Source organism: Lactuca virosa, chromosome 6, assembly GCF_052849685.1.
Source record: "Lactuca virosa cultivar CGN04683 chromosome 6, Lactuca_virosa_CGN04683_v6, whole genome shotgun sequence".
Taxonomy (NCBI): domain Eukaryota; kingdom Viridiplantae; phylum Streptophyta; class Magnoliopsida; order Asterales; family Asteraceae; genus Lactuca; species Lactuca virosa.
The window spans coordinates 154,056-218,860 of record NC_136431.1 but is presented as its reverse complement, the minus strand read 5'-3'; the positions used below and the strand labels follow the sequence as shown (position 1 = coordinate 218,860).

Genomic DNA, 64,805 nt, shown 5'->3' with positions numbered 1-64,805 from the left:
ACCAAACAATGGATTCAAGATCCTTATCAACAATTGAAGGACCATAAGGATCTGTTATATGTTCAACTTGTACTTCTAGCAACATTTCATCAAAATCAAACCAAAATCAGCAACATATTTCAGTTATACATACACATATATCAACAAAAAGAAACAATTCAAAACAGGTTCAATTATACTGTATAAATTATACATACACATGTATCAACAAAAAAGAACAAATCAAAAATATAGTTCAGCAAATAAACACAAACTAACTAAATTTCACCTATACATATACATTTCATAAATAAACAAAATCAACATCATTAATTTATGTTTCATAAATCAACTCATCGAACAAAATGAATAGAAAATTAGCAAAAACAACAAATAAATACCGATTATAAATGAAGAATATTTATGTTTAGAAGGTTTTCTTGCTAAGTGAACCAAAACTAAACTTAAAGTGATGTTATAGTTTGGTGGAACGACATTTGAGGTCAGATTCAACAAAAAGAGTATAAAAAAAATGAGAGAAACAAATCGAGAGAATCATATACCTGCGATGGAGACGGTCAGAGATGGCGACGGGGAGGGTGGCGACAACTGGAGATGGCGATGGGGAGGAGTGTCGTTGGTAGTCCTCCGGCTGTTGGTGGCGACGACGATAGAAAGCGAGAGAAACATATGTGAGAAAAAAAGCATTAGGGCTAGAGCCTCTTTATTTTTTCTTTTCAGATGTGTCTCCAGATCTGATTCAGTAAGTGGATTTATTTAGATTCAAACCATCAGTTATGGGCTAAACAAACAATCTGAATCTTACAGATTCATAACTACCTCGTATTAAGAGGTATTAAGTGGTAAACAAACAGACCCTTAACCATTATGTAACCATAAATTCACCAAACAATAGATTCAAGATCATTATCAACAATCAAAGGACCATAAGGATCTTTATACGTTCAACTTGTACTTCCAACAACATTTCATCAAAATCAAACCAAAATCAACAACATATTTCAACTATACATACACATATATCAACAAAAAGGAACAATTCAGAGCTAGTTCAACTATACATACACATATATCAACAAAAAAAGAACAAATCAACAATATAGTTCAACAAATAAACACAAACTCATCAAATTTCACCTATACATACTCATACATTTCATAAATAAACAAAATCAACAACATTATCAATTTATGTTTCATAAATCAACTCATCGAACAAAATGAACAGAAAATCAGCAAAACCAACAAATAAATACCGATTATAAATGAAGAATATTTATATTTAGAAGGTTTGCTTTCTTACTGAACTAAAACTAAACTTAAAATAAGGTTATGGTGTGACATCCTCTATTTTTCAGAACCAATTAAAACTTTTCTTTACGCTTTAAAAATCATTTATTTATATTTGCGGAAAATCTCAGTACAAAAGATCATTTTGATTGCAAATGTTTGTTTCCAAAATGTTAAAACCCTAAGGATGTCATAATCAATACAGATACATAAGTTACAACGTAAAGACCTGATGATTCTGAATACTATTGCAGGTTGTCTCTTAATCACTCAACATTCTAATCAAGTTCCAGTGGCCTAAGTCTTCATACCTGTGATGCATATGAACTGAGTGGGCCAGGTTGGGAAAACCTGGTGAGATACATATGGATTTCAATCCCACGATATTGATATGATAATATTCCATAGTTATCATTGGACTTTTCATCTTACAGAAGGAGAAAGTAAGCAGCCAAATGTAGGAGATTTTCATTTCCTGAAACGCCCTTTATCATTCAGGTCATGTAAAAGGTTAAAAAAAATTAGGAACCAAGAGTTAAAAATGAAAAATGAAAGGTGTTTTATGGTAATTTCAGTTGATACATTGTTTTTCTTTATTTTTGTAGGGTACCTTCAGAAGGGGTGGAATTGGCTTCCAAGCGCATTTGTACTTCAGTTTGTTACTAATTACACTAATTACATAGCCAAATGTCAAGATAGTGGGGGTAAATTTAGTAATCTAAGAACTTATGTCGACTTGCATTCAGTTACTTTCTTGCCATAGAAGAATTTTACTTTAATAGTTTTTGACAGTGTTCATGGTTGTCAATGTCCATGACAGGCGATGTCAGATTGAACAAACACATAGTAGATATAATCATTGGAAATGTTTTTTTTTTTTTTTTTTGCTCTTTGAAGTCAATGTTTGTTACTGGCGATGCCATGGATTTTTACTTTTGAACAACCACCAAAGGAAACAATATGGATTTCAAAATTGACAACATGCAAGCACTACAAAACCTCCAAAAAATAAATTCATCAACTTTAACATGAGGGGAGTTGGGAGGAAAAAGAATGGCAAATAGGAAAAAATTTATTGTTGTATGTCTAAATACTTAACTCATTAAATCATTCTGTCCAAATTAAGTGCTTAACCCATAAACTCATTAAGTAAAAAAGAAACAGTCATTTAATTCTTAAAATGTTTGTCTAAAGTATTTATTGTTTCTTATTTTTTTTATTTGATGTATCTTTTTTCAAGACATCGATAGAGCTATCACAAAGGACTTGGTGTTACATATTCTGGAATTCTCAATACATCTAATCAATGGGGTCAATTTTGCAGCCCGATGAATAAAGTAAGTTTTATTTATTGTTTCTTATTTTTTTATTTGTAGTTTTTTCATTATAAATAAAGTACAATTTTATTTAAAATGCAGATAGCATTGATAGTTTTCTTGCCCACATTGGAAGTGTTGTACCTGCAGATGCTCCACCGTGGGTTTAACCGATATGTTTGTTGCTTTTTACTAATTTACCCTTGTATTTACATAATCTTTTTAGATGAGATTGCTCTCCTTGATGGAAATGTTGATCATTTTATCTTAATGTGTTCCCCTCCAATATATATTTTCTTTTGTAAGTTGCTTTTTTTTTGTTAAAAAAACACACAAAAGTAAGAAAAAATAAGAAATGCTTACATTTATCGTACAAATATTGTAAATGTTTATTCAAAACGAAAGCTTTTGCTGATGTATCATCAAATCCCTCTAAGTTAACAGAGCCTAATTTCTCAAGAAGATGGCTAACTGTTTTAGTAAAAACACATAATTAATGAAACACTCAATTACACATAATAAATTAATAATCAAGAAATTAAAAAAATAAATAAATAAAATAATAATAAAAAACAAATATATGATCGAAAACTTACTTGAGCCCACGAATCAAAAGGGAGGCGTTTTTTTTTTAAAAAAAAATCAGTTGATCCATATTCAATTGCAAAAAGATATGTATAAGGAACATAATCACATTTCGTTCGAACCCGTAGTGTAACGTCCGAGTTTTTCACTAGTTAAAGATAACGAACCCGTAGTGTAACGTCCGAGTTTTTCACTAGTTAAAGATAATTGCTAGTTTCCTAATTTATAAGTATTTTAATTGTATTACTATTATTAACTTGATTTACCAATTTACTATACTACCTTTATTTATTAAATTAATAATTTAATTTTTCTTGAATTATTTTTGTTCCTTACGACACAAAATACTTGTTAAATGTATATTAATATATATGCTTAAGTAAGTACCAATTTTCACTTTTCAGCACCCTTTTCTAATCTAGAAGAAAAAGACACTGTTCTTGTTCAAGACTTGTAATCATGAAGATAAATCCAAAAAAAACTCAAATTCTTGAAATCTGTATTTAAAAAAAAATGATTAAAATGGCAAAAACAAAATACCTTATCCAAAAAAAGCTGCATTATGTCAACTTCTGATTTTTCTAAATTCCAATTTCGCAAGTATAATCATGGGCTGTCAACAAACATACTGCCAAACATATATGAGTGCTTGTCTACCCTTTCAGTCTATTTCAACCGGATACTATCAAGCATATATGGGTGTGCTTGCCTACCCCTTCGGTCTATTTCAACCGGATACTATCAAGCATATCTGGGTGCTTGCAATCCCCTTCGTGCTATTTCAACTGGATAACGAGTCTATTTCACCCCTAGTACTACCACATAATATCTTAACAGAAATCACATAGTCATCAAGCAAATACGGGCATAATTGACATTTGTCACAAAGACAATCATCACACTACATCATAAACTAGTGGGTCGGTATTGGTGCCTTCGACCCACGGATATTGCGAAGGAAGACTCACCTTAGACTGGAGATATCAAATCGCACTCGACGGATGACTTGCAAAAACCTCTTCCTAACACACAAGCATACAATCCTAATTATAAATTAGGCCACACTCTAAATCAAAGGTCCAAACCCTAGTTCTTGACTTAAGATAAAAAGGGCTCCTTTATTCTTGCCTCAATGGGTCTCCCTCGACCTTAAGGCCCAGATCCATAAAAAGCCCAAAAAGGCATCCAAGCCCAACTACAAGGCCTATAAGGCCCAATATGGCCCAAGAACCCCCAACATGGGCTTAAGCCCAAAAATGACCTGCTACCATTAGGTGGGCCCGAGGCCCAACTTAAACAAGTCCAAAGGCCCAACACAAATCGAACCCAAAATTATCTAAGCCCACAGACTACGTACGCACGACGTACATGGCTCATACGCCCAACGTACGCTGATGACCAATCGGAATCGGGGCATTGACCCAGTATGCACAACGTAATATAGAGTACGTACAACATACTGGCCAGTCATCCCAAACTCATTTTCAAGTCTTAATCCCTTCAGCTATTACGTCCACTTAGATCCAAGCTCAAAATAATGTCTTAAGCCCTAAAGTTGCAAATTTTATGCTCTTGTATGCATGGATGGGGCTCAAACCATGAATTAAGTCCATTAACTCACTTGGATTGTTACTAACACTTGCATGGTTGAGTCTTAACCACCAACATCCGATTTTTATGACTCAAAACACTCCCAAGAGTCCAAAAGGACAACTCAAATGGCCTGGAGTTACTCATACTCCAAGAAACCAAACTATGTGACCAAAAGATGTCATATTCTACCCTAAACCTAGATCTAAGCTTGCAATGATCAAGGTTCAGACCTTATACCTTCACTAGGATGGAAATGGGGCACAAGCTTTGGATCTACAAGCTCCTTCTTCTCCTTTGCTTCCTCCCAAACTTCCTTCTCCTTTAAAGCCACCAAAGAACACTACAAACACTAAAGGCAAGATCAAAATGCACACAAGGAGGTTGGGTTCGAGATTTGCACAAAAAGGGCAGTGGAGGCTAAGAGGGTAGATGACTTGAGGGACTTAAGGTCTTTAAATAAGGCGCAACCCCTAAAAATTAAGGTTTACCCCTAGCTCGATTAAGCTCAACGTACGCATGCGTACGTCGGGGATCTCCCGATGATGCGCATGCAATGAGTACGTCGTGCGTACCTAGTGTACGCTCAGCGTACTCGCAATCCTCCAACACCTTTTATTTGAATTAAATATACAATGAAACAATAACTCATACCCGACGACTCGGGTGCTATATATATATATATATATATATATATAAGGGATGGTTCAATAGAAAATGCATAAACACTAGAAACCTTAAAAACCAAGGAAAATCAATAGAAATACATAAAAATAAGTACTTTGAGATATCTATTTTTTTTCACTTTACAAACCAAAAAATAACAGGTTTTAATACAAATTCGCTGAAAAAATATAAAAAATTTGACTTTTTTTAAAAAGAATTTTTTTCAAAATTTATTTTAGCGAATTTGTATACAAACATGCGATTTTTAGGTTTAAAAAGTTAAAATAAATATATATATCTCAAAGTATTTTTTTATCTATTTCTATTTATTTTTTAGGGGTTCTAGGGTTTTTTTTGGTTTACGCTTTTTTTCTTGAACCCACCGATATATATATATATATATATATATATATATATATATATATATATATATATATATATATATATATATATATATATATATATATATATAAACACAAGCATATACATACACATTATACATATAAATCCATATCTATACACATAGACTTCATGTTGTCAGTTTGTACACATGAAGATACATATATATGCACATACATACACATTTAAACATATATTCATACAAATACTTACATGTACACATAATACATATGTATACACATAACTTATATATATATATATATATATATATATATATATATATATATATATATATATATATATATATATATATATATATATATATATATAGGAGGGTTCAATGGAAAAAAAGGTTGAGAATGAAGGAATAATTCTCAGCCACACTGTAACACCTGTTTTGAGTATTGGTTGGAATTTTGCTATTGTAGGGTGTTGGTGCTTGAACTCGGCGAGTTGGGAGCCCAACTTGTCGAGTAGAGTCGTGATATCATGGAACGCGAGACGGGACCGACTCGGCGAGTCGAAGGGTCGACTCGGCGAGTCCGAGCTGTTTAAAGAAAACCCTAAATTTTGGGGTTTGCCCCCTATATAAACGACAATATACGCCTTTGTAGCCTCCCTTAACGTCATAAGAGATCGTTTACGGCCGCAAACACTTGGGTGTGTGAAGTAATAGCTTTGGGAGCTTAAACCTTGGGATTGTGGAAGGAATTCCAAACTTGAAGAAGAAGTATCAAGGGGAAAACACTAGATCTAGCATCTAGTTCGTTTTGGGCATTGAATTGAGGTATGAATCTGTTACCTTAAGCCTAGATTCTATTTGAGAGTTATAACCAACTTTGAGGAAATGGAAGCAAGCTCAGATCTGGACCTATCACAAGGATATGGTTCCAGATCTGGACCTTCTTCGGTCCCAAATATCATAAAGTTGCACCTTTTATTAAGCTCATTCCCTCTCCATGCATGAAAACCTTGTTGAAGGTTAGTTTTGGTGTTATGGCCATGTGAGGCCTTGCATGCACATAAAGTTTGCAACTTTAAGTGTTATCCACACTACTTGAGGATAGATCTGAAGTTTGGGACCTTGAGTCCCACTGGAAAAAGGCCGTAAACATAATGGACTAAGGGGACTCGGCGAGTCGTGCAAGAGACTCGGCGAGTCGAGAGGGTTTTCTCGTTCACGGCCAAGGGTTTACGGCCACGGGTTCACGGCCAAGGGTTCACGGCCAAGGGTTTACGACCAAGGGTTCACGGCCAAGGGTTTACGGTCAAGGGTGTTCGGTTGAGGTTTACGGTAGTGAACATAAAGGAACTCGACGAGTCGATCGGGTGACTCGGCGAGTCGATGAGTTAAGCAGGGACCCGACGAGTGACTGATTGTACTCGTCGAGTCAAGGTCAATATGGACTGTTGACCTTGACTATAGACCTTGACTTGGACCAGGGTTGACCCTGGGGGTAATTATGGGATATTGCTGAGTTATTTACTCATTGATTATAGATAGTTTGGGAGGAGCAGCGTGGGATATATCTGACTTCAGTTTGCCAGTTCAGCCTTTGAGAGGTGAGTCTTCTCACCATACCCATGGGTCTAAGGCACCAAGGCCGGCCCATTATGTGATTATGATATATGTGTGTTTTGGTATGTCATGTGAATGTGTGTTGTAACATCCCAAATTTCAAGCCCAAAAATTTCATTTTTAATTAAGTAATTCATAACATAGTTTACCAAAACATTTCCCATGCCATGTCATTTGTAAAAGGAAACTTAACAATGTGTCTGAAAATCATATCGTCAAAAGTAAAATAAATCAGAGTACATTCCCAGAAAACTCAATGCGGAAACCATGTGTGTGTGTGATGCGCTGCTACACCGCCGACTCCTTCCCCTTAGACGAAGAGGTACCTGAAACCAAAACTAAAACTGTAAGCACAAAGCTTAGTGAGTTCCCCCATCATACCACATACCATACAATCACATAGCATACATACTGCCGGGCAATTTTGGGGCGCCCGTCCTACCCATGTCAAGCCATTCTGGGGTGCTGACCTGCCCATGTCAAGCCATTCTGGGGTGCTGACCTACCCATGTCAAGCCATTCTGGGGTGCTGACCTACCTATGTCAGGCTGTTCTGGGGTGCCGACCTACCCTCCGGTCTTTCAACCGAACACGGGGACTATTTCACCCCCTACTACTAACACATAATATCAAATCTCAATCATGCTGTCAGACATATCTGGGGTGTCCGACCTACCCGTTGGTCCTAACGACCGATTCGGGGACTAGTCCCCTCCTACTGATACTATCTCACATAACATAGCAAACTAGCATAGTCACATATCAAGCAAACTAGCATACTCGCATATCAAGCAATAGTAGACAAGACAATTATCACAAAGACAATCATCTCAGCTACATAACAACTAGTGGGCCAGCCTTGGTGCCTTAGACCCACTTCTACTGGAAGGTAACTCACCTCGATGTCGTGTAGTGTCGGAACTGTCCTCGACGTGAAGGTTGGCTCTCCTCGACTCCTCAATCCCTAACCAGGGTCAACTCAAGTCCAGTCAAAGTCAATATTGGACAAAGTCAGCACCCAGTTGACTTGACTCGCCGAGTTGGTCTACCAACTCGTCGAGTCCATACTTCATTAACCCGATCCAACCCCGAATCTACTCGTCAAGTCTAGCAAGAACTCGACGGGTTCTACTTCATTCAAACCATCGGGACCATCTTCATCCGACTCGCCGAGTTCATCTCCCTCATAAGAATGTGTCCAGTCTATGACTCGCCGAGTTGTATGAACAACTCGTCGAGTCCATCTTCAAAGATTGGGAGATTGCCTTGGACCCGCCGAGTCTGTTCTAGCACTCGTCGAGTCCCATGATTTCCAGGTCCAAGGCAAACCCTTAGCAGGCTGAGCGTTCCTTCCACTCAACCAAAACCATTTCCAGAAGACGTTTCTTGGGGAAAAAGCGTCTCGACTCGCCGATTCACCCAAGTGACTCGCCTAGTCCCTCCTTATCCATTACTATACAGTCGATTTCAGTGGGACTTAATGCATCCAAAACATAGAACTGACCTCCTAGGGTCCCTTTTATACGTAAAGTCACGAACTTGGTGCACATGCATGGGATCTTGGCTCAAGAAGCCATAAAAGATGGCCTACAAGATGCATGGGGTGTTTATGGCAACAAAGTTGGCATCTTTATGCCATAAAGACCCCCAATGGCCCCAGATCTGAAGTCATAACTTCATATCACACTTCACAACCCGAAAATGGCTTAGAAAGCCCTAAATATACCAAGATCCAAGCCCTAGAGATGATTATTTACATGGAAGATCAAGATAGGCGATTTTTACCTTAAATGAGCTGGAAATGGAACACAATCTCTGGATCTCTAATCTCCCACTTGAACTCTCAAGCTCCTTTCTTCTTCTCAAGCTTCACAAACCACCAAATGCACCAAAATGGCCTTAGATCACACAAAAACGGCCAGGGTTTCGATATACAGACTTAAGAGAGTGATAGGGGCGAGGGAGGATGAGATAAGATGTTTAAATAGGGTGCAAACCCTCAATTTAGGGTTTTACTCAAACAGCACCTACTCGCCGAGTCAGTCTCCGACTCGTCGAGTAGGTCACTTAAACTTCCCGCGGATCCCGTCTCTACTCGACGAGTCGGGTCACCAACTCGTCGAGTCCCAGAGAAAATACATACAATTCTTGAATTAAAGACATACCAGGGATCAGGTGTGACAAATCTCCCCCACTTATCTTAGACTTCGTCCTCGAAGTCTGCTGCTTGATCCTGAAAAAGCTCGGGGTAATGCTCCCTCATCTCGTCCTCCGGCTCCCAGGTCCATTCCGAGCCCTTTCGGTGCTGCCACTGCACCTTTACCAGCTCCACTCTCTTGTTCCTCAGATCCTCTGACTTCTTGTCAAGGATTGCCACTGGCCGCTCGATGTAATTCATGCGGTCATCAACCTGAATATCCTCTAAAGGCACCACTGCCGAATCGTCCACCAGACACTTCCGCAGCTGGGAGACGTGAAAAGTGCTATGGATCTGACTGAGTTCGGCTGGCAGATCCAGCCTATATGCCACCTTGCCCACCCGGGCTACAACCCTGAAGGGTCCAATATACCTGGGGCCCAGCTTGCCCCGCTTCCTGAATCGAATGACGCCCTTCCAAGGCGACACTTTCAGGAGCACCATGTCCCCGACCTGGAACTCCAGGTCCGATCGACGCTTGTCGAAATAAATTTTCTGCCGACTCTGAGCAGTCTGAAGCCTGCTCCGCACCTGTTGGATCTTCTCCGTAGTCTTGAGTACCACCTCGGTACTCCCCATGACCCTCTGACCAACCTCACCCCAGCATATCGGGGTTCTGCACTTCCTCCCATACAACATCTCGAAAGGAGGACGGTCGATGCTCGCATGATAACTATTATTATAAGAGAACTCTGCCAACGGAAGGTAGGTATCCCAGCTACCTCCGAAATCTAAAACACACGCCCGCAGCATATCCTTTAGCGTTTGGATGGTCCGCTCGCTCTGACCATCCGTCTGCGGGTGAAAGGCGGTGCTAAAATGCAGACGAGTACCCAGCTCGTCATGAAACTTCTTCCAAAACCTGGAAGTGAACCGCACATCTCTGTCGGAAATCACTGAAACTGGCACCCCATGTCGCGCCACTACCTCTCTAATGTAGATGTCGGGCAACTTTTCAGCTGAAATACTCTCCTGAATCGGAATAAAATGGGCGCTCTTGGTCAACCGATCAACGATGACCCAAATTGAATCCACTCCACGCGCGGTCCTGGGAAGCTTCGTAATGAAGTCCATCGTAATATCCTCCCACTTCCACAGTGGGATATCTAACGGCTGGACCTTATCGTGAGGTCTCTGGTGCTCAGCCTTGACCTTCCTGCAGGTCAGACACCTCTCCACAACCCAGGCTATGTCCATCTTCATACAGGGCCACCAATAATCGAGACGAAGATCCCTGTACATCTTCGTCGCCCCAGGATAGATAGAGAACCTAGATTTGTGCGCCTCTGCCATCAATACCTGGCGCACACCCCCATGATAAGGGACCCACACCCTATGGTGAAGAGTCAACAATCCCCGGCTATCGTAGTCGAAGGAGGAAACCTGACCCACAATTCGCTCACTCTTTCGATGTTCCTCCTTCATGGCCTCCTGCTGGGCCTCCCGAATCTGCTCCAACAGCGGAGTCACAACTGTCATCCTCAGACAGATGCCCCTGATTGGCACTGCCTTGCGGCTAAGTGCATCGGCCACGACATTGGCCTTCCCCGGGTGGTAGAGGATCTCACAATCATAATCCTTCATCACATCAAGCCACCGACGCTGCCTCATATTCAGATTTGGCTGGTCCATGAGATACCTCAGGCTCTTGTGGTCCGTGTAAATGGTACAACGAACCCCATAGAGGTAATGACGCCAAATCTTGAGGGCGAAAACAACAGCCCCCATCTCCAAATCGTGTGTCGGATAATTCGCCTCGTGAGGCTTCAGCTGCCTCGAAGCGTAAGCAACAACATGCCCCCTCCACATCAATACCCAAACCTGAGATGGATGCGTCGCAGTATACAACAAAATCCTCCATGCCCTCCGGCGGGGCTAGGATTGGCGCCTCACACAATCTCCGTCTCAATGTCTCAAACGCAGGCTGTTGCTCAGGCCCCCAGCGAAAGACCACGACTTTCCTTGTTAGCCTGGTCAGGGGCACGACTATCTTTGAGAAGTCCTGAATGAATCTCCGATAGTAGCCCGCCAATCCCAGGAAGCTCCGAATCTCGGATGGAGACCTCGAGACCTCCCACCTCATCACGGCCTCAACCTTGGCCAGATCAACCGATATCCCGTCCTGGTTGACAAGGTGCCCAAGAAACTGCACCTCGCGCAACCAGAACTCACACTTGGAGAACTTAGCATACAAGCTCTCCCTCCTCAAAGTATCCAAAACCTCTCGCAAGTGCTCCTTATGCTGCTCTCGTGTCTTGGAATAAACCAAGATGTCATCGATGAAAAATATCACGGACCGATCCAACATCGGTCTGCACACGCGGTTCATGAGGTCCATGAACGCGGCAAGAGCATTGGTGAGCCCGAAAGGCATCACCACGAACTCATAGTGGCCATAACGCGTCCGAAACCCAGTCTTCTGCACATCCTCCTCTCTGACCCTCATCTGATGATACCCTGAAAGCAAATCAATCTTGGAGAACCAAGATGCTCCCTGTAGCTGGTCAAAGAGGTCATCGATCCTCGGGAGTGGGTAACGATTCTTCACCGTTACCTTATTCAACTCCCTATAGTCTATACACATCTGATGCGACCCGTCCTTCTTTTTCACGAACAGAATCGGGGCTCCCCAGGGTGAATTGCTCGGTCTAATGAATCCCTTGTCTAACAGCTCCTGCAGATGTGTAGACAACTCCTGCATCTCAGGAGGAGCCAACCGATACGGTGCCTTGGCTATCGGAGCCGCACTAGGGACTAGGTCGATCCTGAACTCTACCTGCCGCTCCGGAGGTATTCCAGGCAACTCCTCGGGGAATACATCCGCGAACTCTCGTACCACTGGCACGTCGCCCACTGTCGCCTTACCCGCCTCCCGGGTAATCATAACATAGGCGACAAATCCCGCGCAACCCTGTTGAATGTAGCGCCTAGCTCTCGCTGCTGAACATAAAGCTGGTCCTCGCTGTGGCCTCTCGGCCTGAATCACCAGCTCTCCCCCACTTGGGGTCCTGATCCGCACCAACTGCTTCGCACAGTCAATCACTGCCCCATTGGGGCTTAGCCAATGCATACCAATAATAACCTTGTTCCCCCGCAAAGATATGGGAACCAAGTCTACCAGGTAACGTTCCTCGAACAGCCTCAAAACACAATCTCGGTAGACCTCTAATGCTCGCACTAACGGGTCGTCCGCAATCTCGACCTCTAAAGGGCAATCCAACATGCCCGAAGACTCAGGAAACTTCTTGCTAAGCGCAAGAGAGACAAACGATCGGGTAGCACCCGAATCAAACAATACCTGAACTGGGATACCGTTCACATGGAACGATCCTAAACAGAGCACATACATAACATATCAAAATCACAGCGACATAAAACAAAAGCATAAGAAAGGAATCGTACCCGTCACCACATCGGGTGCAGCACGTGCCTCCTCGGCTGTCAACTGAAATGCTCGGCTCCGCACCACTGGAGCCTCTACCTTGGCCTTCTGGCCATCCGTAACCCGCACTGTCACTGGAGTCGGCGCCGCCGCTGGCGCTGCTGCTGTCGCTGCTGTCAATCTAGGGCAGTTGGCCTTCTTATTGCCCCTCTGATTGCAATGGAAGCAAATCAGGTCTGACATCTGCACTGCGGGAGCGGGGGCAGTACAATCTCTGCCAAAGTGCCCAGTCTTGCCGCAGTTGTAGCAGCCAGTCGATCCCGCTCTACAAGCTCCCTCATGCGGCCTGCCGCATTTCCTGCAGCGGCTCTGGCCTGGCTGGCCCTTCGACCTAACGTCGGATCCCTTGGGTTTCTTCCCCGAAACCACTATCACCTGCTCAGTCTCTGCTTTCCTCTTCCCGACGTGCTCCAAATCGAGCTCCCTTTCCCACGCCCTGGCAATCATAGACTCCAGGGTCGGGCAGGCTGAATAGCTGACATGCTCCCGAATATCAGCCCTCAACATATCATGGTAGCGGGTCTTCCACATCTCCTCATCCCCCGCATACTGGGGTACCAACAGAGCCCTCTCCCTGAACTTGGCGGTGATCTCCGCTACTGACTCAGTCGTCTGCCTCATGTCCAAAAACTCCCTGGCCAACTGCTGAAGCTCCACAGCCGGCGCAAACTCAGCCCTGAATCTGGTCACGAAATCTGACCACGATATAGCCTCCACGGCTGGGGCTGCCAGCGAGTCACCGAATGACTCCCACCAGTCCCTGGCTCTATCCCTCAAACATCCCGCAGCAAAGCGGACCTCCGACCCTTCCGGGCAGAAGCTCGTCAACTGCGTAGACTCAATGTCTGCGATCCATCTCCTGGCAGCAATGGGGTCCTTCACCCCGTGAAAGTCCGGCGCACCACTCCCTCTGAAGTCCTTGAAGGACAGTGTGCGCATACCCGCTTGGCCAGACGCCAAATCACTCCTGAATGATCGGAGGCGATCCTCCATCAGCTCGATAATCCCCTCCTTGATCGACCAGAAAATAACCAGGGTCGACTCAAGGATACCTCTCGTGATCTCAGACGCGATGAACTCGCGTAGCCTGTCGTCAACCTGCTCGGATCCTGCACCCGAGCCCGATCCTGATCCTGATCCAGAACCTCCTGCTCCATGTTGTGTAACCACCATACTGAAAATAAACACGCAATCGTCAGGATCATACATACTCCCGAGAGGTCTCACACACTCTCCAAGTTTCCTGGTTCCATCTCGGCCCTCCCTGACTCGAGTACGGATCCTCTGCTTCCAGTAGTACGGGCCCATACTACCTTCCACATCTATCCGTACTTTCCTCAAGGATTGCCTCAACTTCGCCAAGTCCCTTAACCAATATCCCTTTCCAACTAATCTCATCCTAGGCTTTCCTAGGCCACTCTTCGACCTACTCTCCGCCATCAGCTGCACTAGGAGTCCTTACCGCCCTTCCCTAACTAGCTTGCGGATACTGTTACATATCCGCTTACTAGTTAGTTAAAGTTAGCCAGGACCCCTATAGCATAAAGCAATCAACATTCGTGCATTGAGTAACCACATCAAGCATAACCTAACCAGACTATCCTACTGCTGACTAGACAGTCCTAGCATACAACTCATACAACAGGCATTCAAGGCATCCTCCTAGATCCTTAGCCCTAGTCTAGCATGCAGTTTTAAGAATCATATATCAGGCATACAAGGCATCATCCTAGATCCTTAGCCCTAGTCTAGCATGCAGTTCTCAGGATCATATATCACATGACATAACATAACAAGTATGGGTATCTTGGGGAAAACTTACTTGAGCTCGGCCGGTCGCACGCATCACACACCTTGTTCTTTCTCAAAACTCTTTGACTCAGATTTTTTTTTGAAAACCATTTTCCTTGTAAAAATCCTTTAATCCCTCAGTTTGACTCCGAACACCCCCGAGGGTGTGTCCGAATCCCTCAAACTAGGGCTCTGATACCAACTTGTAACATCCCAAATTTCAAGCCCAAAAATTTCATTTTTAATTAAGTAATTCACAACATAGTTTACCAAAACATTTCCCATGCCATGTCATTTGTAAAAAGAAACTTAACAATGTGTCTGAAAATCATATCGTCAAAAGTAAAATAAATCAGAGTACATTCCCAGAAAACTCAATGCGGAAACCATGTGTGTGTGTGATGCGTTGCTACACCGCCGGCTCCTTCCCCTTAGACGAAGAGGTACCTGAAACCAAAACTAAAACTGCTTAGTGAGTTCCCCCATCATGCCACATACCATACAATCACATAGCATACATACTGTCAGGCAATTCTGGGGCGCCCGTCCTACCCATGTCAAGCCATTCTGGGGTGCTGACCTGCCCATGTCAAGCCATTCTGGGGTGCTGACCTACCCATGTTAAGCCATTCTAGGGTGTTGACCTACCCATGTCAGGCTGTTCTGGGGTGCCGACCTACCCTCCGGTCTTTCAACCGAATACGGGGACTATTTCACCCCCTACTGCTAACACATAATATCATATCTCAATCATGCTGTCAGACGTATCTGGGGTGTCCGACCTACCCGTTGGTCCTAACGACCGATTCGGGGACTAGTCCCCTCCTACTGATACTATCTCACATAACATATCAAACTAGCATAGTCACATATCAAGCAAACTAGCATACTCACATATCAAGCAATAGCATACCAGACAATTATCACAATGACAATCATCTCAGCTAAACAACTACTAGTGGGCCGGCCTTGGTGCCTTAGACCCACTTCTACTGGAAGGTAACTCGCCTCGATGTCGTGTAGTGTCGGAACTGTCCTCGGCGTGAAGGTCGGCTCTCCTCGACTCCTCAATCCCTACACGACAACCCTTAAGTCATCAAACAGAACATACAACCCTAACCAGGGTCAACTCAAGTCCAGTCAAAGTCAATATTGGACAAAGTCAACACCCAGTTGACTTGACTCGCCGAGTTGGTCTACCAACTCGTCGAGTCCATACTTCACTAACCCGATCCAACCCCGACTCTACTCGTCGAGTCTAGCAAGAACTCGACGGGTTCTACTTCATTCAAACCATCGGGACCATCTTCATCCGACTCGCTGAGTTCATCCTTGAACTCGTCGAGTTCATCTCCCTCATAAGAATGTTTCCAGTCCATGACTCACCGAGTTGTATGAACAACTCGTCGAGTCCATCTTCAAAGATTGGGAATTGCCTTGGACTCGCCGAGTCTGTTCTAGCACTCATCGAGTCCCATGATTTCCAGGTCCAAGGCACACCCTTAGCAGGCTGAGCGTTCCTTCCACTCAACCAAAACCATTTCCAGAAGACGTTTCTTGGGGAAAAGCGTCTCGACTCGCCGATTCACCCAAGTGACTCGCCAAGTCCCTCCTTGTCCATTACTATACAGTCGATTTCAGTGGGAATTAATGCATCCAAAACATAGATCTGATCTCATAGGGTCCCTTTTATACGTAAAGTCACGAACTTGGTGCACATGCATGGGATCTTGGCTCAAGAAGCCATAAAAGATGGCCTACAAGATGCATGGGGTGCTTATGGCAACAAAGTTGGCATCTTTATGCCATAAAGACCCCTAATGGCCCCAGATCTGAAGTCATAACTTCATATCACACTTCACAACCCGAAAATGGCTTAGAAAGCCCTAAATATACCAAGATCCAAGCCCTAGATATGATTATTTACATGGAAGCTCAAGATAGGAGCTTTTTACCTTAAATGAGCTGGAAATGGAATATTAATACTTTTTGGCTAATTTATTGCAATTATGGAACAAAAAATGCTTAATTACGTTTAAATTATATTTTCAGTTCAAAAGAAGTGCTCGGAAGCAAAAGGAAGCAGGAGAAGCTATCAGGAGCTTGGGAATCAAAGAAAGAAGAAAAGAGCCAAAAAACCAAGAAGGACTCGGCGAGTTGAACCTTGACTCGACAAGTTCCCACGAACATTCTCGAAGCAGAAGAGTCATTGCCTTGCCGTACACGGGGATTTAATGAGAGACTCGACGAGTCAGCCCCTGGACAGGACGAGTCGCTTCTAATCTATAAAAAGGGGCTTTCAGATCGACACCCGATTTTTCTAAGAAAACCCTTGGAGGATACTTTTTGATTGAAGGACTGTTGGAGCGTAGGAAGTCAAGGAATCAAGTCTACATTCAATCTTAAGGAGGATTAAGGCAAAAATCAAGTTTACTCTTACCCAATGTCTTGTCTAAGCCATGTTTTTATTAGTAGATTTCGTTTGTGACTTTGATTTTTCTGTAATCATGAGCTAAGACTATTTTTTCTGTTTAGGAAAGACAAAGTTTGTGATTATGTGTTGATTTTATGATTTGGATTATTCTTATTTGGTGATTTGTTTTGCTAAGCTTGTTAAAGACCCTTATGTGTTAATTATAACTATTTTCTGTTAATTAACCTGTAATTAAGTTGCATGACCATCTCTTAATTGCTAATCTCATATGATTTATGTGAAAACATTGTTATATGCCTAGGAATAGTGAACGTGAAACTAGGGTTAATAGAGAATAGGAAAATCAACGTGTGAGCTTGTGTGACGAACCATCAGCAAGAGGTTAATTGAAGGACCAATTTAGTTAACCACTACAAGTCTTACTTAACCTGAATAAATAAACTAGGAAATTCATTAATTTAGACAACTGGCAACTGCTTAGATTAATTTGTTTTCTAAGGACTAGTAATAGCAAATGTGAACCTAATCACCTTAATCGGTAGCCAAAGAAGAATTAATCCATTGCACTTTTCATAAAATCAACCATAGGATCAAATGAGTCAAACCTAAACAGAAGTCTCCTTTACCATTGAATTTAGTTGATTTTTACTCTCTAGCTGTTATTTGTTTTGTTTGAGTTTTAGTTAGATATTTAAGTTTTCTAGTCTTGCAAAACTAGAGAAAACCCCTTCTTTTATTATTTGTTTTTAGATAGTATTAGTAGTTAATTTAAAATTTACCGTTCCCTGAGTTCGATACCCTGCTTACTAAAAGTTATACCACCAATTGACAGGTACACTGCCTATTGCGTGTCAAATTTACATTAGAAAAGTAGGATTAAAACTAGTTGGCTTTACACACATCAAGTTTTTGGCGCCGTTGCCGGGGAACGGTTCTAAAATTTAATTTGATTACTAGTGTTATCGATCCTTTGTGTAAGATCCTTCTTGCACAAAGTTACTGTAGTAGTAAATTAGTTATTAGGATAAATTTGAAATTTTTATGTTTTAGGATTTTTGATTAAACTTTTTCTGTTTTAGCCTTGAACTCGCCGAGTGCATTCGAAGCTACTCGGCGAGTCCATAGCTGATTACCAGTTTCGTTTTTAATTCAATTTTTGTTCTTTTTACGCGTGTTTTCTGTTTTGTTTGCAATTCGTATATGACCAGAGGAGGAGGCACACCTTTGATTCCACCACTTGAAGACCCGGAAGCAACCTTGAAGAAAAACAAAGGCAAAACCGTAGGAGAAACCGCAACATCAAAGAATTCGCCATTGAAGAATCTAAAATATGTTTTTAGTAAGAAAAAGGACAAGAAAGCGGGTGAATCCAACAACTTTTCAGAGGCGAACGAAGACCCGAACAAGGACGATATCGTGTACGAATCCGAAAAAGAAGAAAGCGAATCCGAAGGAGGAAGCGACATAGAGGGCGAACTAGCTAACACCATGGCTAACATCGATGAAGTTCCCATGGGAGAATGTAAGAAAAGGATGCGTGACGACACCGGCCCGGGGCTTGTACAACCCGCGATTCCCAAAACTGCCACCTTTGAACTCAAAGGCCACATACTAGCACAACTTAAGGAGATTCCATTCTACGGGAAAGATCACGAGGACGCATACAAGCACTTAGATGAGGTCAGTGACATAGCCGACTACTTCAATGTCCCCAATGTGGCTCGCGACGCCGTCTGCTTCGTATGCTACCAGTCACGTTTAAGGGAGCTGCGAAATACTGGCTCAAATCACTCCCTCCAAGATCCATTACCACTTGGGCCAAGATGAAGGAAAAATTCATTGATCAATTTTGCCCTCCTTCAAAGATAGCCAAGTTGAAGAAAGCCATAACAAAATTTGAGCAACAAGCTGGAGAGTCCTTATACGAGGCGTCAGAGAGATACAAAGGTTTACTAAGGAATTGACCAGATCATGATCTTAATAGCAAACAAGAAGTCTCCATTTTCTATGATGGAGTGAATGTGACCACAAGGCAACTTCTTGACTCGCAAGGACCGCTCACGAAGAAAGCACCCCCGGTGATAAAGCAACTAATTGAAGAATTCTCTAAACACTCCAGAGAATATCATAACCCAAGGAATGAACCAAGTCGGGGGGTGGTGAATTCTATTACTGATGATATGGCAGCAATGATGGCAAAATTGGAAAGCATGGATCGAAGAATGACTAAGATGGACCAATCCATCCATGCCATTAGAGTGGGTTGTGAAAACTGTAGAGGGCCTCACCTTACTAAAGATTGCGACCTTGACGAGAACGGGAACCGGAAAGTACAAGTGTGCTACTCAAGTGGTGATAGGTACGATGACAATTGGTGAAAACCCAAGAAGGAATGGCTCCCTTATGATGAGTACAAAAAGGCAAAGGAGGAAAAGTACAAACAAAAAGATAGGGGCTTTTATCAAAATGTGGCAACCCGAAATTTTTTTACTTTTAAAGCCCAATGAATCAACTCAAATGAGTGTCAAACTCACTAGTAATGAGTTCTAGCCTGGTTAAAGGTCAAACTTCATGACTGACTCTACTCGCCGAGTCAACCCGTTGACTCGTCGAGTCCTTATACTCTGAAAACTCTTAGAACACGACTCAACTCGCCGAGTCACCCCAAGACTCGTCGAGTCCAACGATCTCCGAGTCCCATCCTGCTCAACTCACCGAGTCACCTCCCGACTCACTGCTTCGAGGTTTAACCAGAAGAGATTGGGGTTCTGCAACCAGACTCGCCGAGTCCAAGAACAGACTCACCGATTCCAAGGCAATCTTCAACAGACTCGCCGAGTTGTTCTTCCAACTCGTCGAGTCCATGCACATGTTCATACAACTCGTCGAGTACACCCATGTGACTCGCCGAGTCTCTCCAGTTCTCAATCCATACAGTGGCTTTTCGAACCATGCAGGGGCTCCAATCCATAGATCTACTCTTCTACAGTCTAACCCTCACATAAAGTGGCAAACTTTACGTGAAACCAAGGAGATATAGGCCCAAAAGACTCTAGGGCTAGGGTTAAGGACTAGGGGGCTTCACCAATATCTCTTAGACAGGAGCTTTATGACATTTTGGACCATCACAAGCCTAGATCTGAGGTAGCAACCTCAGATCTAAGCCTCTTACTCGAAATAGCTCTCAATCATACCAAAAATGCCCCAAATCTCAAATGATAAAAGATCTAGATGCAAAAGAGCCCAAGCAACAACTTATTACCTCCAATATAAGCTCCAACTGAAGTAGATCCCGGATCTACACCACTCCTTTGCAGCAAGCCTCTTGATCTTCAAGCCTCTTTCCAAGATTTCCTCCTCCAAAGCTCTATTCTCTCTAATAATGGAGGCTCACTCGATTTTAGGGTTTCTGGATCTCAAAAGGGTAGTAAAGAGGCTAAGGGTGGGTTATAATGTTCTTTATATAGGGCATAACCCCCAGGATTAGGGTTTTCTCTCTACAGCACCAACTCGTCGAGTCCAAGCCGCCGACTCGACGAGTTGGCCACTTAAACCACAACAGAATCCCGCTCCGACTCGGCGAGTAAGCAGACCTACTCGTCGAGTCCCTTCTTTTATTTACACTTTTGGCCCTTCATTGAACTTCTGAAATTTCGGGATGTTACAACTCTCCCCCACTTAAATTAGGCTTCGTCCTCGAAGCCTACTGCAACATACGCTTCAGAACAAACCCCTTGCACTGCAGACTCCGATTTCTCAATCAACTCAAGTTCTTACAAACCCTACTTCTGCATCTCTCTTAAAATGGCTTATTCTCGTGTGGCATCCTTGCCACTACTCCAAGCCGACCATTGGCCTTTCAACTCAAAAGCACCACCTATCAATCACGAATCACCCGATAATACTAACCCTTCATATCAGGGGCACACTTCCGCGCCCTGCAAACGCTAGATTCTACAAACACCCACTGAGCTCTGCTAAGACACTAATCCATCTTCCTTCGCCCAAGATTTGCGATAACCCTGATAACTTGCAACCTGGAACGAACCCTGTTCCCTTTTCCGATTCTATCCCTTACGCGCTGACAGGATACTGCATCCTTCAACTCCCATAACCCATCAACCAACCATATCGCGCAACCACTCGTACCTGGCCCAATCAGCCTCGGGCTGGAATACCAGGCACGCCTATAACGGGTCCAGTCATTCCCAGGATGGTATACCCACGCATCCTCATGTATGTTTGGCCCAATCAACCCTCGGGTTGGAATACCAAACACACCAGGTCCAATCAATCATAGGGTCCGGTCATCCTCATGATGGAATACCCTAGATTGGAATACCTCCACACACATGACCCAAACCTACAACCATGCTCGGGACCCAAGGACCTTGTCCTTGCGTCACCCTCGAACCCTTCGTTTCGACACAACTAAGTGTAACCCACTCACACCTCCTTATCACGGTCTATAGGTCCTCGCCCTCCGACTGCAATATCCTTATACAGTCCTCATCACCGGTCCAGACTACTCCCGAGTCTGTCAACCTGCCATCTCACTTTCCTCTGTCCAAATCTCCAATCTGGAATTACTATCCTTCTCCTCTTCCAAGGAGACTGAAATCATGTCTACATATCATCCAATCATTGTCACAACGACAACACCTCACTATACATCACCCCTTAGCGGCGCACACCGCCATCTCATAACATGTATACATACCCAGAGACTGATCGCATAACCAGCAATCCATACATAGCCTGCCGCATTTCCTCAGCATTTCCACCATTCGGGGACAACCCCACCAGCCGCTATCACATAGCAGCATCCTCCCTACTTGCTCCAAGATCCATGATACATGCCAAGCCCTTACTACAACTGAACCGCCTCATTGCACCACTCCAATGATCAACATTCAAACCGCGACAGGTAACACTCTACACCCAGCAACTCATTCGAGAATTTCCAATTCTCCCCCACTTAGAGCACTAGCTATTATACACAGGCGGCGAGGCTGACATGCTGCTCAATCGAACCTCACTAATACACCGAACTTCAAGGAACCTAAGTTCATGCTGAAAGTTTCCAATTCCCCGCATCATGACCTTCCTTCCTCACAAATTCCACACCGGATACTATCTCTCTAAAAACTCTCAATAATAACTCTTCTCTAACACATACAACACTTTATATCTCATGCAAGAAGCAACAACACAGAATCATAACATAAACGAGATAAAGCTGAAAAACATACCGGCTGACACCTCTGGCGCTGACCTGATCTCCTCGGTCACAAGCTGATAAGCACGCCCTGGAGCCTTCGGAGGCTCTGCTCGACCCTGACTCCCGTCAGTAAGTCTCAAAGTGGCTGGCGCTGGGGCCTGCACTGACCTGGCAGCCAGCAGAGGACACTGGGCCTTCATATGGCCCACCTGATCACAATGATAACAAAGTCGGACTCCTGCAGCTGGAGTCGACTACCTGCAATCTCTGGCTATGTGGCCCTCCTTGCCACACTTGTGGCACCCCGAAGAAGAACGACAACTTCCCTCGTGCACCTTGTCGCACTTCCCGCAAGTGCGACTCCTCTGACCTCCCTGTCGATAATCAGCGGGCCTCATCCGCTTCGGTGCAGGCTGCGACTGCACCGGGGCCTGCCTCTGCTCTCTCCACTGGAGCTCAATCTCTAACTCGCGCCACCTAGCGGCCTCCTGCAACTCCAACAAGGTACTACACCTCTGCGTGGATACAAACTGCCAGATATCCCTCTTGAGCATACTCAGATATTGGGACATCTGAGCCTGCTCCGAATCAAACTCCGGGCAAAACATCGCCCTCTCAGTAAACATCCTCGTGATCTCCGTCACCGACTCTGAATCCTGCTTCAGCTCCAGGAACTCGTGAGCCAACCTCTCTCTCTCAACCTGCGGAAAATAACGAGTACTGAACATCTCCCGGAACTGATCCCAAGTAACCGCAGCTCGCTGCGCATCATAATAAGATCCCGTAGTCAACCTCCACCAATCCTTCGCCCCGAGCCTCAAAAGGTTCAGAGCACACCTCACCCTCTGATCCGCAGGGCATGAACACGTGAAGAAACAACCCTCCACGTCTGACAACCATCTCATAGCAATGATAGGATCCTGAACTCCATCAAAGGTAGGGGGCTTCGTATTATCGAAATCCCGATACTGAAAACCCCGACTGGCTCCTCCCCCTGCCGCTGCCACAGCCGCTGCGGCTGCCGCGGCCGCTGTCTCTGCAAGGGCTGCATAGCGCTCATCAAAATACTCAACCATGATGGTCTTGATCGACCCAAACAGTTCCGGTAACTCGTCCCGGAACATAGCAGCAACCTCCTCATGCAGGATCTCCTGAATCCTAGCATCCAACTCGTCCGTCCTCATCTGACCAATAACCTCGGGTGGTGCTGATCCATCCTGACCACCCTCTCCTGATCCCGAACCCGAACCGGATCCTGACTCGAATCGTCTCGCATCCGCCATACTGCAATACACCAACAAGATCCTCAGATACCTTGCATAACCTTCGAGAACTAACCTCTAACCAACAACCTAGGGGTTGTGACTTCCTTGACACGCGTATGGGTCCCGTGCTTTCAGTAGTACGGGCCCATACTACCTTCCACACCTACCCATATTTGTCTCAAGTATCACCACAACGCCCTAAGCACAAACATTCATAACAAGCACTCAATCCTCACTCCTAGAGGAAAGCTGAATATCTCATATAAGGAAAACCCTAGGCTAGTAGGCATCACATAATCAGGCAATTCTATCATGCAATTCCTGAAATTCCCTAGCCTAGTACTAGCATGTTGTTCTAACATATCACATAAACAAATAACTTGTATGGTACTTTGGGGTAACTTACTGGCTCTGGCTGATCGTATCCTCTGCATCCTCCTTTACTTATTTCGAAAACCTTTTGAAAACCATTTTGAAAATCCCTCCTTGATTTGAGACTGGATTCACACGAATGTTCCTCCAATTCACTCAAACCAAGGCTCTGATACCAACTTGTAACACCCAAAAATTCCAACCAATTTAAAGCGTTTTATTTCATTCAAAAACCATTAAGTTCATACATCTTGTTTTCAAAATAGTTTAGACATCAGAGTATCCCCCAGAACCATATCACATAAATCATAAAATATGAGGAGCGGTACGATCACGCCTTCGCCTTGCCACGATCTCCTGAAGTGCATGAAACAATAAACTGCAACTGTAAGCCCGAAAGCTTAGTGAGTTCCCCCAAAGTACCCATACACACGTAAACATACGCATGTAACAAAGAACAACATACTATGGGTCCAATCAACCTTCTGGTTGGAATACCCCTGGCCCTCAACCATCGGGTTGGAATGCCTACATACTACGAGCCCAATCATCCTACCGGGATGGAATACTCTCGGCCCACAACCATCGGGTTGGAATGCCCATACACCTATACGTGCAACAATAACTACTATGGGTCCAATCATCTCGCAAGATGGAATACGCCAGGCCCCTCAACCATCGGGTTGGAATGCCAACATACTATGAGTCTAATCATCCTACCGGGATGGAATACTCCTGGCCCACAACCATCGGGTTGGAATGCCCCACTTCCTATACATACAATAACTACTACTATGGGTCCAATCATCCCTCAGGATGGAATACCCTAGGCCCCTCAACCATCGGGTTGGAATGCCAACCTACTACGAGTCCAATCATCCCACCTGGATGGAATACTCCTGGCCCACAACCATCAGGTTGGAATGCCCCTACACTAGCAAACATGCACACATAACATGCAACCACATAACACTCTACAGAACCAACATACTAGGGCCCTATCATCCTACCGGGATGGAATGCTTTCTGCTACTGCTCAACATACATATCCCGCAGGCAACCTCCTACCAGCGTACATAAGGCAAGACCAACTACAGGTCTATGAATATAACCACTACCCAACTACCAGGGTGCTGATCCAACAAAACTTGCCATCACTTAACTACCTTATCCTCCAGGATACTAAGCTAACAGAGCATAACATCATATCATTATCCTATCTACCAGGATACTAGCAAGCATATCATCACATAAGCATAACAAGCTATAAACAACAATTCAAAGGACCGGCCTTGGTGCCTTAGACCCTTGAGTACAGTGAGGATAACTCACCTGAAACGAAGAACCGAACCACGAAAGCACAAACCCGAAGCACTGCCCCAAACTCCAACACCTATAGCCATCAATGGACCATTGACATAAATAACCAATTACCATAACACCCATGAAGGTCAAAGTCAAAGTCCAGGCCAAAGTCAAACTTCATGACTGACTCTACTCGCCGAGTCAACCCGTTGACTCGTCGAGTCCTTATACTCTGAAAACTCTTAGAACACGACTCAACTCGACGAGTCACCCCAAGACTCGTCGAGTCCAACGATCTCCGAGTACCATCCTGCTCAACTCACCGAGTCACCTCCCGACTCACTGCTTCGAGGTTTAACCAGAAGAGATTGGGGTTCTGCAACCAGACTCACTGATTCCAAGGCAATCTTCAACAGACTCGCCGAGTTGTTCTTCCAACTCGCCGAGTCCATGCACATGCTCATACAACTCGTCGAGTACACCCATGTGACTCGCCGAGTCTCTCCAGTTCTCAATCCATACAGTGGATTTTCGAACCATGCAGGGGCTCCAATCCATAGATCCACTCTTCTACAGTCTAACCCTCACATAAAGTGGCAAACTTTACGTGAAACCAAGGAGATATAGGTCCAAAACACTCTAGGGCTAGGGTTAAGGACTAGGGGGCTTCACCAATATCTCTTAGAAATGAGCTTTATGTCATTTTGGACCATCACAAGCCTAGATCTGAGGTAGCAACCTCATATCTAAGCCTCTAACTCGAAATAGCTCTCAATCATACCAAAAATGCCCCAAATCTCAAATGATAAAAGATCTAGATGCAAAAGAGCCCAAGCAACAGATTATTACCTCCAATATAAGCTCCAACTGAAGTAGATCCCGTATCTACACCACTCCTTTGCAGCAAGCCTCTTTTTCTTCAAGCCTCTTTCCAATATTTCCTCCTCCAAAGCTCTATTCTCTCTAATAATGGAGGCTCACTCGATTTTAGGGTTTCTGGATCTCAAAAGGGTAGTAAAGAGGCTAAGGGTGGGTTATAATGTTCTTTATATAGGGCACAACCCCCGGGATTAGGGTTTTCTCTCTACAACACCAACTCGTCGAGTCCAAGCCGCCGACTCGGCGAGTTGGCCACTTAAACCGTGACAGAATCCCGCTCTGACTCGGCGAGTAAGCAGACCTACTCGTCGAATCCCTTCTTTTATTTACACTTTTGGCCCTTCATTGAACTTCTGAAATTTCGGGATGTTACACACACCCTTGAAACATACATTTCCCAAGAATATCTTGAGTTTACGGCCCAAGATCTCCCTTGGCCGTAAACTCAATGTTATGGCATGTATGGGCCATAAACCCTCCTAGATGAAAAGCTAGTGACCCAGAACCCTTCCTTGATGATTGTAGGACCTTAAACCACACTCACTTCATAATGTCCATGAGTTTACGACCGTAAGCTCCTTGCTTGGCCGTAAACTCATCAAAAGCCTCAATAAAGGTGGTCTTTCTCATACTTGTGTAGAGCAAAAGTCCCTAAAGCTTCCCTAGCTTTCAAACCAACATTTAGGCATGTTTGACCACGAGTTTACGGCCGTAAACTCCCTTGGGCCGTAAACCCATGGTAGTAAACTCAAGTTAGTGCCATTCCACTTCCCTTTGATGAATCACATGTGATTCCAACACTTGGTCCAAGTGTTTCCTAGTCCTGGAAGGTGTTTCCTTTCATATAGTTGCTTATAAACACTATATTCATGCCAATATATGTCATTTAGGCCTTATTGTGTCTCGGGACTTCATTCGTGGAACTTCTCATCCTTACACGCATACCCGTTTGAATCACCCACATCAGGTGAGTTGCTACCCCGTAATGAATCTTTTAACTGTTTTAAATGTTTTAAGGGGGGGGGGGGAATACAAGTTGAGCACAATGATAATTGTGTAACTGTTTGTTATAAACATCTTTCAAAATGTTACTTATGTCATTTATAAGTTGTCAAAACATTTCAAAAACATCTTTTAAAGTTATGTTACTTTATAGTTATACAAAACTCCGTTTTTAAAGTACAAGCATAACTTAGTAGAAAAATGAGTCTTTTCAACAACAATACAAGTAAATTACTAGTAAACTATAAGGGGTATAGTTTAGGGGTTCAGTTCATGCTAGATACAAGAGTAGATACTATGATGAGAAACAAACAATAACATACAGAGAGAGAGAGATACTATTATGAGAAACAAACAATAACATACAGAGATAATACTATGATGAGAAACAAACAATACCATACAGAACAAACAAACTAGGTTGCTATAGCATGAGAACATATAGGATCTAATTATACCAATGAATCACTAACTCATTGTTTTAAACAAAAGGTGATAGTTATATTGGGTATACATGATCATATAACTTGAATGTGAGTTACACGGCTTGCAAGAATTTGCAGAGGTCGCGTTTGGTTCCCTTAATCTCTAGACAGGGAGAGCGTTTAGTAGGGGTACTAGCCTTCACATTATGACCATAATAAAACAAACATGTTTTAGGTCATCAGTACATCCGCATGTCATTATAAACGACAACTGTGTACTTACATTTCCCATTACTTTCATAAAGTGACAGTACCACTTGAAAGACAAATGAAAACTATTTTCGAGTTAAGATAGTTATAAACTAGGGAAAACTTACATTTTTACAAACGACAAACAAAACAGTCGAGTCTAGCACATAGCAGTAGATGCCTTGGTAGAAGGCTACGTTTAATAGAAAGGACCATAATCCTAACCTTATGATTCCTTAATGTATACATCAAAGGATATATATATACCAATAGGATCCGACAGGTAATAGGATGTGTGCTCTCTGCTTCATTTCCTGTTCCTTGTTTGGTTGTGGGCTTGGAACGAATTCACCCAATCTATTTTCTATTCGATTCTAGATATATATATGCTCAGTATACATTAAGTCATCATAAGGGTACCAGGTATGGGTCAAGTCATAAGACACAGAGTCAATGCACAGTTTTCTAGTACAAAACATACTTTCCAAATCAGAACTTTTGGTATACAAAACTAGAAACTTAACCAGTAAAGGGTTTAATCAATTTTATTAAACCATTAAAACTTAAAGGACTTTAGGTGATTAACTCTATAATACTTTAGTTTATACATTATGGTTATATATAATTAATACCCAATAGGTAGTTGGATGTGTGTTTTCCGCCTTACTTCCTGTTCCTTGTTTGGTTGTGGGCTTAGGGCAGATTCACCCAATTAACTTTCTATCCGATATTAGATCATATATATCCAGTATAAACTAAGCTATTATAAAAGTAATCATTGTGGTCACCATTTTATTATAAGAAATAAGGGTTTTCTTAAAGAATCTTTTCATAAAATATATCAGAGCCATTACAACTAACTCCATGAGTAACAAGTGAATACACTAGGGTTATATACAACAATGATCTAACAACCAATGGGATGTGTGTTATCCGCCTTAATTCCTGTTCCTTGTTTGGTTGTGGGATTGGGGCAGATGCGCACAGTCGATTGTTTGTTTACTCTGAGTTTTATATAACTTGTATCCATTTAATACTCATAGAAAGGGTTGTAGAGTCATTTTTACTTATCTTTCATTAAAGTAGGAAATATAGGATTTTCTAGAGGAACAGGCGAACTTTTCTAAACAGAACTTACAACTTACTATATTTTACAACTTACTCACATCACTAAAATCTTATGAACTCACCAGCTTAATTGCTGATCAACTCTTTCAAATAACTTGTATTCTCAGGAGCCTATTAGACAGGTACTCGTGCTGGGAATTCAGAAGATGGAGCATTATAGCTTCAAGTCTTGTTTTGTTATTTGCTTATGAATTCTATGTTTTGTGAACACACACATTGTAAACACTTTCTTTCTAAATGAAATGGTTGTTCATTTCTTGCTTACTATAATGCATATCTTGTGATACTAAACATGACGTCCTCCACCCCTGAACGTTTCCGCCGTTCTGGTTTTGGGGTGTGACAGATGGAGGAACCGGTGCAAGAAAAGAAATCAGATTTTGAAGACATGCCCACGAGATTTGCAGCTGCATCCGAAAAGAGACACAATGATACCGATGTTGCAATAAAAGAACAACGAAATATGTTAAGAGAGCATCAAACCATGATGATAGATCAACAAGCCATGCTTAGGAATCAGCAAACATCTATTCTGAACATTGAAAAACAACTAGGCCAACTTGCACTACAAATAAACGAGAGACAACCGGGTGGACTTCCTATACCGAAAAGAATCCGAGAGGTGCACATATAAATATCGTGACGACTAGGAGTGGGAAGATTATTACTCCTCTGATCCCCATTCAGAAAGAAGATCCAAAACCAATGGAAGAAGAGGCAGAAAAGCAGAAATCACTGAAACTCGACACGACTCGCCGAGTCGAAGACACGGACTCGACGAGTCCACCACCTGAATTGAAAAGGAGCCTCCTGTCAAACCTTATCAACCTCCATTACCTTTTCCAGGCCGAGCTAGACAAGAGAAGCATGATGTAGATTATCAAAAGTTCCTGGAACACATCAAAGCCCTTCAAATTAATATGCCCTTCATAGAGACGGTTGCACAAATACCCAAGTATGCCAAATTCTTAAAGGAACTCCTCACAGATAGGAAGAAGATGGAAGAAGTAAAGGAGGTAGTTCTCAATGAAAATTGTTCAGCCGTCATGTTGAACAAAGTGCCTAAGAAGAGAAGTGACCCGGGTAGTTTGACATTGCCTTGTCAATTCGGAAATTTGGCAACTATACATGCATTAGCGGATTCGGGGGCAAGTGTAAATCTCGTGCCATATTCGTTCTTTAAGAAATTAAACCTTCCGGAGCCAAGGCCAATTCGAATGGCAATACACTTAGCTAATAAAACGGTGACATTTCCAATGGGAATATGCGAGGACCTATTGGTAAAAGTTGATAAGTTCGTGTTTCCAGCGGACTTTATAGTACTAGACATGGAAGCAGATCCTCAAGTCCCAATCATACTTGGAAGAACTTTCCTCAACACCGCGAGTGCTATAGTAGATATGCGAGATTCCAAACTCACCCTTAGGTTGGGGGACGAATCTTTATATATAAATAACATTAATTACTTGAAATTTATGACATTGCAAATTCCTTTACTTACATAAAATTGAGTTGTTATAAATATATAAAAAAAAACAAATTTATTAAAAAATCAAATATTAAAGTAATTTTGGAGGAGGGAAATGCAAAAACATATTAAGGGAAATAAATATGTGGAGGGAAATGAAAAAATTTCTACCAAATTTATATGAAATTTTTTTCTCTTTCGGACCAATTTCCGACTAAAATGTAATTAATTTTTTTTTGTTATTCGTCGGTATTATGTTGGAAACTACCAACGGATTTCCGACAAAACTTTTCGATATTCAAGGTTTGTTGGTATTGCATCGAAAACTTGTCCGAACATTAGGGGTGCGTTTACTTGCGGAAAAATGAGCCGTTTTCCGGAAAAAAATTTCAAGAAAAATGAAAATTTTGAAAACGCGTTTAGTTCGTCTATTTTTCTAAATTTTTCACGGAAAATGAAAATTTTCCGTTTTCTAAAATTACAAAGAAGTTGGAAATTTTTGGAAAACCAATAATCATTGTTTTCCATATTTTTCTAATCCAAAATTTTTCTAAAATATAAACACACACCCACTCCCATCCCACCCACCCTCTACCTACCCCCAACCCACCACACCCCTACCTACCCACTCCCAAGCCCACCCTCACACACACACACACACACACACCTACCCACACCCACACCCCCACGAAACACATACACATACACACACACACACACCCACAAATACCCTCACACCCACCCCCACAAACACACACTCACACACACAACCCACATACCCCCACCCCTACCCCCTACACACACAACCCACACAAACCCACACCCACACCCTCCCCCACCCCCACACATACACACACACACCCACACCCACCCCCATAAACACACACATACACACACAACCCCACATCCCTACCCCCTATACACACACACACACACACACACCCACATCCACCCCCACACCCACAAACACATATAACCCACACAAACCCACACCCCCACAAACACACACACACACACACACACACACAACCCACACAAACCCACACCCACACCCACCCCCACCCCTACCCCCTACACACAACCCACACAAACCCACACCCACACCCACACCCTCCCCGACCCCACCCCCACACATACACACACACATCCACACCCACCCCCATAAACACATGCACACATACACACAACCCCACATCCCCACCCCCTATACACACACACCCACACCCACCCCCTATACACACACACCCACACCCACCCCCACGAACACACACACACAACCCCACACCCACCCCCTGTGACATCCCCATTTTCACGGCCAGAAAAGACCGATTTTGTTTATGCTTTATAAAAATCAGAGTACCTATTTTAATAAAAATGTTGCAGAATTTGTTCCCAGAAAAACCTGATAAATACGATATCAAAGCATTTCCGAAGAAATGTATTTTTATCCATTTTAAAACATTTGGGATGTCATCGTCAATACAGAAACATAAGCATAAACAAAACTTACATTCATTTACACTAGTGATCTACATCTCTTTTAAATCCCTCAGTGTAAAGTAGCTTCATATCGACACCTGTGATACAAATAAGCTTGAGTGGGTCAGGTTGGGAAACCTGATGAGTACATATGGTTTTCAACCCACAATAATATAATTATTATGTTAAACATCAAACAATCAATTCAATTACCCATCCCCATTATCTTCTTTACTCTTAAGGATCTACCCTAAGATTCAGCTATTCATCGTTCATTCATTCCTAAGGAGTATCCTAATGAATCGGCACTAAGTCTGCATAGTCGCCAGGATTTATCTCGTTTATTGACAATATCGTTTTCGAGAGTCCACTCGTAATACCTGTCAATGGGTTTTTAGAGTACACCGGGTGAACACATCGTTCACAACACCTACAGGTTGCGAGCCTGCTAGTGTTCCACTAGACATTCTAGAATAGTCTGTGGTTGTGATCCATACGCTGCTAGATGACGGGGCCATCGCTTGGGTCATCGTTTGGCTCATCGTTTTGGCTCATCACTTTGGCTCATCGCTTAGGTCATCGCTTCGCACCATGTTTTATCACTCATATATTATTGCTCATCATTCATCTCATCTTTCATCGCTCATCATTTATCTCATCTTTCATCGCTCATCATTTATCTCACCTCTAATCTACCCATGTTTTACCCAACACATTTTGTAGATATAAAATATGTATACAGTTTAGATCATTTAAAACATGTATAAAATCGTTCATCCAACATAGATAGCAAGTATACAGATAATATGCACATGTAGCACGTAATTTATATAAAATACTTCATATCTATGTGTAAGATGAAAGTAACTATGCACTCACCTGGTAAGGTGGTGACTCGATACTCGGACAGCACTTCGTTACTCTTAAAACAATTTTCCCTTGACAAAACCTAGTATCATTACCACTAGAGTTTAGTCTAATATTCACCGAGAGTAATTAATAGTCTAGCTATTATTACTATTATATAAGCGTTAAACAATAATCTTCACCCACTATGTACAGACAGGGGCCAGACATGGAACACCGAAGGGCAGGATCATTTTGGCATATAGCACTTCTGAATCCAGCAACCCAAGCGGCCCTCCAAACCAGATTCCCCGTACCGCGAGTGGTTAAAAAGATATTATAACGACACTTATATAACCCATAATAATAGCCCAAATAATTATTATAAGATCCTAATAACATTACTATATTTAAATAAAAGCTATATTAAATATAGTATATAGGCGTAGCTCACTTACAATGAGTTTTTATTAAAAACCGGGCTTCGCTGGAGCAGCGTTTCCGAGCCGAAAGCTTTTCTTCTCAGAGCCGTCGGGCGCTCCGTGGCTTCCTTCTCGTGCTAGGGAGGTTCCCTAGACTTGGGAGGGGTTTAGGGAGGCTAGAGAGAAGTTAGAGAGATAAAGAAAGGCTTATGGTGTGAAGAAAATATGAAGAGTTCACCCTTTATTTATAGGGATTTTATAGTAAAGTAGCTACTAAGTTTCTTCTGTATCTGTAACATTCGGATTCCCAGGTATCTTATTTTAAGTATTTATATTGAATTTTAGAGAGGGACTTGGCGAGTAGGCGCTCAGACTCGCCGAGTGGGATCGCGCATTTCTAGTCTGATTTAATGAAGGACTCGACGAGTCGATGCGTGGACTCGGCGAGTCCGCGCTGTTAAGTGAAACCCTAATTCTCGGGGCATGTGCCCTATTTAAAGGCCTTTATAGCCTCCATTGCGGCCATTTCACCCTTGAGAAACCCTAGAGAGAGAAAGAGAACGTTTGTGGTGCAAGAGGAAGGCTAATTCACCATTTCTTGTGTGTTTTAGCAAAAGAGAAGTAGTTTCCAACAAGAGGAGGTCAAGGGAGCTGTGGATCCAGGGTTTTCAAGTTCAGATCTACACTATTGAGGTATCAAATCGAACTTCCCTTCTGTTTTGGGTTAAGATCTTTGATTTAGGGTTTTCTATAAACCTTTTTAGGCTTGAAAGGTTGAGGTTATGGTCCCTTGCTGGGTTAGACCTTAGATCTGGACCCATAGAGGTCCATAGAACCTTTCCCATTCTGCTTTATGCTTGTTCATGGAGGATTGGAGACTAGGTTGCCATTTTTAGAGTTATTTCTCCATTTATGACTTGATGTGGGTTGCATGCACGTAAAGGTTGCACCTTTACGTGACCTTTGAGCACTTGAAGGCAAGATCTATAGTTTAGAGAAGCAGATCTGACCTCAGAAGGTCATTTGAGAGTTGTTATGGGAGCAACTCGCCGAGTCCATAAGTGGACTCGACGAGTCGAGTCGGGGTTGCCCCGTGATTCGTGACAGGTGTAACCCGTCGAGTGGAAGGATGACTCGACGAGCCAAGAGAGGCTGAAAGGATTTAGAGGACCCGCATGGACTCGCCGAGTCGCCCTTGTGCACTCGACGAGTCGGGTCAAAGTTTGACCGTTGACTTTCGTTGACCTTAGGGTTCTGGTCAAGACTGATTCAAGAGAGTTCAGGGAAGGGTAGAATGACCTTCTACCCAATCTGTAGAGATGAGATCACGAGAGAATATTGATCGGGGATGTTATTTGAATAATAGGTGGAGGCTAAGTTGGGACGTTGAGCACGAAAGTTTATCCGACTTCATTGAGGTGAGTCTTCTCACTATACTGTACCCGGAAGGGTACCTATGTGTGACCGGAAGGTCTTATATGCTATGAGATGTATGAGCTGTATGTTGTTATGTGATATGTATGTGTTATGTATGTTATGTACGATAAGGACCGGAAGGTCAAGATGATATGGACCGGAAGGTCAAGTGGTTACGGACCGGAAGGTCGATACGGGTAGGACCGGAAGGTCTACCGGGATTCGGGACGGAAGTCCCCTGAGACACATGGATCGGAAGATCCTACAGAGTTATGGCCTGGAAAGGCGTATGTGTTGTATGTGGTATCTTGGGGAACTCACTAAGCATTTATGCTTACAGTTGTTATATTATGTGTTTCGGGTACTAGTGATGATCGCGGGAAGGCGTCGGCATGATCCGTACACACTTATAGAGTTTATGTTATTGAGATTCTGGGACATGTTTTATTATGACACAGTGGATACATTATGTTTTGTGATTATCGTGTGATTGAAAGTATGATTTAAAAATGAAAATTTGTTTTGGAAATTTACGTCGTTACAAGTTGGTATCAGAGCCTTGGTTTGAGGGATTCGGGTGCATCTTCGGATGAATCTGAACTCAAACTGAGGAATTGAGAAAGTTTTTCATAAAATAAACAATTTTTTTAGAGAGTAAAAGATTTTGAGAAAGGCAGAAGGAAGCAGTGTGTACGATCAGCCAGCGCCTGAACGGTGATTTCCCAAAATACCCTTACATTATGTGTTATGAGATATGTTATGATATGTTATGCATGATAGAGTTGGCTAGGTATTCATATTAGGACTAGAGTGGCCTGATTTTGTGATGCCTTAGCCTAGGAAGGATTTTGCTGCTATGTGATGCTTGAGAGCGAGTAGGTAGCAGTAAGGAGCTGAAGAGGGGTCTACCAAGGGTAGCCTATGCCAGTGAGATATAGAGTACTTGTGATCTGGGATCCAAGGAGGAGGACTTAGGGTGAATACTGATGCGGTGTGGACGGTAGTATAGGGCCCGTACTACTGAAGACACCGGAGCAGTACACACTCTAAGTAAGAATCCTTTGGGTACTAAGGAATAAGTAGGGCTGAGTTATCGAGTGCAAGTATGATCGAGCGAGTCTGATATTTTTATGTTGTATTTCAGAGACATCATGGTTGGGACACGTCACAGACCTGAGCCGAGTGGCGTGAGTGACGAGGAGCTTCGTCAGATGATCCACGATGAGGTGGCAGCGGCGATTCGAGCCGAGATTCCGGAGATGTTTGGGTCTATCAAGACCACATTGATTGAGACTTTTGATGAGCGGTACGCAGCGGTGACTGAGGCTGCGGCTGCTGCAGCTACTGCAGCTGTAGCTGCTGCCAGACCTCAGGGAGGTGACTCGTTGTTGCTTCGAGAGTTCAGCAACACGAAGCCACCGGAGTTTGACGGGACGCAGGATCCGATCGCTGCGATGAGATGGATTTCTGATATCGAGGGATGCTTCTATACGTGTTCATGTCCGGAGCATCTGAGGGTACGGTTCGCGTTGAACCAGCTTCGCTTGGGAGCGAAGGATTGGTGGAAGTTCGTGACGGCGAGCTTCACTCTTGCAGAGATTTCAGTGGTGACCTGGGAGAGGTTCACCACCATGTTCAGAGACGAGTATGTTCCCCCAGTGGAGAGGGAACGGTTGGTTCAGGAGTTCTTGACCCTCAAGCAGGGTACTGATTCGGTTACTGTGGTTACCAGGAAGTTTCATGAGAGGGCGATGTTCTGTCCTGAGCAGGTGTCTACTGAGCAGGCACGCATGAGCCGGTATTTGGGCGTTTTGAGGAGGGATATTCGGGAGTTCGTGTCGAACTCGACTTACCAGACATTTGCTGAGCTCCAGGCAAATGCCCGGAAGAGGGAGATTGAGTTGGAGACTCAGGCCAGGGAGGAGGCCGAGTCTCAGAGGATGGATCGGCGGCCGGCACAGTCTCAGCCGGCAGCCAAGCGGGCAAAGTCCGCTGATACGAGATCTGGAGGCCAGAAGGGCCGCACTTGTGGGAAGTGCGGCAAGGGACATGATGGGGTCTGTCGATCAGGTGCTTGCTACAAATGTGGCAAGGAGGGGCATATCGCCAAGGATTGCCCCAAGGGATTTATGGTTTGCTTTCATTGCAACCAGACTGGCCATCGGAAGGCCGAGTGCCCGCAGTTACATCAGGGATCAGCACAGGGATCTGCCCCTGCTGCTAGGGTTACCGAGGTTCGGCCAGCGAAGGCCGAGGCACCGAAGGCTCGCGGGAGAGCTTTCCAGTTGACAGCGGAGGAGGTCCGCGCAACGCCCGATGTAGTGGCTGGTATGTATTCTTATTTATTTATCCTGAGATGAGATATTGTGCTTATATGATGATATACGTAGGTACTTTTCTTGTGAGTTCTGTACCTGCCTTAGTGTTATTTGACTCGGGTGCGAGTCGATCATTTGTGTCGATAGCGTTTAGTCGACACATCAGTAGCAGACGAGAGGCATTGAGTCGACCTCTGCGAGTTTCCATAGCTGACGAGCGAGTGGTATATGCTACAGATGTGATACGAGGATGTGTACTCGAGATCTTCGGTGTTGAGTTCCCGATAGATCTGGTCCCGATAGCGATGAGGGACGTGTGTGTCATAGTGGGCATGGATTGGTTGAGCCGATTTGGGGCTGTTTTAGACTGCGAGCGACAGTTGGTGACGATACGAGACCCTAGTGGGGGAGTACTTACGGTGTACGGCGAGGGTACCCGATGTGGGTCGGCGATTTGTTCGGCTGCCAGAGCGAGACAGAGTTTACAGCAGGGCTGCAGCGGGTTTGTAGCCTATGTGATGGACGCACGAGAGGCCGCTGGGAGGCTAAGTTCGATGGATGACGTTCCGATAGTGCGTGAGTTCCCGGATGTTTTTCCCGAGGAGTTGTCGGGTGTGCCTCCCGAGAGGCAGGTAGAGTTCCGCATCGATTTGGTTCCGGGGGCAGCGCCTATCGCCAAGGCGCCTGATCGCCTTGCTCCACCAGAGATGCAGGAGTTATCCTCGCAGCTTCAGGAGCTGCTGGGGAAGGGGTTTATTAGACCGAGTAGTTCCCCTTGGGGAGCACCGATCCTTTTTGTCAAGAAAAAGGATGGTTCACACCGGATGTGTATTGATTATCGGGAGTCGAACAAGTTGACGGTCAAGAACCGTTACCCATTACCGAGGATCGACGATTTGTTCGATTAGTTGCAGGGAGCGTCTTGGTTCTCCAAGATTGATCTGAGGTCTGGATATCATCAGATGAGAGTGCGCGATGAGGATATCCAGAAGACGACGTTCAGGACTCGTTATGGGCATTACGAGTTCGTGGTGATGCCTTTCGGGCTCACCAATGCACCAGCAGCGTTCATGGATCTCATGAACAGGGTGTGTAGACCGATGTTGGATCGTTCGGTGATCGTGTTCATCGACGATATACTGGTGTATTCGAGATCTAGAGAGCAGCACGAGGAGCATCTGAGAGAGATCCTCGGGGTATTGAGGACGGAGAGGCTTTATGCCAAATTCTCCAAGTGCGAGTTCTGGTTACGGGAGGTCCAGTTCTTGGGGCATCTCGTCAACCAGGATGGGATTTTGGTCGATCCGGCCAAGATTGAGGCAGTGATGAGTTGGGAGGTGCCGAGATCTCCCACCGAGATCAGGAGTTTCCTAGGATTGGCCGGTTACTATCGGAAATTTATCAGAGATTTCTCCAAGATCGGCGTGCCTCTCACCAGGTTGACCCGGAAGGGTGTTGCTTTTTCATGGGGTCCGGAGCAGCAGACCTCGTTGACACTTCGCCAGAAGTTATGCGAAGCCCCTGTGTTAGCCCTCCCGGAAGGGATGGAGGATTTTGTGGTGTATTGTGACGCATCGATATCAGGGTTGGGTGCGGTGCTTATGCAGAGAGGGCATGTGATAGCGTATGCATCGAGGCAGCTGAAGCCTCATGAGACGAGGTATCCCACCCACGATCTGGAGTTAGGGGCAGTGGTGTTTGCCCTCAAGATATGGCGTCATTATTTATATGGGGTTCGGTGTACCATATACACGGACCACAAGAGCTTGAAGTATTTGATGGATCAGCCCAATCTGAATATGCGCCAGAGGAGATGGTTGGACGTGGTAAAGGATTACGATTGTGAGATCCTGTACCACCCGGGCAAAACTAATGTCGTAGCTGACGCCCTGAGCCGTAGGGCGGAGAGTGCCCCGATTCGAGACATTTGCATGCGACTGACAGTGATAACTCCGGTGTTGGACACCATTCGGGAGGCCCAGGCAGAGGCCGTGATACCGGAGAACCGCAAGAGGGAGCGGGTGATCGGGCAGGTGTCCGAGTTCATTACCGGTAGTCGAGGGCTGATGACCTTTCAAGGTCGGATTTGGGTGCCGTATGCAGGTGGGACACGTACCATTCTGATGGAGGAGGCGCATAGATCGAGGTTCTCGATCCATCCCGGGGCCACTAAGATGTATTTGGACCCGAAGAAAGATTATTGGTGGCCCTGTATGAAAAGGGATGTCGCGTGGTTTGTCGAGAGGTGCTTGACCTGTCGCAAGGTTAAGGCCGAGCACCAGTGTCCGCATGGCAAGTTGCAGCCGCTTGAGGTTCCCCAGTGGAAGTGGGAACAGATTTCCATGGATTTCATCACCAAATTGCCGAGGACTGCGAGGGGTGTCGATGCAATTTGGGTGATCGTCGACCGGCTGACGAAGAGCGCGCATTTTCTTGCTATCAGTGAGAGCTCTTCTGCTGAGAGGTTGGCAGAGTTGTATGTGATGGAGGTGGTATCGCGTCATGGAGTACCGATCTCGATTGTGTCATATCGAGATGTACGTTTCACTTTCAGGTTCTGGAAGAAGTTCCACGAGGAGTTGGGTACGAGGTTGCATTTCAGTACCGCCTACCACCCCCAGACGGACGGATAGAGTGAGCGGACGATTCAGACACTCGAGGACATGCTTCGAGCATGTGTGTTGGACTTCGGAGGAAGTTGGGACACGTACTTGCCGTTGGCTGAGTTTTCCTACAACAACAGCCACCATTCGAGTATTGGTATGCCTCCCTTCGAGTTGTTGTATGGTAGGAGGTGTCGGACTCCCATTTGCTGGGGAGAGGTAGGACAGCGTGTGATGGGTAGCACTGAGATAGTGCTTCAGACGACAGAGCAGATACATCAGGTTAGACAGAGGTTATTGACTGCTCAGAGTCGTCAGAAGAGTTATGCGGATAGGCGACGATCCGAGCTTGAGTTCCAAGTGGGAGACTTCGTACTCCTGAAAGTGTCTCCTTGGAAAGGAGTGATCCGATTCAGGAAGAGGGGCAAGCTGGGGCCCCGGTATATCGGGCCATTTAGGGTGACCGCGAGGGTGGGCAGGGTAGCTTATCGGTTGGAGCTACCTGAGGAGCTGAGACAGATTCATGATACCTTTCACGTGTCTCAGTTGAGGAAGTGTATAGCCGACGAATCGGCGGTGGTACCGCTGGAGGATATTCAGGTGGATGCGAGCCTGAATTATGCTGAGAGACCAATCGCGATCCGGGATTGGAAGATCAAGGTTCTGAGGAACAAGGAAGTGTCCCTGGTGCAGGTCCAGTGGCAACATCGGAAAGGGTCCGAGCTGACCTGGGAGCCAGAGTTGGAGATGCGGGAGCAACATCCAGAGTTGTTTGCCGAGCAGGACTTCGAGGGCGAAGTCTGGTTCTAGTGGGGGAGAATTGTAACATCCGGATTCCCAGGTATCTTATTTTAAGTATTTATATTGAATTTTAGAGAGGGACTCGGCGAGTAGGCGCTCAGACTCGCCGAGTGGGATCGCGCATTTCTGGTCTGATTTAATGAAGGACTCGACGAGTCGATGCGTGGACTCGGCGAGTCCGCGCTGTTAAGTGAAACCCTAATTCTCGGGGCATGTGCCCTATTTAAAGGCCTTTATAGCCTCCATTGCGGCCACTTCACCCCTGAGAAACCCTAGAGAGAGAAAGAGAACGTTTGTGGTGCAAGAGGAAGGCTAATTCACCATTTCTTGTGTGTTTTAGCAAAAGAGAAGTAGTTTCCAACAAGAGGAGGTCAAGGGAGCTGTGGATCCAGGGTTTTCAAGTTCAGATCTACACTATTGAGGTATCAAATCGAACTTCCCTTCTGTTTTGGGTTAAGATCTTTGATTTAGGGTTTTCTATAAACCTTTTTAGGCTTGAAAGGTTGAGGTTATGGTCCCTTGTTGGGTTAGACCTCAGATCTGGACCCATAGAGGTCCATCGAACCTTTCCCATTTTGCTTTATGCTTGTTCATGGAGGATTGGAGACTAGGTTGCCATTTTTAGAGTTATTTCTCCATTTATGACTTGATGTGGGTTGCATGCACGTAAAGGTTGCACCTTTACGTGACCTTTGAGCACTTGAAGGCCAGATCTATAGTTTAGAGAAGCAGATCTGACCTCAGAAGGTCATTTGAGAGTTGTTATGGGAGCAACTCGCCGAGTCCATAAGTGGACTCGACGAGTCGAGTCGGGGTTGCCCCGCGATTCGTGACAGGTGTAACCCGTCGAGTGGAAGGATGACTCGACGAGCCAAGAGAGGCTGAAAGGATTCAGAGGACCCGCATGGACTCGCCGAGTCGCTCTTGTGCACTCGACGAGTCGGGTCAAAGTTTGACCGTTGACTTTCGTTGACCTTAGGGTTCTGGTCAAGACTGATTCAAGAGAGTTCAGGGAAGGGTAGAATGACCTTCTACCAAATCTGTAGAGATGAGATCCCGAGAGAATATTGATCGGGGATGTTATTTGAATAATAGGAGGAGGCTAAGTCGGGACGTTGAGCACGAAAGTTTATCCGACTTCATTGAGGTGAGTCTTCTCACTATACTGTACCTGGAAGGGTACCTATGTGTGACCGGAAGGTCTTATATGCTATGAGATGTATGAGCTGTATGTTGTTATGTGATATGTATGTGTTATGTATGTTATGTACGATAAGGACCGGAAGGTCAAGATGATATGGACCGGAAGGTCAAGTGGTTACGGACCGGAAGGTCGATACGGGTAGGACCGGAAGGTCTACCGGGATTCGGGACGGAAGTCCCCTGAGACACACGGATCGGAAGATCCTACATTATGGCCTGGAAAGGCGTATGTGTTGTATGTGGTATCGTGGGGAACTCACTAAGCATTTATGCTTATAGTTGTTATATTATGTGTTTCAGGTACTAGTGATGACCGCGAGAAGGCGCCGGCATGATCCGTACACACTTATAGAGTTTATGTTATTGAGATTCCGGGACATGTTTTATTATGACACAGTGGATACATTATGTTTTGTGATTATCGTGTGATTGAAAGTATGATTTAAAAATGAAAAATTGTTTTGGAAATTTACGTCGTTACAGTATCTTCCGCGTACGAGCTCCGTTTTCTACGTTCTTTATATCCACATGTTGGTATTTACGAGTACTACAACTTTCATTTAGACCCCGTTGGCTAATTCTCATTCTATCTCAGATTTACAAAACTGTATCGAATTCGCCGCGCTCGAAAAGTAGAGACTAAGCTTCGTCCATAACTTTCGCATACGAGCTTCGTTTTTGAGGTTATTTATATCCACGCGTAGGTAAAAATAAAATCTACAACTTTCCTTTTTATTCCGTCGGCTAATTCTCGACCGATCTTAAATTTAACAGTAGGAGGTGATTACACTGTTAAATGTCCGCGTAAAATTCATAACTTTTACATACGGACTCCGTTTTCGTCTGTCTTTTTGTCGTTGAGTTCCTATTAATGAGATCTTCAATTCTCATTTAGGTTGCGTTGGCCAAAAACCGCTCGATCTAAAATTCGAATTCCGGGTTGTGCACTGCTACGCCAAATCTTAGAAAAATTATAACTTCCTCATACGAACTCAGATTTGGGCGTTCTTTTTTCATGCACGCTCTCGTTTTAACGTATACTACGACTTTTGTTTAGATCACTAAGGCCAAAAAGTCTTGTATCGTAAATTCACTATTTACGTCGCGCTGTGTCGTATCGGTTTTGCCGTAAAACTTCGACGGGCCATAACTTATTCGTTATAACTCAGATTTCGGCGTTCTTTATATGTACGAAACCCTTGTAACATATACTATAAAATGGTTAAGATTAATCCTTCTTAAATAATCTTCCATCAAAACTCATTTTTTGATGCTCATTGTCTCTAAATTGACACTCTCACCCCCACAAACACACACACACACCCCTACAAACACACACACCCACACCACCCGTACCCACCCCACCCCATACCCACCCCACCCCTACCTACTCCAAAGATATGAATTAATGCATTAAACTTAGCCCAAAACATCATATGAATAACATTAAAATAAAAAGCACCATGAAATGATTTGGTAACCATGGATTATCAATGAAATGATTTGGTAACCATGGATTATCAATCTCAGATCGATATGAGGTAGGGTGAAGTGGGGTGGGATAGGGTGGGGTAGGGGTTGGTGGGGTGGGTAGTGTGGGATGAGGTAGGGTGGGGTGGGGTGTGAGTGGCGTTGCGGGTTTGTATGATGTTAGTTAAAATAACAAAAATTGGAAAATGAAAACTCATAGAAAAATACACATCTAAACGCGTTTTCTAATTTTCTAAAACAGAAAATGAATAATGAATAATACTTAACTAAACGCTGTTTTCTAAATTTTCCAATGAAAACGGAAAACAAAAAACGAAAACTAAAAACGGAAAACAGAAAACTGTTTTTCCACAACTAAAAGCAACCTAGGATTTTCATTTTTGTCGCCAGTTTGTGGGAATTGTCGGAAATTACCAACAAAATTGTATCGGTCGGAACCTTTTGTAGCAAAAACCCCATATTCTAGTAGTGTATCGGATTTTTAAAGTTTTTCATATAAAAAGAAATAATTTTAAACTTTGCTGTTAATTAACCCAAAACAATGTGATTTTTCCTTGCACCAATTCAGCAATGTTAATTACAAACTAGGGAAGAAACTCGCTTTGCGGGATTGGACGCCAAAGAATTGGAAATAACAGAAAGATTTTATTGAGTTACAAATGTTAACCATTTTATTTCCCAAATGCCCATAATCAGAACTTTTAGCAAAATACTTTTGCACTCTTCACCTTGAGATCTATTGACAATTCCCACCAATGGATATTGAAGACGATAAGTTTTACCTTGAAGGCACTCTTCACCTTGAGATCTATTGACAATTCCCACCAATGGATATTGATAAGTTTTACCTTGAAGGACCTGTACAAGAATAACATTATATCAAAATTGGATGAAGAAAAGGCGTTAAGAAACCAATAATGGGGTAATTCTGGTTTGTTGACAAAGAAAGGAAGAAATGGATATCATATGAACTTAATATTCTATTTCAGAACATGCAATCAGGCTACAATCAAGTATCACAAAGTTCAGGCTGCAATTAATTTCATAAAATCCACCCAATAAAAACAGTGTTGAGAGGCAATATGGTCCTAAAACTGTAAAAATTGAATTTTATTAATATAACAGTGTGCATGGGCAATATGGTCCTAAAACTGTAAAAATTGAATTTTATTAATATAATAACAGTGTGCAGGGGCAATATGGTCCTAAAACTGTAAAAAATTAATTTTATTAATATAAAAAGTGTGCAGGGGCAATATGGTCCTAAAAATGCAAAAAAATATTTTTTTTAATATTAAAACAGTATGCAGGGGCTATATCGTCCTAAAAGTATAAAAATTGATTTTTATTAATATAAAAAGTGTTCAGGGGCAATATGGTCCTAAAACTGTAAAAATTGAAGTTTTTTTAATATAAAAATAGTGTGCAGGGGCAATATGGTCCTAAAACTGTAAAAATTGAATTTATTAATATAAACATTACGTCCTTTATATGTTTCTCAACTCCATTAAAACTTTGAAAAATAAAATGCTAGTAAGCTTTTACACCAAATTAAACACAATATTAAGCTCTTGCGTATAAATGACTCCAAATATGTGAATGAAACCCTTCACAAAACACTAAAAATATAAAGGTAAAGCTTCCCTCGTGTTCTTCTGGATCTTCAGAAAGAAAATTTAGAGTTTTAAACGGAAACCTTTTTGGGTTGTTTGATTGCACCAGTCGTAATTTTGTGTCAACTGAGCAATAGCTCATTCAGTCATTCTCTCTCATCCCCTTAAAATTCTTTCAAACCTGCACATCACAAATATGTGTCATTTTAAAAAGTCATGAAAGCTAATTTTTATAAAGTACACTGCTTTAATGTGCAATTTTTATAAAGTACCCACAAATGCCTTAGTAAAAAATCAGGACATCTATCAAATTACTGAAAAGTTGATCTTTAAAATTTCTCATTCGTTTTCCTTATATAATCAATCCGTGTTTATGTTATACAATTATAGTAAATCCAAAAAATTTACCTCATTTTTGCACAGTTAAAGAATTTCTTCAAACTAATGATTAATCAGTGAATCACATGTTGCTACATTGGATATTCGTTGATAATCCTGCATATAGTCAAAAAACAAAAAAAAATCATATAACAGATAATAATTAATATATATTTTTATAATGGAACAGATAAATACCAAAAGACCAACATTTTCAAAGGCAAAACAATAACTGAAAAATAACAACCATACCACAAACATTTATACAAATAGAGTAACAAAAATCATTTAATTGGAAGTAAATAGCCTCAAATTGCCTATATTGTCTCTAAAACCATTTTCAGTTGACAAACTTCCCTTTTCTGATTTTGGATTTAAAAGTTTAAGAATTAAATTAAAACCATCCCAACAACATACAAAACACAACTACATAACATATTCTGAGGCTCAACTGTATAACAAATAAAAAGAATGGATAAAAATTATATGAATTGGTGAATTGGTGAAGATAACTGTTTGGAGCAGGAGCGGTGCTTTTCAACTGGTGCTGAATCGCAGCAGTGGTGGTTGTTCGGCTCAGAAGCTGCAATTTGGTAGAGAAGGTAGAGTAGTAGTGGTGACCGGTGTTGTTGATGCGATAAGTGAGAGGGTGAGAGACGAAGTTTGTGGTGGTGGGATTCAGTTGCCATCTTTTCCTCTTCCGTCTCTCACCAAAGAAATCAAGATCATCGACATCTTCAAAAAATAAAATAAAATGAAAGGCGTTTGTGTTTGTTAACACTATAGGAAGATTTGGTTAAAGATTGTACCTGGTATCATCATCATTCTGCAAACTATTTGACACAAAATCTGCATTCTCCCCTTCATCGCTCCCTGAGCTCGAAGAGTTGGAACTCGAATTTGGATTTCGATTTCCATTATTAACTTCCGATCTCAAATTGCCACCATAATCCGATGAAAGTTGCTGGTATCTGTGTTTGTACTCAACACACACACACACACACAAATCATATGAAGCAAACACTGGCACACATATCCAACAATCCAAAGCCTGAAAGGCCTCTTCGGATTCTCCTTTAGACTCATAATCAGCACAGAAATTGAAACAACAATGAACGCAAGGTTCCAAATTAGGCCTAGGATCACAACCGGCCGTGAGTAAGCCCAATCGGTCTGCTGTTTTTCGATTTGCTCAGCCGCAGATTCCCTCACATGTATCTACGGCTGACGGAGCATCTGTCGGCTAGTAAGGCGGCGGAGGAATCTCGCAGCACCACGGAGGGTGGGAGTACCTCTGATGAATTGGCGGTTGTGGAAGATGCCATCGGAAGTTGGGCTGAGCAACGGCGTCGAATCGATGGAGATGGGGGGGAGAAATCGGTTCATATAGAAATAGAAATCAAATTTAGGGCTAGTGAGAGGAAAAGATGTAACGTGCAAATCGAAAGACGGAGTGGAAAAGGAAGTGGGGGGACGCCTGAAGTAAAGCTATCGGAGATCGATGAGAAGTCAAAGCAGAAGGCGTATTGAGGCGGTGGTAGATCTGTTGTCCGAATATAATTGGAAGCTGTGGGAGGTGGAGCAAACAATAACACGTAGCAATTATGGGCAAAGTTCATCAAAACATGTGGACACCACTATATTGACCAACAGAAAAGATAAAAAAAACAATTAAAAGAAACCATTAAAAAAAAAAGTACTGATTTGGTTTGGTTCTGGAACAATTTTGCCTTGCTCGATTTATGTCTGGTTTTGGTTCATCGTTGGATGTGAAGACATTGAAAGTCAATATTGGAGCTTTGAAGTGGGGATTCCCCTTACTGAGTTAAAAACACTAAAACAACGAGAAAGTTTCTCTTAATCATCTCTAAACTAAAACACATGGATCTGGGAATAAGTTCCTTTGGATTGAGTTGCAGGTTCTTAAAAGACCATATGCTTTGTATTTTAAGATATGAAACAAAAACATCCTTAAAAAAACCCCAAGAATGCTTCGAATTGTTTGACATTAAAACTGCAGGTGGCTTTCATTTTTTTTGGTTTCGAAAAACACAGGTGAATTTTGATTTGGTGCCTGCTTTAATTTGTCTTTAAATATTTGATTTGTTTAATGTTCGGGTTTGAATGGATTAGTCTGGATTTCATTATTGGCATAGGATTTGAGTTAAAGATTTCATCATATTTGAGGTTTTATTGTTTTAATGTTTAAGAAGAAGATGAAAAATGGGAAGAAATAAGGAGTAAGGGTAGGTCTTATTTGTATTATAGTTTATTATAAAAATAAAGTAAAAATAAAATAAGAAGGGTATAACTGTCTTTCTACATCGACCAGGGACCAGACGCACAACAAAAGCAAACCATAAGGATAGTTCGAGTGAAAAAAACTTGTCAGGGACCAAACAAGAAGAATACCTTAAACTACAGGGACCATCCGTGTAACCCTACTTGAAATTCAATATTATGGCTATCCTATCCAAAGGAACACGTCAGCACTATCCAGATGATGAAAAAAATGGTTGGTTGTCCGTTACGATTCCATTCGTTTCAAAGGAATTGGATCTCCTCCAAGCTTAAGTTGTGGCAAAATATTCCAACTTCTTTGCTTTCCTCATCTTCGGTAAGAGTCTGGAATTAAGAAACAAACAGTGAGAAGATCTTAAATATAGCTAGTTTCTGAAACGTAAAAAGGGTCGGCTGAATCTATTTAGGGAAATGGCAACCACCGCACATTCGATTTCCACCACCATTATTGACGGCAAGGCTCCTCCACGACCATCAGCTGCCCCTGCATCCTCCCAGTGTGTCACGCTTCCATCTCTCCCACCCCCACCTCTCAAGCAGCAGAACCGTGCTTGGAAGGCAACTGGCTACTGTTAGTTCTACTCTTCTTTACTATGTATGGCCTTGCTTATAATATACAGTTTAGTTGTTTACAGATTACATTACGTACATAGTTGGTATATATATCAGGTCGAAAGTTAGCACGGAATGTTGCTGCCATGGCCACTGGAGAGGCAGCACCTGCTGAGGCTGTCTCAACCGAATTTCCAGAGCTCATTAAACCAATCCAAGAGGCAGTATGTATATGGATTTCTTTTTCCTTTCTATAGATTCTCATAATTAACAATTATGCTGCATCTCTATATCCCATATAATGTACTATTAACTAATGCTTCCTAAATCAAAATTACTTTCAAATTACATATAGTGGGACAAAGTTGAAGATAAATATGCAGTGAGTTCTCTTGCTGTGGCCGGAGTTGTATTTCTTTGGGGCTCCGCAGGAATGATCTCGGTGAGCACATGCACCTCTAATTTTCATACATACATGGTACTCAGGTTAAAAAACTTGTAACGTCATGAGCCCTCAGAACCTGAATGGTAATTTTTAGAGTAAATGTGGCATTGTTTCTTGGATCAGGCAATAGATAGGCTTCCATTAATTCCAGGAGTTCTGGAGCTTGTTGGAATCGGTTGTACTGGAGTAAGCTTAATTAATTATAAACTTTTGAGTTTTTTTTTTTTTTTTTACATGCCTATGAAAAAGAAAACACATGACATACAATCTAACGCATCTGATTTATTCCCATGGGTACCTACAGTGGTTTGCTTACAAGAACCTGGTCTTTAAACCTGATAGGTATACATACTTCATATACTTCATATATATATATATATATATATATATATATATATATATATATATATATATATATATATATATATATATATATATATAACGCGTCAATTTTTTTGAAACCGTGAGACCACTTTTTCTAATGAAATATTCTTATATTTTATTTTTCATAAAAATGTAATATATGTAATATTCTAATATTCTAAAACTATATTTTGAACACATTTTATATTAAAATATTCTAAAAACATATAATGTTAGAATATTATACATATTATATTTTTATGAACACTAGAATACTATAATATTTAACTCATAAAAAATTGGTCTTATGCTCTCACAAAATTAAGTCATCTCAAACGAACTTTTATATATATATATATATATATATATATATATATATATATATATATATATATATATATATATATATATATACTCACCTTCTAGAAAAGAAAATGTTAACCCTAAAATAATATTTGCAATTACGTTGGTTTTCAGGGAAGCATTAATTGAAAAGGTTAAATGCACATACAAAGACATTATTGGGACCAGTTGAACGGGTTTACAACGCCTCGATTTGAGTATCAACCTCAAGAAAATCTATATTTCCTTTCATCATCTTTTTATTATATTCCAAAAATAAATTTTTAACAGGAGAAAGCATGTGATGATGAACATCTTTTGAAGGCACATATGTCCATATAATTCATAATTTGTATCGTTTACTTTATTTAATGCATGATCACTCTCATTCTTCCCAAGCTTGCCATCTGTGAAAAGTCACTATTCTAACCATGATTATCTTGTACCGAACAAACAACCATGAATATTTCAAGACTACTTGATCAACAACCTTTATACTATACAACAACAAAAAAATCAAAAACTCTACAATATATAAAGAATATAAAAAATAAATTCTAGATCAATCAAGAATCACAAAAAGTGATTTATTATTATAGCATAGATGATAAGTTATAGATTCGATGCATTCTATATATATAGGCATAAGTGTTTGTTTTAGCCTATAATAGAATTGTACTTTATGTTGGTAGTTAAATTTTGTTACTTTAATATAGCCGGTTAACTATAGCTAGTTAGTTAGGTTAAATAGTTAGTTAAATTAACTAAAGTTGTTATATTGTTAGTTTGATGTTAGCAGATAAGGTTTAGCTTAAGCTTTGTACATAAACAATTTATCATTCTTCTTTTGGTAATCAACGAAGAAATTCTCTCATTCATGGAATCTTCCTCTGTTCTTCCATCTTAGTTTACTCTGATAATATGTTATCAGAGCAACTGTTTCTGCCTCGATTACTATGTTTCATTTTTTTTTAATCTTTGATCTTTGACTCAACCTGCTACTAATACAAATAATGATTCTTCCGACGATCCTTATTTCTTGCATTATTCTGATAATCCGGATGTGTTGCTTGTTAATCAAGTCGTTATTGGTAATAACTATGATTATTGGTCCCGGTTAATGAACATATCTCTCTTTGTGAAAAACAAACTTGATTTTGTTATCGGTGTAAATCCTGAAATCGCAACAGTGACATCATTATTTCTTGGATCCTAAGCTTAATTTCGAAATAAATTTCAGCATCCATAATCTACTTAACAACTCCTTTTGGTATACGGAAGGAATTGAAAGAGAGATTTCCAAAACATAATGGACCTCACATTTTTCAAATCAAGCGAGATCTGATGTGCATAGTTCACGGTGATGATTCAGTAAGTAACTATTTCACTAAACTCAAGGATTTTAGGGAAGAACTATCAAATTTTAATGCACACTGTACCTATGCTCTTTGAGCTAAAGAAGTTAAACACACTATAACATTACTCATGGGGCTGAATGAGAAATATCCTCAAATTCGAGGACAAATCACTACAAACAAATTTACATTTAGTGACATAATTTTTTAGTGGCATATTTTATTTTGTGCCACACTATAGATGTTTTTAGTGGCACATATTGTTTTGTGTCTATAAGTCCCTAATCTGCTTGTGTATCAATCAGATCCGTTTGATGGTGCGGAATCCCAATCAAACAGATGATGTCAGATCAAATAGAATAGAAGGAGAAGAAGAATATGATGAATCTTGTATGTATTGATATGAATGAAGATCCGGATACAAGATTCACACACACTAACACACACTCTCTTTTCTCTCTCTGTAGAACACCTTCAAATGCACACACTTAAGCTCCTCTATTCTTTTCTGTTCATCAATCCCTCCTCAACCACCTAACACCTATATATATATATATATATATATATATATATATATATATATATATATATATATATATATATATATATATATATATATATATATATACTTGGGGAATATGGGCCATAAATGGGTTTACGGTCGTAAATGGGTTTACGGCCGTAAACACCCATTGGGCCGTAAACAGGGTTTACGGTCGTAAACCTGTTTACGGCCGTAAACACCCCCTTGGCCATAAACCTGACCGTAAACTCATAAAATATTACAGAAAATTACAATCAACTAGAAAAGCAAAGTATAAACCATATTTTTGACCCAACAATCTCCCCCTTGGTTTATAACTTTCTTTCTTAATTGACCCAACAAGCTCCCCCTAAAAAGTAGCTGGCTTTTCTTGTCAATCTTCATCGAGAGCTTGGCTTCAGCATTAATCTTCAAATTCGTCACAACTTCAAGATGAACTTGATGAATCTTCAATGAATGACTTCATCTTGAGCAGTTGGGCTTTTCTTCAGAATTTGACATTGAACGCACATTGGGTGAGGAGGCTTTTTGTACTGATTCTTGAAAGATAATGCTTTCAGTTTGAGAATCTTCAGAGAGAACATCAGAGAGAACAAATCTTCTGGATCACTTCAGCAGGTTTAAGATAGTAGCAGACTGATTGAGGAGGCTTCAATGCAATCCGTCACCTAATCTTCAAGTGCAGCTTCACCTTGCTTCTGGGGTTGAAAGATTGAATGTCGAAAGAATAATCTTCATTTCTTGCTCCTTCGAATGAGAATTCTTCGATGATCACGGATGAAGCCTTGGCTCAGAAATCTTCGACACAAACTCCATGAGTTTCATTTTCACCTGAATTCACTATTCAAGACAAAACAAAACTAAAAGAAAATTTAGCACACAATATTTTTGGATTTTTCATATTTTCTGAAAAAAAAACAGAAATAACACTATTTTTGGATTTTTTATTTTCTGATTTTTGTTTGGTTTTTAAAATTTTTAATTCTCCCCTAATATTTAAATTAGAAGAAAACTATGAACAAATTTAACAAAAATAAAAATGATATCTAACTTTAAGAGTGATTTGGGATCAAAGTTTTTAGACAGCCTTTATCCGTTTATCAGTACCTCTCCCTTCATGAATAGATCTGGTCAATCGCCGGTATTGTGGTCCACTTAAACATGAGAGATTGTGACAAAATTAGGACTTACTATAAGTGACAAGACAATGTGATCCTAAGATCCTAGATAATATTCCTTAAGGACCATTCAGCTGACGACGACCAAATATATTGTTGTCCACCTAAATTGAGCAACGAGATCTACAGACAACCTAGTGATTGTTCAATTTTAAATGTACTAGAACATGTTTCCCGCTTCCTGACATACCCCAATAATCAGGAACTTCCAAAGTACTCCTTACTTTAGGTGAGCAGACAATTATTATGAGAGAAGTCAGATTTAGAATGCATATGTTGTACACCCAGGTCGGATCTCTTCCAATCTCGCAGAGGGTGAAACATATGACTAACCAGATTTAGAGGGATTGAGTAGTAGAATGGTGCATATGCTGTGTACCAGGTCGGATGGTTAATCACGCAAAGGAGACAACATATGGCTAACAGGCAGGAAGAATTGCATAGATAGAAGATGCATAGAAATAGAGTTGCATATGTTGCAATCCAGGTCGGATGTATTTCAATCACGTAGAGGAGGCAACATATGACTAACAGAAAGAAAGCAAGAAGATAATTTCCTACATACCTACTTTATCGGAATTCCCCAGTCGCCCCATCAATACCGGAATTAAGGACATAGTCCGTACATCGAGGAAGAGTTAAACCACAGTTCTAGATACAGATTACTTTAATGTGACCGGTGGATTATCATGTATATCTCCCTGCTCAACCTATCCAAGCGTCGTATTGTCAGGCTAAACGGAGCTATCTAGGTCAAGATTTTTCAAGTCTCTAGATTCCTTAAGTTCATTAATGCCTAGTTAAGTCCATTTTAATCTTTCGTGCCTACCAGCGCATCGAACACAGAGCCTAGACAATTCAGATTCAGTCCCTTACACAGATTTAGATTGCCTGTTGTGACATCCCCATTTTCACGGCCAGAAATGACCGATTTTGTTTATGCTTTATAAAAATCAGAGTACTTCTTTTAATAAAAATGTTGCGGAATTTGTTCCCATAAAAACATGATAAATACATTATCAAAGCATTTCCGAAGAAATGTATTTTTATTCATTTTAAAACATTTGGGATGTCATCGTCAATACAGGAACATAAGCATAAACAGAACTTACATTTATTTACACTAGTGATCTACATCTCTTTTAAATCTCTCAGTGTAAAGTAGCTTCGTATCGACACCTGTGATACAAATAAGCTTGAGTGGGTCAGGTTGGGAAACCTGGTGAGTACATAGGGTTTTCAACCCACAATAATATAATTATTATGTTTAAACAGTTAAACAATCAACCCAATTACCCATCCCCATTATCTTCTTTACTCTTAAGGATCTACCCTAAGAATCAACTATTCCTCGTTCATTTATTCCTAAGGATTATCCTAAGGAATCGGCACGAAATCCATCGTTGCCAGGGTTTTCTCAACGGGCACTAAATCCATAGTTACCAAGGTTTGCTCAACAGGCGCTAACTCCATAGTCGTCGGGGTTTACTCAACAGACACTAAATCCATAGCTGCCAGGGCTATTTCGTTTATCAACAATATCGTTTCTGAGAAATCCACTCGCAATACATGTCAATGGGTTTTTAGAGTACACCGGTGAACACATTGTTCACAACACCTATAGGTTGCGAGCCTGCTAGTGTTCCACTGGACTGTCTAGAATAGTCCATGGTTGTCATCCATACTCTGCTAGATGACGGGGCCAACATTTGGGTAAAAGGCTTCTCACATCGTCCACCTATCACCCTCACCTCATGGTCTATTTCACCTATCACCTCATCATCCGACTCATATTTCATCTACCCATGTTTACCCAACATATTTTGTAGATATAAAATATATATACAGTTTACATCATTTAAAACATGTATAAAATTGTTCATCCAGCATAGATAGCAGGTATACAGATAGTATTCACACATAGCACGTAATTTATATTAAAATACTTCATATCTATGTGTAAGATGAAAGTAACTATGCACTCACTTGGTAAGGTGGTGATTCGGCACTCAGACAACACTTCCTTACTCTTAAAACAATTTCCCTCGGACAAAACCTAGTATCATTACCACTAGAGTTTAGTCTAACGTTAACCGCGACTAATTAATAGTCTAGATATTATTACTATTATATAAGCGTTAAGAAACACTCTTATATAACTCATAATAATAGCCCAAATACTCATTATAAGTTCCTAATAACGTTACTATATTAAAACATAAGCTATACTAAAGATAGGGTAGGCATAGCTCACTTACAACGGGTTTTTCGCAAAACCGGGCTTCGCTGGAGCAGCGTTTCCGAGCCGAAAGACCCTTTTTCTCGGGACTCCGGGAGCCTCGGGGCTTCCTTCGGGTGCTAGGGAGGTTCCCTAGGCTTTTTGGGGGGTTTGGGGGGTTAGAGAGAGAGTGTAGAGAGAGAAAGAGAAGTTGGAAGGTGTGAGAAATGAGGGTGCCCCGGCTCCCTTTTTATAGGCTGGAAATGCCAAAAACTCATCGAGTTGGCCTCCAACTCGTCGAGTTCCAGGCCAGATGTCACCATCTGGTGGCTAGCCTTGGGGAGGAAGCAATGGTCAGGATTGCGCTACGTCACCCGATTTCGCACAGCAGCCTCCCGACTTAGAAAAATCATAACTCTCGCATAAGAGCTCTGTTTTTAACGTTCTTTTTTTCTACGCGTAGGTAAAAACAAGATCTACAACTTTCATTTAGACTCCGTCGGCTAATTCTAGACCGATCTTAAATTTAACAGTAGGAGGAGATTAGACTGCTAAATGACCGCGAAGAATTCGTAACTCCTTCATACGGACTCCGTTTTCGTCTATCTTTTTACCGTTGAGTTCCTATTAATGAGATCTTCAACTCTCATTTAGGTCGCGTAAGCCAAAAACTGCTCGAACTAAAATTCGAGTTTCGGGCTGTACACTGCTAAGCCGAAACTTTGAAAAATCATAACTTCCTCATACGAAGTCAGATTTGGGCGTTCTTTTTATGGATTTTCTCGGCTTAACATATACTACAAATTTGGTTTAGATTACTAAGGCCAAAAATTCATCTATCTTAAATTCACTATTTACGTCTCCCGGTGCCGTGCCGGTTTTGCCGAAAAACTTCGACGAGCCATAACTTCTTCGTTATAACTCGGATTTCGGCGTTCTTTATATGTACGGAAACCTTGAGACATATTCTACAACTTGGTTAAGATTATGTATTCTAAATAATCTTTTGTCGAAAAGTCGTTTTCGACCCCTATTATTTCTAAATTGACTAGCCCGGATTTGCGGGCGTTACACCTGTTATCACACGATTATATCACTTCCCAAAATATCTCCCTCAAGCACATTTCATTAACACCATATTTTTGGATTTTCTGATTTTCTAATGTTTTTGTTTTGTTTTTATTTCTCCCCCTAAATTTGTGCATAGGAGAGAAACGAAAGTAAATGCGCAAATTTAAACTATCCTAAAACAAAAATTAGTCTTTAAAGCGAATCAACTTAAGAAAAACTCAGGAGTATAGAGAAGAAAACTCAAACCGTAAGTCATCGATTGAATTTGCATCCAGAAGGTCTGAGAACAGCACGCGTAATCTCAGAACAGATCCGAAAATTCTTCATGTCATTAAGCACTAACCCCGTTTGTGATCTCTTCCTTTCTTCCTTTCCCGCAAAAGGACACATACTCTCAAACAAAGGTCTGAATGTTGTACAGTTGAGAGATGCCCCCTATCATGTGCTTGGAACAGCCACTACCAACAAACCGAAGTATGATGATATGCCTCCATAGCTGCTCCGACACAGAGCGGGATCAGTTGGTCTTTGGAACCCAGTCCATTTTGAAACTAGGTCGACCTTTGTCATTAACACACGGTACTATCTCCCAATACATATCCTGCTTATCGCAAACAGAAGATGTAGAACTATTAGAGTCATTAGTTGATTTGGGAGAGTGAGCCTTTGGAACCCATTTGTAGTTGGGTTTAACCCATTTCTTTTTCGATCTGATGGGTGGCTCAGTACTTGCTTTTGATCTTGATGTCGGCCGTTGAGATGACTTTGACCTAATCGGTCTTTGTTTCACTGGAGCATCTCTTGGATTGGGCTTCTTGGCCGACATTCCATTCTTGTTCTTGGGAGTTGGATTCTTGGCCTTCTGCGCGTTCCAGTCATCATGGTCTGAACGTGACCTTGAGGGATTTCTTTTGAAGTATCTCCCTCTTGGCGCGTTCTGCCAGCCTTGTGCATAGTAGGGAACATATGCGTGATTAGGGAAATTTCTGGCAATGTGACCAGGTGTTCCACAGTGAAAACATGTCTGTTTCTTCACTGTGAAGTTGTTTCTTCCTGCCCCTGGTGGCGTATCCTTGCCTTGTCTCTTATTGTTCCCACAAGCACAATTACAACAGGCACTCTGTTTCACTGGAATTGGTGGCCTGTATTTCTCAACAGCAGGTTGATCTGAAGCAGCTGAGTTCGAAGCAACAGATTCAGAGTTCAAGGAGAAGTTGGTTTGTTCAATGGTGTTCTCCTTGTTCTCATCCTCTGCTACTTTACCTGCACAGGAAGTAGACGTGCTAGAAACAGGAACATCAGTATTTTCAAACAAATAATCAAATATGTCAAAAAAAAATTAACTCAACATGATCCGATGCAGAAGCATCACAAGATGTATCATCAATTTTAACATCAGAAACAATAGAGTTTTCATTCGAAACAGAAACATCAGGAACAAACTCAGTTTTGTTATCAGAAATAGATCCTTCAACTTCGTGCTTTGACTGATCTAAGGATTGATCTGCAGGTGAAGTAGAAGGGTTAGAACTTTCAACATTAATAAATCCTCCTGAAACAAAACCAGATGGCTTGCCATAAACCATGAATGGTTCGTTGGCAATCTCCTCTTTAGACAAAGGTTGATACTGATATGTATGATTATAAGGAGGAGGTACACTATCGTATCCTAAACCCTTCTGCTGGTTTCATTTGTGTAACATCCGGATTCCCAGGTATCTTATTTTAGTTATTTATTTTGGGTTTTATGGAGGGACTCGGCGAGTAGACGCTCAGACTCGCCGAGTAGGATCGCGAGTTCTTGACTGGATTAATGACCGGACTCGACGAGTAGATACGTGGACTCGGCGAGTCCGCGCTGTAAAGTGAAACCCTAAATCCCCGGGCCTGTGCCCTATTTAAAGGCCTTTATGGCCTCCATTTGCGGCCAATGCACCCCAGAGAAACCCTAGAGAGAGCAGTGAGAGAGTTGAGAGCAAGAAGAGGCTAATACATCACTTTTGGTGTAGTTTTGCTAGAAGGAAGAAGGAAACACCCATCTAAAGCGTGAAGGGAGCTTGGATCTGGGCTAATCATCTTGAGAGTTCATCTCTGGAGGTATAATCCCTTCTATTTCGTGTTGATATGATAGATTTTCATGATTTTAGGGTTTTTACCTCCATTTTATGTAAGATCTAGTGAGTATGAGGCCCCTTTTGTGTTAATAGCATCAGATCTGGACCATGAGAGGTCCATAGAGTCACTATCCCTCAGCTTTATGCAAGCAAATGAAAGATTGGGGACTAGGTTGCCATTTTTAGAGTTATTTCCCCATTTATGACTTGTTGTGGGTTGCATGCACGTAAAGGTTGCACCTTTACGTGACATTTGAACATTTGAAGGGTAGATCTGATAGTTAGGGAAGCAGATCTGACCTTAGGAGGTCATTTGAGGATGAACATGGAGGCAACTCGCCGAGTCCATAAGTGGACTCGACGAGTCGAGTCGAGGTTGCCCCGCGATTCGTGACAGGTGTAACCCGTCGAGTGGAAGGATGACTCGACGAGCCAAGAGAGGCTGAAAGGATTCAGAGGACCCGCATGGACTCACCGAGTCGTCCTTGTGCACTCGACGAGTCGGGTCAAAGTTGACCGTTGACTTTCGTTGACTTTAGGGTTCTGGTCAAGACTGATTCAGGAGAGTTCAGGGAAGGGTAGAATGGCCTTCTACCCAATCTGTAGAGATGAGATCATGAGTGAATATTGATCGGGGATGTTATCTGAATAATAGGAGGAGGCTAAGTCGGGACGTTGAGCACGAGAGTTTATCCGACTTCATTGAGGCGAGTCTTCTCACTATACATTACCTAGAGTGGTATTTATGTGTAGACCAGAGGGTCTTGTATGCTATGTGTATATATATGAGTTATGTGCATTGTGTTGTATGTATGCTATGTGTTGAACAGACCGGCCCGGAGGGCCCAACGATATAGACCGGACCGAAGGGTCCAACGACACAGACTGGACCGAAGGGTCCGACGAGCTATGACCAGACCAGAGGGTCCAACGAGCTACGGGACTGGAGGGTCCCGCTGAGACACATCGACCGGAGGGTCGTATTGTAGCCTCGAGTGGCGTATGTGTTGCATATGGTATTTTGGGGAACTCACTAAGCATTTATGCTTACAGTTGTTGTGTTATGTGTTTCAGGTACTAGCGAGGATCGCGGGAAGACGCCGGCATGATCTGTACACACTGAGAGGATTTATGTATTTGAGGATCTTGGGATTTGTTTATTGAGATAACATGTGTTACATTGGATTACTATGATATTTTATGAATGAGAGTATGTTTTTAAAATGAAAAATTGTTTTGGAAATTTACGTCGTTACAAGTTGGTATCAGAGCCTTGGTTTGAGAGACTCGGATACACCTCCGGGCGTATCTGAACTCAAACTGAGGATTTGAGAGAATTTTTCATAAAAGAAACAATTTTTCCAAAAGAGTAAAGGACTTTTGAGAAAAGCGGAACGGAGCAGTGTGTACGATCAGCCAGCGCCCGAACGGTGATTTCCCAAAATACCCTTACATTATGTGTTATGAGATATTATGTGATATGTTATGCATGCTAGAGTAGGCTAGGTTTTCATGGTTAGGACTAGAGTGGGCCTGATTTGTGATGCCTTAGCCTAGGAGTTACTGCTACTATGAGATACTTCGAGAGTAAGTAGGTAGCAGCGAGGAACTTATGAGTGGTCTACCAGAGAGTAGCCTGAGTTTAGTGAGATATAGAGTACTTGTGATCTGGGACCCTAGGAGGAGGACTTGGGGTGAATACCGATGCGTTATGGAAGGTAGTATAAGGGCCCGTACTACTGGAAACACCGGATCGGTGAGCAGTCCAAGTAAGAATCCTCAGGGTACTAAAGAACAAGTAGGGTTGAGTATCGAGTGCGAGTATACTCGAACGAGTCTCTGATTCTTTTGTGTTGTATTTCAGAGACATCATGGTTGGGATGCGCCACCACCCAGGAGGCAGTGGTACCAGCGATGAGGAGATTCGTAGATTGATTCACGAGGAGGTGGCTGCGGCCATTCGAGCTGAGATACCAGAGATGTTCGGGTCTATCAAGACCACGCTGATCGAGACTTTTGATGAGCGGTACGCTGCTCTTACTGAGGCTGCTGTTGCTGCGGCCACCGCAGCTGTCGCTGCTGCCAGGCCCCAGGGAGGTGACTCGTTGCTGTACCGAGAGTTCAGCAACACGAAGCCACCAGAGTTTGATGGGACGCAGGACCCGATTTCTGCGATGAGGTGGATTTCTAACATCGAGGGATGCTTCTACACCTGCTCGTGTCCGGAGCATCTGAGGGTTAGGTTTGCGCTTAACCAGCTTCGCTTGGGAGCGAAGGATTGGTGGAAGTTTGTGACGGCAGACTTCACTACGGCAGAGCTTACTGCGGTGACCTGGGAGAGGTTCACCACGATGTTTCAAGATGAGTATGTTCCCCCTGTGGAGAGGGAACGTCTAGCCCAGGAGTTCTTATCCCTCAAGCAGGGAACTGAGTCTGTGACGGTGATTACGAGGATGTTTCACGAGAGGGCGTTGTTTTGCCCTGAGCACGTGTCGACTGAGCAGGCACGTATGAGCCGGTACTTGAGCATACTGAGGAGGGATATCCGTGAGTTCGTGGCGAACTCGTCATACCGGACATTTTCCGAGCTTCAGGCAAATGCCCGGAAGAGAGAGATTGAGCTGGAGACTCAGGTCAGGGAGGAGGCCGAGTCTCAGAGGAGGGACAGGCGACCGGCACAGGCGCAGCCGGCAGCCAAGCGGGCAAAGCCCGCTGATTCGAGATCTGGGGGTCTGAAGGGTCGCACTTGTGGGAAGTGCGGCAAGAGTCACGAGGGGTGTGCAGAGCTGGGTGTGTTACAAGTGTGGGAAGGAGGGGCATTTCGTGAGGGATTGCCCCAAAGGATTCTCGGTTTGCTTTCATTGCAACCAGACCGACCATCGGAAGGCCGAGTGCCCTCAGCTAATACAGGGATCAGCACAGGGGTCTACACCTGCTGCTAGAGCTATCGAGGTCCGGCCAGCGAAGGCCGAGACACCGAAGGCTCGCGGGAGAGCCTTCCAGTTGACAGCGGAGGAGGTCCGCGCAGCGCCCGATGTCGTGGCCGGTATGTATTCTTTTACTTACCTATTTTGAGTTTGAGATTTTGTGCTTATATTGTGTTATGCTTAGGTACTTTTCTTGTGAGTTCTGTACCTGTGTTGGTGTTATTCAACTCGGGTGCGAGTCGATCTTTCGTGTCATTAGCATTTAGTCAGCATATCAGTGTTCAACGAGAGGCGTTGAGTCGACCTCTACGAGTTTCTATAGCCGACGAGCGAGCGATGTATGCTACTGATGTGATCCGAGGATGTGTACTCGAGATCTTCGGCGTTGAGTTTCCGATTGATTTGGTCCCGATTGCGATGGGAGATGTCTGTGTCATCGTGGGCATGGACTTGTTGAGCAGGTTTGGAGCGGTTATCGACTGCGAGCGACAGTTGGTGACCATACGAGACCCTAGTGGGGGAGTTCTTACGGTGTACGGAGAGGGTACCCGTTCAGGGTCAGCATTCTGTTCGGCTGCTAGAGCGAGGCGGAGACTACAGCAGGGCTGTAGTGGGTTTGTGGCCTACGTGATGGACACACGAGTAGCAGCGGAGAGGCCTAGTTCTGTTGATGGTGTGCCGATAGTGCGTGAGTTCCCAGACGTTTTCCCCGAGGAGTTGCCGGGTGTGCCTCCCGAGAGGTAGGTGGAGTTTCGCATCGATTTGGTTCCGGGAGCGGCGCCTATCGCCAAGGCGCCCTATCGCCTTGCGCCACCAGAGATGCAGGAGTTATCCTCACAGCTTCAGAAGTTGTTGGGGAAGGGATTTATCAGACCGAGTAGCTCGCCGTGGGGAGCGCCGATCCTTTTTGTCAAGAAAAAGGATGGTTCACACCGGATGTGCATTGATTACCGGAAGTTGAACAAGTTAACGGTCAAGAACCGTTACCCACTGCCGAGGATCGATGATCTGTTTGATCAGTTGCAGGGAGCGTCTTGGTTCTCCAAGATTGATCTGAGGTCTAGATATCATCAGATGAGAGTGCGTGATGAGGATGTCCAGAAGACGGCGTTCAGGACTCGTTGCAGGCATTACGAGTTCGTGGTGATGCCTTTCGGGCTCACCAATGCACCGGCAGTGTTCATGGATCTCATGAACAGGGTGTGTAGGCCGATGTTGGATCGATCGGTGATCGTGTTCATCGATGACATATTGGTGTATTCGAGATCCAGAGAGCAGCATGAGGAGCATTTGAGGGAGATCCTCGGAGTTTTGAGATCGGAGAGGCTTTACGCCAAATTCTCCAAGTGTGATTTCTGGTTACGAGAGGTCCAGTTCCTGGGACATCTCGTTAATCAGAATGGGATATTGGTCGATCCGGCCAAGATTGAGGCGGTGATGAGTTGGGAGGTGCCGAGATCCCCCACCGAGATCAGGAGTTTTCTGGGGTTAGCCGACTATTATAGGAGATTTATTAAAGATTTCTCCAAGATCGCCGTGCCTCTCACCAGGTTGACCCGGAAGGGCGTTACTTTTTCGTGGGGTCCTGAGCAGCAGGCCTCGTTTGAGACTCTTCGCCAGAGGTTGTGCGAATCCCCGATGTTATCCCTTCCAGAGGGAATGGAGGATTTTGTGGTGTACTGCGACGCATCGATATCAGGGTTGGGTGCGGTGCTTATGCAGAGAGGGCATGTGATAGCGTATGCATCGAGGCAGTTGAAGCCTCATGAGACGAGGTATCCCACCCACGATCTGGAGTTGGGGGCAGTGGTGTTCGCCCTCAAGATCTGGCGCCATTACCTGTATGGGGTTCGGTGTACCATGTACACGGACCACAAGAGTTTGAAGTATCTGATGGATCAGCCCAACCTAAATATGCGCCAGAGGAGATGGTTGGATGTGGTAAAGGATTACGATTATGAGATCCTGTACCACCTGGGCAAAGCTAATGTTGTAGCTGATGCGCTGAGTCGTAGGGCGGAGAGTGCCCCGATTCGAGACACTTGTATGCGATTGACAGTGATGACTCCGGTGTTGGACACCATTCGGGAGGCCCAGGCAGAGGCCGTGAGACCGGAGAACCGCAAGAGAGAGCGGGTGATTGGGCTGATGACCTTTCAGGGTCGGATTTAGGTGCCGTATGCAGGCGGGACGCGCACCACTTTGATGGAGGAGGCACACCGATCGAGGTTCTCGATCCATCCCGGGGCCACTAAGATGTATTTGGACCTGAAGAGGGACTATTGGTGGCCATGTATGAAGAGGGATGTAGCATGGTTTGTTGAGAGGTGCTTGACCTGTCGCAGGGTTAAGGCCGAGCACCAGCGTCCGCATGGCAAGTTGCAGCCACTTAAGGTTCCCCAATGGAAGTGGGAATAGATTTCTATGGATTTCATCACCAAATTTCCGAGGACCGCACGGGTTGTCGATGCAATTTGGGTGATCGTCGACCGGCTGACGAAGAGCGCGTATTTTCTTGCTATCAGTGAGAGCTCTTCTGCTGAGAGTCTGGCAGAGTTGTATGTGAGGGAGGTGGTATCGCGACATGGGGTGCCGATCTCGATTGTGTCAGATCGAGATGTACGTTTCACTTCCAGGTTCTGGAAGAAGTTCCACGAGGAGTTGGGTACGAGGTTGCATTTCAGTACCGCCTACCACCCCCAGACGGACGAACATAGTGAGCGGACGATTCAGACACTCGAGGACATGCTTCGAGCATGTATGTTGGACTTCGGGGGAAGTTGGGACACGTACTTGCCGTTGGCTGAGTTTTCCTACAACAACAGCCACCATTCGAGTATTGGTATGCCTCCCTTCGAGTTGTTGTATGGGAGGAGGTGTCGGACTCCCATTTGCTGGGGAGAGGTAGGGCAGCGTGTGATGGGTAGCACCGAGATAGTGCTTCAAACGACAGAGCAGATACAACAGGTTAGACAGAGGTTATTGACGGCTCAGAGTCGTCAGAAGAGTTATGCGGATAGGCGACGATCCGAGCTTGAGTTCCAGGTGGGAGACTTCGTACTCCTGAAGGTGTCTCCTTGGAAAGGAGTGATTCGGTTCAGGAAGAGGGGCAAGCTGGGGCCCCGGTACATCGGTCCGTTCAGAGTGACCGCGAGAGTGGGCAGGGTAGCGTATCGTTTGGAGCTACCTGCGGAGTTGAGCCAGATTCATGATACCTTCCATGTGTCTCGGTTGAGGAAGTGTGTAGCCGATGAGTCAGCGGTAGTGCCGCTGGAGGACATTCAGGTAGATGCGAGGTTGAATTATGTTGAGAAACCGATCGCGATTTTGGATCGGAAGATCAAGGTTCTGAGGAACAAGGAGGTGCCCCTGGTTCAGGTCTAGTGGCAACATCGGAGAGGGTCCGAGCTGACTTGGGAGCCGGAGTTGGAGATGCGGGAGCAGCATCCAGAGTTGTTTGCGGGGCAAGACTTCGAGGGCGAAGTCTGATTCTAGTGGGGGAGAATTATAACATCCGGATTCCCAGGTATCTTATTTTAGTTATTTATTTTGGGTTTTATGGAGGGACTCGGCGAGTAGACGCTCAGACTCGCCGAGTAGGATCGCGTGTTCTTGACTGGATTAATGACCGGACTCGACGAGTAGATACGTGGACTCGGCGAGTCCGCGCTGTAAAGTGAAACCCTAAATCCCCGGGCCTGTGCCCTATTTAAAGGCCTTTATGGCCTCCATTTGCGGCCAATGCACCCCAGAGAAACCCTAGAGAGAGCAGTGAGAGAGTTGAGAGCAAGAAGAGGCTAATACATCACTTTTGGTGTAGTTTTGCTAGAAGGAAGAAGGAAACACCCATCTAGAGCGTGAAGGGAGCTTGGATCTGGGCTAATCATCTTGAGAGTTCATCTCTGGAGGTATAATCCCTTTTATTTTGTGTTGATATGATAGATTTCATGATTTTAGGGTTTTTACCTCCATTTTATGTAAGATCTAGTGAGTATGAGGCCCCCTTTGTGTTAATAGCATCAGATCTGGACCATGAGAGGTCCATAGAGTCACTATCCCTCAGCTTTATGCAAGCAAATGAAAGATTGGGGACTAGGTTGCCATTTTTAGAGTTATTTCCCCATTTATGACTTGTTGTGGGTTGCATGCACGTAAAGGTTGCACCTTTACGTGACATTTGAACATTTGAAGGGTAGATCTGATAGTTAGGGAAGCAGATCTG

General features: G+C 43.0%; 3 protein-coding genes and 1 non-coding gene across 5 annotated transcripts; 2 read left to right on the top strand and 2 right to left on the bottom strand.

Moving 5' to 3' along the window:
• Positions 1 to 19,160: 19,160 nt before the first annotated feature.
• On the bottom strand, positions 19,161 to 19,267 carry LOC145122871 (small nucleolar RNA R71). The gene has a single exon (XR_013714772.1). It is a non-coding gene; the product is annotated as a small nucleolar RNA R71 (small nucleolar RNA).
• Positions 19,268 to 30,055: 10,788 nt separating this feature from the next.
• Positions 30,056 to 30,640, top strand: LOC145119681 (uncharacterized). The gene has a single exon (XM_079055385.1). It carries the CDS (start codon positions 30,056 to 30,058, stop codon positions 30,638 to 30,640), a length of 585 nt encoding a protein of 194 aa, XP_078911511.1.
• A 13,048-nt stretch (positions 30,641 to 43,688) lies between these two features.
• Positions 43,689 to 47,175, bottom strand: LOC145122720 (uncharacterized). Of its 2 annotated transcripts, none has more exons than XR_013714717.1 (4): positions 45,983 to 47,175; positions 45,204 to 45,908; positions 44,879 to 44,976; positions 43,689 to 44,040 (listed from the first exon to the last, which is right to left on the bottom strand). XR_013714717.1 is itself a non-coding variant. In XM_079058286.1 (4 exons), exons 1-3 carry the CDS (start codon positions 46,089 to 46,091, stop codon positions 45,256 to 45,258), a joined length of 366 nt encoding a protein of 121 aa, XP_078914412.1. In that variant the 5' UTR covers positions 46,092 to 47,146; the 3' UTR covers positions 43,689 to 44,976; positions 45,204 to 45,255. The 2 variants fall into 2 exon arrangements, 1 of the variants encoding a protein (XP_078914412.1); XM_079058286.1 differs by having other exon boundaries at positions 43,689 to 44,976; positions 45,204 to 45,290; positions 45,687 to 45,908; positions 45,983 to 47,146.
• Positions 47,176 to 47,717: 542 nt separating this feature from the next.
• PSI-P (photosystem I P subunit) lies at positions 47,718 to 49,574 on the top strand. The gene is made up of 6 exons (XM_079058285.1): positions 47,718 to 48,045; positions 48,144 to 48,250; positions 48,382 to 48,468; positions 48,595 to 48,657; positions 48,776 to 48,813; positions 49,312 to 49,574. The coding sequence occupies exons 1-6, from the start codon at positions 47,886 to 47,888 to the stop codon at positions 49,367 to 49,369; spliced, it is 513 nt and encodes a 170-aa protein (XP_078914411.1). The 5' UTR covers positions 47,718 to 47,885; the 3' UTR covers positions 49,370 to 49,574.
• Positions 49,575 to 64,805: the final 15,231 nt, after the last annotated feature.

Coding starts and splice junctions, on each gene's coding strand:
- LOC145119681 (XM_079055385.1), top strand. CDS start 30,056: ATGCCCTTCATAGAGACGGTTGCACAAATACCCAAGTATGCCAAATTC.
- LOC145122720 (XM_079058286.1), bottom strand. CDS start 46,091: ATGGAAATCGAAATCCAAATTCGAGTTCCAACTCTTCGAGCTCAGGGA. Junction 45,909..45,982: donor CAGAATGATGATGATACCAG/GTACAATCTTTA, acceptor TATTTTTTGAAG/ATGTCGATGATCTTGATTTC. Junction 45,291..45,686: donor CACCGCTCCTGCTCCAAACA/GTTATCTTCACC, acceptor GACTATATGCAG/GATTATCAACGAATATCCAA.
- PSI-P (XM_079058285.1), top strand. CDS start 47,886: ATGGCAACCACCGCACATTCGATTTCCACCACCATTATTGACGGCAAG. Junction 48,046..48,143: donor TTGGAAGGCAACTGGCTACT/GTTAGTTCTACT, acceptor TATATATATCAG/GTCGAAAGTTAGCACGGAAT. Junction 48,251..48,381: donor TTAAACCAATCCAAGAGGCA/GTATGTATATGG, acceptor AATTACATATAG/TGGGACAAAGTTGAAGATAA.